Here is a 72,089-nt window from a genome sequence, read left to right on the forward strand (position 1 = left end):
ATGTGACAATTCTTTTCATCCAACGACTGAATCTAAGTATATATATGTCATGTAAAAGTCAGCGTTTATGTGACAGGTCTTTTCATTCAACGACTGAATCTAGGTGTATATCTGCCATGTCAATGTCAGCGTTAATGTGACAATTCTTTTCATCCAACGACTGAATCTAGGTGTATATATGTCATGTAAATGTCTGCGTTTATGTGACAATTCTTTTCATCCAACGACTGAATCTAGGTATATATATGTCATGTAAAAGTCAGCGTTTATGTGACAAGTCTTTTCATTCAACACTGAATCTAGGTGTATATCTGTCATGTCAATGTCAGCGTTGCTGTGACAAATCTGCCCATTCTACGACTGAAGCGAGGTGTATATATAATCCAGGTGAAGGTAAGCGGTGATGTGACAGTTCTCTTCACCCAAAAGCTGTAGCCAGGTGCGTTCCCGCAAATTCACTACTCACCCTACAGATACATATGCAGAACATCGTCTCGCATGATATCGTTTACTCCGTTCCATATAAAAAGAACATGCATATCGATTGACACAAAACTCATTAATGATTCAACCACACGAATATACCCATGTGCATTTAATGAAGATATGATATACCAGTCAAAGATGATAGTGGTATCACACGACGACATATTCGAGTTCAAATTTGCAATACATTGAATGCATTGATACACGTAGACGGTTGGCAGAACGTAAACTAATGACAACTCGGCGATGAATATGTGAGCATGGCGTGATCTCTTGAATTCATAACAACTATTCATTGTGTTGTGATTCATATTATCCCTGTCACTATCACTGTCCCCCAACGTGCAGAAGAATCTATGATGTGTGAATTCAGCATATTTGTACTGAGTCTCCTGCGAATTTTGTTGAAAGGATTTGCGGAAAAATAGTCTAAAACAACAAACGTACAAGACTATACAGAAAACCATGTTTAAAACAGTCATTATTATTCACTAATATATTTCTCATATCCAAAGTTAAGTGTAACATTCTTTTAAAAAGTCCCACTATATTATACATCGCAATTGATCATTGAAAACCTTGCAAATACAGATTGCCGCGTACATGTATACGCAAACACCCAATTAAAAACTCGCCTCGGGTGTAGATGTTGTAACTCACTGTGAAATAATGAGTATACCACGTCTATTTCACACTGATCTGCGAAGGTAATATTTACATATCACAGTTTGTCTAAGCGCTTGAATTCATCACGGTTTTGAGCGTATGTTGACTAAGACATGTTTATACGAGTACTCGTGTCAGTACTTCCACTAACAAAAGCGATTCGAGACATTCATCTAAGCATGATGAGACGTTGCTGCTTTCGCGCTCTGCATACACATCAACTGTCGAGTGCACGTTACATCATTAGACAGTCGATATCGATAAAAACGGAAGAAGCACTTGATGAGGCTGAGTGTTCAATGAAATACAAAATCTCATCACCCATTGTAAATCTGGCGAACACAAACACGCTTATCTTAGTATGCCATCTGTCTACTGAGTTGTGTCGTGTTCTTTCAATTCGCTATGAAGAGGCACTTTTATAACTTCATACTATTTCGAGCAATTCTAATAGGCGGTTTCAGCGAAACGAGTTCTAAGTTTATCATCGTATAATAGCTTGATACTAGGAGAGCTTTTATTACTTTGGTATGCATTATATATACCATAAAATGCAACTTTAATGGTAAAAGTTGGCTGAATAATATATATTTTATGATACGCACAAATCCCTTCAAGACATGGCATCCATACTGATAATATGCGATTTCTGTTTATTTCACAAGAAATAGATTTCTCATTTAACGAAACGTCTTAGACACACAAAAATAGGGATCTACATTGTGGATGTACATATATTACCTCAGCATAACTCACAGAAAACTGCTCATATGATAATCTACAATAAATCTTGACAATGTTAATCAACTAACCGGCCAATGATGAATATGCAGCGGATTTCTTTTCATTAGACCGACTGCTAGACAGATCAACCTAACCATTAGGGAGTCTGAGAGTATAGAAAAAAATGCTACAATATTAACCTCTTTCCGGAAGATCATATATAAATAATTACTTTCAAGAGTATGTATTGACTAACAGCTACTCGTACAAGCAATGGCGTGAAGAAATTATGATACACTACTTCAATTTGATTCTTTTACATCCCATTATTTCTCGCTGCATTCGGTTTCAAATGAATCATGTATAATTAGTGTTTGGCGAAACGTTTTATAACATAATGGCCAGCGTAATATGATGCCATTGTTAAGCACATTCTTCCTTCTTTCAGTAGCTGTCCCTTTGTACCAACGTTTTAATGGCGAGATAACTTATATTGCACGTTTCCATGGTATTCTCGTGATCTTGACAAAATAACTATATTTCCTTTATGTGGCAACTTCTTCAAGAGTATACCTTGCCATAGGCCGTTTGAAGGTAAAAATTATACTCCATTTTAGTCCGAAAATGTGTCATAGAATACACCATTATAGGCCAAGGCATGACCACCATTATTGCTTCGGCTTCTACTTGGGCTTTCCTCACACAGTCAGCTGGCGTACAGGTGATAATAAAATAAATGCAATTAATCTACCGATAAAAAACTGCCGAGATTTGTCATCAAACTGCAAGGCTCTCTTTGATTGGCTGCTATGTTGGATGACAATTTCGGTTTTTAATACTCCAGGAAAGTACTTCGTGTAATGAAATGTTCGAATAAACGACGAATGCGGTCAATTGTTATTGCCGGATGGCTCAATATTACCCGTACGGATCGTTTAGCTGTGAAAGTTTGGTATTTACCCCCATCTTGTCCCTTTAGTTAGTTTCAATCATATTCCAGAAGGTGGTTTTGTAGATTAATCGCATTCATTGTATCATAACCTGCACGCCAGTTCATTGCTTTTGCTCCGTCGGCGCTTTCTGTTTTGAAAATCAGTAAGATCTGTCAGACATTTTGGTAAGAAGTTTAAAAATTATACTTCATGTACACTCCATCTTGAACCAAATTGTTGGGAAAGCCACCCACAATAGTCGTACTTTTCCATAAGATAATTCAAATGAAGTGCTTCCTTTCTTGTCTTTCCCGGTGTTGACAGATGTACTACATATATCACCGATAAGTGTTCACACGTGTACACCCGCTGTATACAGTCTCCGATGTCGGCATCACGTTATAACAAGTCGGGCACCCAACCGGTGAATAACAGGTTTCTATTGAAACTATATTCGTACGACGATATTCGTCAAACGCCATTTAATGGAGAAAATATACCACAACGTTATGTATATATACATATCAGATATAAAATGCATAGTTACCATGACAAAGGTGATACATTTCCGTGGCTTTGACATTCTACTTCTCTCAAAGCTATTGTATTTTATATATGGCGTCTTACTAACCGTCATATAGCCGCTATGTTTGCCATACATATAAGCAGAGGAAAGTCCTGGAAATAACACTGTTGACAACACATCAAATGGCACATGACATTCTTTATACTAAGAATAATCCCCATCCTAGATTGTTTGTTACGTATACGTAAATCAAATCCAAACTGATTGTATCACAGCCGGATTCTGAAGCATTTTGTAGTACACGATATTTGGTCTCACACGTCGGTTTTATTCAAGTCTGGCAATACTTAAAATTTTAACATCCGATATACAAACTGTATTTATGTGGCATGTTGTCTGTGCCTATCAACATCATTATTTATGTGGCATGTTGTCTGTGCCTATCAACATCATTATTTATGTGGCATGTTGTCTGTGCCTATCAACATCATTATTTATGTGGCATGTTGTCTGTGCCTATCAACATCATTATTTATGTGGTATGTTGTCTGTGCCTATCAACATCATTATTTATGTGGTATGTTGTCTGTGCCTATCAACATCATTATTTATGTGGCATGTTGTCTGTGCCTATCAACATCATTATTTATGTGGTATGTTGTCTGTGCCTATCAACATCATTATTTATGTGGTATGTTGTCTGTGCCTATCAACATCATTATTTATGTGGTATGTTGTCTGTGCCTATCAACATCATTATTCATGTGGTATGTTGTCTGTGCCTATCAACATCATTATTTATGTGGTATGTTGTCTGTGCCTATCAACATCATTATTTATGTGGCATGTTGTCTGTGCCTATCAACATCATTATTTATGTGGTATGTTGTCTGTGCCTATCAACATCATTATTTATGTGGTATGTTGTCTGTGCCTATCAACATCATTATTTATGTGGCATGTTGTCTGTGCCTATCAACATCATTATTTATGTGGTATGTTGTCTGTGCCTATCAACATCATTATTTATGTGGTATGTTGTCTGTGCCTATCAACATCATTATTTATGTGGTATGTTGTCTGTGCCTATCAACATCATTATTCATGTGGTATGTTGTCTGTGCCTATCAACATCATTATTTATGTGGTATGTTGTCTGTGCCTATCAACATCATTATTTATGTGGTATGTTGTCTGTGCCTATTAACATCATTATTTATGTGGTATGTTGTCTGTGCCTATCAACATCATTATTTATGTGGTATGTTGTCTGTGCCTATCAACATCATTATTTATGTGGTATGTTGTCTGTGCCTATCAACATCATTATTTATGTGGTATGTTGTCTGTGCCTATCAACATTATTATTTATGTGGTATGTTGTCTGTGCCTATCAACATCATTATTCATGTGGTATGTTGTCTGTGCCTATCAACATCATTATTTATGTGGTATGTTGTCTGTGCCTATCAACATCATTATTTATGTGGTATGTTGTCTGTGCCTATTAACATCATTATTTATGTGGTATGTTGTCTGTGCCTATCAACATCATTATTTATGTGGTATGTTGTCTGTGCCTATCAACATCATTATTTATGTGGTATGTTGTCTGTGCCTATCAACATCATTATGTATGTGGTATGTTGTCTGTGCCTATTAACATCATTATTTATGTGGTATGTTGTCTGTGCCTATCAACATCATTATTTATGTGGTATGTTGTCTGTGCCTATCAACATCATTATTTATGTGGTATGTTGTCTGTGCCTATCAACATCATTATTTATGTGGTATGTTGTCTGTGCCTATCAACATTATTATTTATGTGGTATGTTGTCTGTGCCTATCAACATCATTATTCATGTGGTATGTTGTCTGTGCCTATCAACATCATTATTTATGTGGTATGTTGTCTGTGCCTATCAACATCATTATTTATGTGGTATGTTGTCTGTGCCTATTAACATCATTATTTATGTGGTATGTTGTCTGTGCCTATCAACATCATTATTTATGTGGTATGTTGTCTGTGCCTATCAACATCATTATTTATGTGGTATGTTGTCTGTGCCTATCAACATCATTATGTATGTGGTATGTTGTCTGTGCCTATCAACATCATTATTTATGTGGTATGCATGTTCGTTCATGATTTTGTTGCTATTAAACTGCAATCTCCAAATAATATTGTCGTCATATTGTGACCATTTCCTCTAAAAGATGTGCAAAGAATATCTTGCTGGACACACACACACACACATACACACACACACACACACACACACATACTTGTATTGCAATATGTTCCGAGGACTCCATTGGATTAACTTTTAATATAGTTGAATTAAATTTTAATATAGTTGCGATATGAACTCGATTAAAACGCGTTCCTATATAGGGTTGCGTTTTAATTGGAGTTTAATTAAACTCAATTACAATGCAATACAATGGAGAATTGCATTTTAATTAAGTTTAATTAAACAAGAGTTGAATATCCCGTGACTGAACATAGAAATGTTTGCGAAGCTTAGGTTTAGTATCGGGGTAAGGTATGGTATAATTATATTAATATTAATATAACGTGAACCATACCTTCCCCCGATACTAAACCTAAGCTACGCAAAACGTATTAATAATCGAATTAACTATTAATATAAATTATGTTTTCCGAGGACTATGAAAAAGGTCCTCGGAAGGTGTGTATGTCCTCGGAAGTAGCTATATATCTGTATTTTTGTCCTCGCAACATATAGCAATCCAAGTACACACACACACACACACACACACACACACACACACACACACACACACACACACACACACACACACACACACACACACACACACACACACACACACACACACACACACACACACACACACACACACACACACACACACACACACACACACACACACACACACGATAATTTTAGTAAATCGCCAAAGAAAAGCTCGAGCAATTTTCTACAATGGCTAACACACTGCTCCTCAATAAATCGGAAGTGGACATATGAGGCTCAATATAATTTAAGCGTTACATAGTATATCTGAATACCAAATTTTACAATCGGTTGATTAATCGCTTGTCTGGAATCGTGACAGAGAGACGATTAATCCGGATATTAATACAGAGAGAGCATGTAATGCACGTTTCCTTTTTAGTTTTAAAGTTTGTAATCATCACGCTATTCATGTAACCCAATTGGATGAAAACCATAGAAAAGTAAGACTGTAAACGCGCAATCAGTAACTGTTTTCGTACGTACAGGCATAAGCCGGGTCAAACACCACCTTCCAGTACAACCGTGCCATTTAGAAGATTTTGTAACTATAAATACGTTACTCTGATGATATATTCTAAAAAGAATAGAATATGACGTATCGCACAGAACGTGATTTACCTGTCTAGAACATGGCTACTGCAATAACGTTTAACGAGAACTACCAGAACACATATTAATACTTCACTGTTAATATGTCATCTATAATCAGTGATTTATATCTATGCTACATATTGCTGTTAGAGAACGCAGATGGTTATGGTGACTATGCCATGTCAATAACATCAAATGTGTACAAAGGCCCGCCGGTTTCTGTTCCATACGGCACACCAACAGTATATTTAAATAATCAAGAAATAATCTTAAATTTGTATATTCTGCAAACAGATGTGACGTGATTCATCTGATAGCGTTGATATACCACCAACATCTCAACCATTTAATCTCACGATGTTCTAATGTATTATTACTCTAGTATAATAGGACAATAACGTTCAAAACTTGAGAAAATACGTAATCTGGCACACATGCAGATTGTTTTTATTTTATCAAAATAATGAAGCAGGACACGGGATTCAACCAAATTGAAAACAGTATTGTATTTACTATTTTATCAAAGTGAAATTTGGCGCACAAATATTTGAAAATCCTCTTTCAAAAAGACTACAGTTGTAGGTGATTGCAAATAATATTATATTCATAGTTTTAATTTCTGAAAATGTAACATAATTTGCTATGTTATATTTATACGTTTGTATAACATTCCTGTTGATTAATAGGGTCAGTTTCATGGTTTTTCTTCGTATGTATCCAAGATGAATGTGCAGTAGACAGTTTTCCCGTTGGCTGTGTTAAAACTGTACGTTAGAAAGCTTGACGAAGGAAACTAGGCACATGCCATATGCGCGGGAGAAGATCCATTTTGTAAGCCACAGAGTTTGTAAATTCCAGTCTTCGGTATACATATTGGTCCAGGTGAACTGGGAAGACAATTCAAACCGTGCAAAACAAATAAAAAAGGGAACTCTTAGTTACCAAGAGAGTCGGAAATTTGACCAAACTATCTGTTTTAAAGTGTGGCGTTAAAAACTATTCGTATTCGTAATCTCCTTCGGACTCGTTGGTATATTTAATATAAAACTTATCGAATATTTAAATTTTATAGATATAGATAGAAAATAAATTCTTTAAGCTTAGTTTTTATGATGTTAAATAATGGTATATACTCGAATTTGTCTGTTCATTCTGTGATTATAAATTTAATTACATAATGAATGTTTCTGAAACCTTAATAAAATATCCAATAAACTATTATTTTGAGTAAAAACAATATATACGCCAGCCAAAACATATTTAAATTAGTCTATTATTTGAAAGCGGAATGTCTTCAGAATGTCATGCAATTTTCACATTTTAAACAATTGTGTCAATATTTGGGATTTACCTGCTCGACTATTTGCGTCGTCGTATTCCACATGCAATTCTCTACAATTTCATTATAAATGCAGCCTAAGTTGTCATTGCCCGGGGCATGTACTTGTAAGATTGATGATTTGCTCATTTAAATTAGTAGCCTCACATATTTATAGGATGTATTCTGAAATGTATACAAACAAATACAAGTTGCAATGTAATTGTCAAACTACTTGCCTTACGAATACCAATCTTGCGGCTTTGATTGTGTTCACCAAGTATAATAACCAACATCCCACCTGGTTCGTTAGGCGAGCAATACTTGTGTATACTCACAATGATTTGTATTTCTGCCCACAGGGATTTGTTTAAATAACCCTACAGTCGATGCAGATTCTTGCGTGAGAAAATCATGTTACGTCCGATACAATTACTCGACTAGCAGAGTACCCTATGGGCGTTTTGAAAATGATATATACAATGTATCCCACCTCGAATACGTTTACGCCAGAGGCATCATCAACATATACCCAGACTTTAAGTAAATTAAATATCACTTATCTCGCAATGTTGATGAAATCCCGTGGTAATATTCGAGGTTCTGAGTATGGACGAGGTTCCTGGCATTTCAAAGAAAAGCTGATCGATTTGCCCATGGCACTGTGCAGCTGGTACAGTGTACAATCAGGTTTACCCGCTAACAATGAATTCAAACATCAATATAGAGACATCAAGCAAATTTCTTTCAGTTATAGTCTCCTATTTACTTTAGTTTGACAGGCTTTTTGTCCGCTGTCCCAGGAAAAGCTTGTAAAAAGAGTTCCTAGGATGTTCAAATAATTGCTAAGCAACAATATTTATATAAGTACATAATGTATTTCAATATGTTCTCAATAATTTATTACGCATTTGGAAAATAAATTATTAATGACCTTCGTAAAAATGAGATTCGATTTAACAATCTAATTAATACACTCGGAATGTGTTGTCACATATGCCAAGGTTTCCATGGAAACAGATTATGCTAAGCTTACCTACCTACTTATAATCAGCCTGTATATCGTGATGCTGTATATTGAACAGTTCTCAATTTGTATACAACCTTGCGCTACATTTTAACGTATATTGGTCGTTAAAGTTGGAGCAAACGTAAATTTCTCGCGTTAAAGCTTATATTAAATGCTTCACTTCTCAGGTGCTTATACATGGTATTTAACATAAATTGACAGATCGTTAAAACTGAATCTATCACGATACCGATAATTATGGTTGACAAATTGTTGTCAATTCTAAAAGCATTGGTGATTTTGCGTACGCGTGTGACGGCCATTTCACCATATATTATTAGGAATAGGATTTATAAAAGCACATAATGTAAGCGATGAATAATGTGTATCATGCTTGGTAGTGTGGTGGCTTATTGTTGTACTTATTCTGAGTGAATGGTCCTCGTGATAGAACACAGTGGATTCCCTTCATGTCATTCGCTATGCCCACTACTTGATCAGAATGTGTAGACGAATCAAAGCGTGTCACGTGTATCGAGATTGATATCAAGTAATGAATGCGGTGGGTGCTGGTGATGTAAGCGAAGATTATATTAAATGTGTCAGGGGAATTCATGTACAGTTTAAATTGAACACTGATGATACAGGGTTGAGATCATTATCACGAAAGGCACGTATTTGAACTATGATATATTATAAAAATAATTATAAATATCAGATAAAAACAAACGATGATAGGGATGCTGATATGGAATGTTAATGTAGTGAAGGACAGCGTCTTTGCAATAAGGATGCAATGATGTGATCATTACAGAAACGTGTTCTGCAGCTGTTTGAAGTAACTCGTCCACCGCTGAAATATAAGTAATATAAACTGTAATACGCAAATTATTTCGAAAATATATTTGTCCTTGGGGACAAATAAAAGCTGAAGTTAATAGTAAATTGTACTAATTTATGACACCGGCGGAATACATGTGAAAGTATCCAAAGAAACCTAAGCAAACTGCTCTCGTAGACTGATGGTGATAGAGATGTAGATCGAGACATACGTCTGGATTTTTCTGAATGTCATAATTCCAATCAATTCTAACTGTAAATACAATTTGTCAAATTTTCAAATGTTCTGCTAAATTTTAAACATTTCACTCCATGGGATTGGGCAAACGCAATTCTCTGAATGTCTCACCATTTAGATTTTCGAATTAGCATAGTAAAGCTACTATTGGCATTATTGAATGTTTAAACATTGCAACTAAACTAACACTATGTGGATTAGAAACTATATGAATGATATGAATGAGTACAACCCAAATTGAGGACGCGCTTAAAAAGACAATGAATTTAATTTATTCATGGACAATTCGCCGGAAAATTATCTATTCAATATGCGTATTCAGTGTGAAAACAACGGTCCGTGCAGATAATCCTCTTGATTATTCTCCACATCTTTTTCAGTCAATTAAACGATGGAGAAGATGTTACCATTGCATATCCGACCCTGAGGCTACGACGATAATTGGCTGTGATACCCCAGGGAGTGAAACTATCGGAGTATTTGACTGAGGGCGAGGATCCTAATTAAGTTATCGAACTCTGTAATTTACAAATATAGGAATCGTAGGAATATGTACATTACGATCTGTATTGTAATGCACTAACCCGCTTAACAGAGATTCTAAAAACATGTCTATAAACGTTGTTGCGAATCATGTTGTTTTCAGATTAAATTCTTTAACTAAAATGCGTAAGCAGTTGGTATCCCTGTTTGTATACACGTCATAGCAGCGTTATGGTGTCTTCAAATACGGACAGGGTCGAGTATAGACTGGTTTACTTAGAATGGTAATCATCTTCATTGGGGTAGGTAAACGTTGGGAAAACTTTTGTGAATACATTTTTGATAAGCAAAACACGCTAGAATAAGACATTTTTGTCGTAAATGATTAGCAAAATTTCTCTTGATACAGATGAGAACCAATACTTTGCAATTAATGGAGGTCTGTAGAAAAGTCACATACTAATTTCTATTTAAATTTAAAATTCTGAGAGTTCTTTAAAACATGGTATTTGATCAACTTCTATCCGACTTCTCTTCATTCGATTCTTGTCAATATAAAGAACGATTAAAATCTTGCTCAGAATTACGGCACATGCTTTTTTTACCATCACTGATTGTTGCCAACATGCAGTATAAGTTCCGAATACATGTCCCCCATTAAACTGAATATATAAGTTAAATATCATACACTTAGGTCTAGGCAAGGCCGATATTACGTAACTGCAACTGAGAGGTATAAGTCGAGGCTCAGTCGGGGTCAATAACTGTCGCATCTTCCAGTTACCAATTGTTGTGTCATCTCCAATTCTTGGTGTTTAGTGATTTTGATGTTCCAGCTCAAAGAATTCGGCGAGGCGCCCAAAAAACCTGGCAGTCCCGGAACAACAGTACTGCACACACAAATATTTATCCTATTCTTAACATGTTTATTGACATGAATATTTTGGATGTATTAAGTCATCTGCCAACCTGGTTGCTCATTTGTCCACTCATTCGTTTGTGTTGTTTTACCAGCGATTAGCAACGCCATCATGTCAGCCGCAGCTCTTGCCGCTCTCTTCTGTGATTTTTAGAAAGGTGGTCAAATCTGAAAAATGCTGGCCCACCGTTGCCAATGCAACAGCCAAAACACTGATTTTGAATAGATTCGCGCCAACTGCATTTCCTTGTTACAAATTGAGGATTCTACTCAGCTTGAGTGTGGGCAGAGAGTTACGATTTGTGTTTTCTTATATCTTTTTTCATTACCGAGAAATTTGGGGAAATTATCCACCAGGAAAGGCTTTTTAACTCTTCTGTTTTTATTGTTTTTTAGCTGAGACAATTTGTTTCATACTTGGTATAAACAAATACTGACCCACTGTTTCCATGGCAACAGCTGGTTTTTGAATACGTTTTGCGCCAAATGTATCACTTCCTACCAGTCTTGTAATTATAGCAAATACAATCGCAAAACGATCGGAAAAAAGTTTCTCAACTTGCCGAAATTTAGGTTAAAGGGTCAACTTGCGTTTATGTCCTACCGTGCCAACAGTCGAAAACATTTTGAGCGGAGCGGAACGTCAATCAGCCTACGGCTTGTTCTGGTTGTTTATCAAACCTGCCCGACTCCAAGTGGCTGGTATTCATCTGGAATGTTGCAATATCAAGAATTCCGTTCTAAGTATTGGAAAAAGCCTGCAATTTTTGTATATCATCTTCAGCCGGACATCTTTTATTATCTTTTAGCGAATTACAGCATTGAAACAGATTGTATTATGTACCACTATAATCTCGCCGTGAAGGTGGGCAATAATATGTATATGAATGTAAAATTGAAACAGCCTTGTGTGTACGTATTCATGCCCCCATGCACATAATATTCTCCAGTCAGCACACGCTACAATTTGTGCTCACTGGCACACTCAAAACGAGTTTTTTTGCGCGAAATCTTAAGTTTTGGCCAAGCTCCGGCGCCGACGTCTAATCCGCGGTGTTCGCCGTATTGTCTTCTGCTACAAAAAAGTCTCAGATGTAACTACGTGTATACGGACCCTGAAATGACGTGTAAGAGACAAATAATCATTGTAAGACCAATTATCAACTTCCCCGGCCAAGATTAATATTTATTGACAATCATGTATTTACTAATCTAATCAACTGTCTTGTGTATAAGAGATAATTAACTGAGCTAATGGGATGATCGCTTCGACACATCCATTTCTACATTTCAATTCATGTTGTAGGTGAAATAGTAATAAGATGCAAGACGACTATTTCCTGGAGAGAATAATTGTCTAAAAAATCTGAATACTCTGTTTTGCATGCACATCAGTTGGATTTATATTCGCCAGCGCCAGTTAAGATTTGCTGAATTAATCAATTCAACTACCTTTTCGACGGCTCGGGTATTGGCGGATGTAGGCTGTGTGTTTGTATATCACCAATTTGATAGCAGTTTGTTCGAGCTTTCTAAATAACAATGTTGTATGGGTAATAATTGAAAAGGTTTTATTAGTATGTTTAATAATGTCAATGAGAAAACCCAATTAAAATTAAGTTTTAATTTTAGTCTATAAAATCAATATATTTTTTGTGTGCTGAGAATTATTTTGTGTTATTTATTAGACAAATATGTAAGCTGAAAATGTTAATATCAATTGAATAATATCGATAATACACATGTGATGTCATGATATAAATCCGCAGTGGGTTAGTTCGTTTTCGATAACTCGTTTGGGAAGATTATTTCGTTCTGTTTTTCATCAACAAGACAAGTTTTATATTATTATCGTTTGCATGTTGATATCTTCAAATGGTGAATATTCATTCACATAATTCTCTTTATTTGAACATCGAGAGAGGTCACAAACACATTAATATCACCATTATTATGTTTCGATAAATTAAATTGAAAATTAAAGCATGATATGTGAACTAGCATCTTCCATTCTTTCTATCTTTTGAGAGAAAAAAAAACATTTTGAGTTAACTATTTGATTTTCAGTAAGTGTTCCTGCTCTGCAATTAGTTTTGATTAAAGTATATGTTCGAGTCTACTTGTAGTGTGATGTCCTAATAACTTTGAAGAGTTGATTGAACAAGTCAGTGGTAACAGGCAATACGTGTTAATATATAGGACGTGCTCGATGCTGACAAATGTCCAATTCTAAAAAAATTATGGTAACAATTATCAAAACTATGATGTCAGGAACGCCAAGAAAGTAGTTGAACGATAAGAGATTTTGCCAATATTTCCAATTAATATCTAAAGCGTTGTCAATTGCCGGAGGTTGAATTGAATCATATACATTGCTACCGTATTCGATTGGTGAATGTTCTTATATGCTGCCCACAGATACGTGAAAACTATAACCTACATAGAAAACCACTCTAAATACTATTCAATTCACATTTGTACTGATATTGACAAACTGAAAAGCGGGTTATACACCTACAATTTCAGCAAACAATAAACAATACAATAAAACGGTATAGTTTTAAGTAGATAACGTTATATTTGTGATATTATGATGTCAAAACTCATACTATACAAGTCAACATTTTTCTTTTGCTCTGAATGTGTCGCACGCTTATGTTAATAGGATGCCAAGTGTCGATTTACTGTCTATGTGAACTATATACTGCCGCGATATAATCAATGTATGCCGCCAGCGATTTTGAACATGTTTCTTCAAACTGCCGCGACTATACAACGTTACATTAATTGTCTTACCCTTTAATCTCCTGTGTTGGTGACCTTTTCACCGTCAACTATTAAGTACGCATGCTCACATGTTCGTTTCCTTGACGATGATAACGTCGGCATGAGTATCATATGTAGAAAGAAGGCAAGCTGTATTAATGTGTTTGTATGTGGCGCAAACATAACTGTGTAACCCTAATTTGAATGACAGTTATGCCTCTCATGCGATATGTCTAAATTCACTTACGTTTGTCATAAAAAAATATGAGAAGCAATAAATGTCACAGATGAGTTTATAAGAACAGTGATCATACATAGACGCGGATTTAGGTATTAACAGAAACAGTACGTCGAACTGTGAACTGGATTGCATATCTGATGTATGTATTCAAATGCACGATGTGTATTTCACAACATACCTCCTATGAAATCCTATATCTTCAAACTCAATCTATAAAACAGTCCTCAAAATTGACACGAGGTATTGCGTAGATATATTTATACATTTTTGTCGCTAATTTGATCTTTTGTTGAAACAATGCCGATCGATCTAATAATGCCGTATAATTGTTTCCATAATGTCATTTCCGACAGACAGCTATTTAGTTTAAAACATGCATTAATATGACGCATTTAAAACTTAGTACATATGCATACATAATAAGTAATGTCACACATAATGGATTTTGTAAAATTCTCATTCACGATGACTAACTTGTTACTGTTGAGATAAAGATCAATTATTTGCATTCTTTTGAAACTTAATGTCCGGTATATGTGTCAAATTGTGTAATGAAAAGATTTGCTAGATATTTACTTTTCCGCATGTCGTGAATTACTGCATTCGCCTCGTGTTACGTAAATATGAATCATGGGTAATATGTGCACGTGCACACCAATATTATCTTACACTTAACATGTACGGGTACTATTTTAATTCAGTGCCACAGAAATTAATAAAAAGACACTTTTATTTGCAGCTTAAATACAGCCTCTAATTTTACATACAGCAACTCATTTTTGTAGTGTACTTTTAGACTTTTAACTCTCAAGAGTTTGTAAATTTCGCTTTTCACTCACATTCATATTACTAGACTGGTTACATCATAAAATCTAGAAAATGTAACAGCATATTTTATATCGAGATTAGTATGTTAGATATAGTGTGCTTATCCATGATAAATAGAAAAAAACACGTATTTTAAACACTGCCAGAAAAACAGAACTCGCAATGAATTTGCAATAAAAAGCACTATATACTTATACAGAGATCATATATTGTTTCACCTTGTGTTAAAAAACAAAAAAGCGATACACTGTAGCCGCAAAATAATTTCATAATTTAGTGTTGACACAATTACCGAAACTATGTGCATCATCACTATGTGCAATAGCGTGGAATTTTAGTTGCGGACACCTCAAACAGAAACGAATTATATTGTTCCTAGTGGCTACCTGCACACGGCGAATACTCAGTTGCTGGTGATTAATTTATGTAACATTGCATCAAATAGAGCCGCTGAAAAACATGTGTAGATTATGTTTATCAAAACCACGAATACACAATTTTTCGTTCATATAACAAAATTATTCGTGCTTCGGTCGGTGTAACATGACCATTTTAATATTTGTGTCATAGTCACGGTAGTTTGTGGTGAACAGGAGGCTATGAATTTTTTGTTTTGCCGTAGCAAACATCTCACTATTTGTATAATATGGCATTTAAAAGTTCTTTTACAATAATACCTATTTTTGTGTGTGGCATTATCAAGACCCCTTACATAAATAATGGCTGTTCACTAATCTGCATAGTAACGTGGATTTAAAGGAAATATACTGATACATTTGTTATTGTTCACAAGTCAAAAGTTTCGAATGTAATGTAGTCACTCTGTCTGACTCTGTTTGTGCAGACACAATGATGTCTAATTTTTCAGATGCATATATAAAACATATAATCATAATATAATTCATGCAACGTACGGCTTGGCAGTAACCCAATTGACACCTATCTACTGTGTTGACTGATTTAATGATGTTATCTGGTCAGATAACGATGGAGGATTGCTCCCTAGGTACACCGGTTCTATGCGTTCAACTCAGAAAAAGATAGAAACCTATTTGAGAGGGAAATTCGTTTGATGATGTGACATATTATATATCGTACGCCTATTGCAGTAAACCCACACATCTGCCTCATTTGAACCGGTTTTTTGGCTGAAAGCATATACTGGAAATTGCATATAACTTGTGAACCGTTCTTGTTGTTAATGGAAATTGTAAATTGACCGAACGTTGCAACTTAACCTGGGCTGGATACGAGTATTTAACATAATGACCAAAACAGGTACGGGAGGTGGAGCCTAATGTCTAAAATATTCGGATGGTATTATTAAGATGCATATACACGAATTCGCGGGTGAATATTGAATAATCAATGAATGAGAAAGTCAGAAACTATATGACTTACATTACAACTATTTTAGCGATGCAATTGTCTAAAGCAAATGTTAATCAAAAATTTCAATTTACGCCAAACTGACAAGCATTAAGCCCCAAACTGGCCTTTTTAATAAAATACACCGGTATGTTTTGGCTCACGTAAAAGCCAGAAAAGCACTTTGTGATTGCCGTAAACAATAGGAAATTGAAAAAGGATTGGACTCCAGTCACTGTGGGTCATGTTGCGACATTAGCAGATTCGCACGCGCGGTGAAATTAATTGTTATTTCCACTTTTATCAATTAGTCTATGATGCATCACATGACTGTCAAGCACAATTCTAATTTGTTTTATTGTGACTCTGGCTGACGTTGATTTGAACACGCATGCATTGTGCTATTCCATTGACTGCTTTGTATTATTTGTTTTGAGCCTATTGGTAACTAATTTGTGGTATATTCTCTGGGAAACCTACATCCGTTTCATAAGACACGTTGATGATTGGGGAGATTTGAACGGATCAGTGAAGTTCACCAGGATAATGCACATGGTAGGAAAGTCCAATATCACATTTCGTCACGCATGAACGATTCGATAATAACAAGGAAACAAACTTAATAGTACACCGTGTTTGATATATCATTTGAGGAAAGCCTCATTCAATATTCGACCCCGTTTTCTTCTTTCAATATTGGTTTGGCGCCGATGCAATTGGAGCCTTATTGAATTTAGTAAACCAAACATACACTGCCGCCCGTTCGGGTCAAACTGGTGGCATTTGTTTGTTACATCCGTACACGCATGAATGATACCGTGGCATTTGCTGTATTCAATAATACTGAACATATTATTAACTAAACAGTTGTTTAGAGATACATGTACATTAAACCTTAACATTCGGAGGGACAAACGTTCAGTATTATTATGGAGCTTTTGTAACAAAAAATAACATAATAGTTATTAAAATTACTATTCCTCTAATTTTGCGGCATGTAGTTCACATATATATATATATATATATATATATATATATATCTTGTCTAGCATTCATGGTATGGCTTTGAATGGTAATTTAATGTTTTGACGAATACAATCAATGTAGATCAATGCACCATGCTTTGATTATTATCTGTTCATAATTTTAAAATAACCACATACCTCCATTTGACTATTAATAAATTGTGTAAAATTGTTAAAAACAAATAATGATAATTGGAAGAAAATGTGTTATACTTTATTATGCCATATTAGGCACACTTATTTGAAACGTTGTCTCACATATCAGATTAGCAGTACACGCACATATATAGTGATATACATTCGTACTTTAAAAACACGCCCTACAGTTTACTCCCAGGAGATACAGGGAAATTACTTTAGTTCTCTACAATACAGTGGCTGACAGAAACACGTAGCTGCAATGCGTATAGCAACAATCGCTATGACTAGATAGTCTGCGTTATTAAGTCTTATTTGTGGCAAGTTTATTTTAAAGGAATTAGTCTGACCCTAGGCCATCTCCCTGGTCGATTATGTCAGTTGGTATAGTAAGATGAAAATGTTAAAATTTCTATTATATACAAGTACAAGATGAGTGTACTTATTTCGTAACACAATTATATAAAAGTAAAAGTGACGGGTTTTATTCAGTAGTGAGAGAATAGTAAACGATGATGTCACTGCGACAAACAAGGTCAAAATGTGTTGTCCCCTCAGGAAAACACACTACAGTGCCAAGAATAGTATTTCTTGTCGCTCTCAGTCTGGAAAATATGACATATAGTAAGGTATTATGGACAAACGTGGAATCCTCCACGCCAGGATGGCGCATCCCATTCAAACATCATGCAACTACGACTCATCTTGATCAAGCCTTGCTTCGGGTTCAACATTGTCAAGTTATAGTAGAAACAGTACTTTTCAATGTATTTAGATAATTGGTCAAAAAAAATATTATAATACTTCTTAGTCTTATAATCTAATTTACATAATTTGCCAAATTAGTAGTTTTCCGATTTTTAGCACAGCTTTTGATTTCCCAATTGCTTGTATGCCGCCATGTTTAGAAACGATTAATGAATCTTTTGTATTGCATTTGCGATTCAATATTATTTTATTTTTTTAATTCAAAATACTATTTGTTTATTACAAAATGTAGTTTGGTTTTTAAACAATTCTTCACATAGCTTGACTAAAAAGACGATCAACATTTCAATGGCAGTGCTATGTACATACTCTCGTTGTTGGATGAAACTCATGTCAGACACATGGGTATTTAAGATTCTGGGATCGTCTTTTGAACTACAAAACAACAGTCTTTCTTAGACATACAGTATCTTAAAAAACATTGTGAACATTTTACTAATCAAGAATATCTGAATACCTGTAAGCGGTCTACTGCGTTACAAACACGGACGCTCAGTTTACTCATGAGATTTAATATTGTGCAAATAATGACTTAACATATGCTGTTGTATTCGTCACTATCCCGCTTTTCTGTCATGCTAGAATGTCTTAATTACTAATAAGCTCTTTATGTATTTATCACCACTACTGGCTTATCTTGTCACGGGGATGACGGTGACCGAATATTCTTCTTGCTCACCATGGCAACTGAATGGATAATACGCTTAGCTATTCAGATTTATTGTTGTAAATACCAACATGGTAATTCGATTGAAGTGATCTGATATCATTGATCATTTCATAAAACCGAGAATGTTATCAAGTTCGAATCAGTATCTCGTTGCGTAATGCATATACATGATAGTACCTTTAAATTAATATAATAAATAAATTTGAAAAAATAAACGTAACATTTTGCCATAATTACTGTTACTGCTACAGACGTTATAAAGTCACCAACAAAGTTTTTAAATAATGTTTTCGAGACAATTTGTTTCCTTTTCTATATTAACTGCGCATGCGTATTTATCCCAGTTTCGAAAATATAGCCAATTAAATGCCAACACTATTATCACGTTGCAAAATCAAAAATTCATATATTACACGTGCTGGTCGATAATTCATATGAATCGAACTCAATCTGACACATTTCTAAATTAAAGCTATATTAATAATGAATATGTATGCATTGCAATTATCTATTTGTATATTAAAACCTGGCCTTCAGAGAGTTTGGTCAATGTTAATATAATAATAATAATACAAAAGCGTTGAAACATAGTTTACCTATAAATGAACCGATTTTGGGAAACATTATATGGTCCGTGATCGGAACAAAGCCCCTCGTGTTTAGTTGGAACGCAGTCCACATTACCTGTGCTTGAAACACAGTATATTTATATGTGACCTGATTATGGAACACTGCCACTCTATATTTGGAATGTGGGCGGAACACAGTCCCTTTAGATATGGCCCGTGGCTTGAACACAGGATTTCTATATATGTAACACAAACCCATGTGGCCTGTGGTTGGAATACAGCCCTACATACGGTAAATGACTTGAACACAGTCGCTTTATAGATATCTCGGGCATGGTACACAGTCCTTTTATAATTGGCATGTTGTTGAAACTCTCTATTGATGCCCGTGGTTGGAACAGCTTTTCTATGAGCCATGATTGTATACACTCCCCCTATAGATGTTCAATGCTTCGAACACAAATAGTTAGCCCATGGTTGTGACACAGTCCTTCTATAGTTGGCCCATGTTTCGAACAAAATATAGTTGGTCCATGGTTGGGACACAGTCCCTCTATAGTTGGCCCATGGTTGACAAGCAGTGTATATGGCTGTGGCTGAAGCACAGACTTTTTATAGACACTCCGTTGTTGGAACGCCGTTTATTTGTAAATGCCCGTGATAATTAGAACACACTACATAAGGTTCTTTGTACGCGCGCAGTTTGCTGTGTACGTCATAACATTCCAATTTATAATTATATAGCATTGGGAAAAGTTCCCCTAGCTGAGTGCTTCGATTTTCACTAAGATCCAACTCACAATTAATACCAGTTGTAGTGTGAAACCTTTATTTAGTATAATTGAAGCTCCGGTGTGATCGATGGATTGGCAAACAAACGTGAAATATTCTCGGATAATGGCTGTCGAAGGGTCCAGAGTTTAAACAACTTATTATTTTACATAGAATAACCTAGTGTATTCGTAAAATGAAAATGACAGTGAGTTACAGCAGTAACTTCCTACGTAACCATGGTGTGGATAGTTTCATGTTGGAATTTACTCCTCTATGATGAATGTTTATTTCTTCCTGTGTTTTGTTTTCAGTTGGACTCTATTTATATAAGGTATTCTACAGAGACGTAGGCATATCATCTACATGGTCCTCATTTTAGTGCAATTACTCAATAGGCAAAAAGTTTACTATTCCCTATAACATATAATGCAAATGAAATATCAATCCGTATTTTGAACGCAACTCACTTTGACCTTGCAAATTTTAATTAAAACAATAATTATATCTTAATTCATCGGCTCTGCATATGTATAGACGATGTTGTAATACCCACTTTGTCTAAATCTGTATGGGGGAAATCTGACATGCACTGAGTTAAGAACAGAAGCAGCACATGCCGACCAACAGTGTTATCCAGTCATTTTAACTGATGAGTCGACCGCAGACTACATCGTTGTTTGCTTTTTTCTAATTTATTATCTTTAGTAGCAGTGACTTGAAATTTGTTAAAATACATATTTGTTCTAAAAATACGTCTTGAGCAGGAAGCATGGAAGCTGCATTTGTTGCTTTGTGGTGAGCTAAGCGTGAACCCTGTGAAGTCATACATGTGATGGCATCAATTTCCGTTATGATCGTGTCTGACATGCAATCTACAATCTAGTGTGAAAGTTGTAAGTGTATGTAAATGTACTTATAGCTTAACAGGCACTGGGTGTATGACGAACATATCACAGGCACATCTTCAAGATAAACATGAAATACAGTAAATTTAAAACAGTATCTGTTTTATTAATATCAAAATACACCGGGTAAATAATATCACATTTTATATTAAAGAATTATTTCATTTTGTTTGGATTAATATATTTATGAATGTCAGAGCTAACGTCACTGCACAAAACGTATTTACCATCAAACACTTAATGCACCGTCATGTGCAAACAGCAAACCGAAACCGACAAGCAACGGTGTATGTGTATTTAGCTGGGTCTGTGCAATATGCGCATCGTGCTGTGATCAATGTGTATTTCCCACCAAGGCTTTGAAGAGCCTAAGCCCCCCACTGGGCCCCACTAGAAAGGATATTAATCTCGTTTCCAGTCATGTTCTTTTTATTCTAATAGATAAATGAAGGAAAACATGCCTGGTTTATGCGTTTTTTGACGTCATTTTTCTAATATATTGTAAATTTTCAAATAGGTTTAATAATACCGAATTCATGTGATGTTATTACAAAGATTCACTGGTCTCGCGTATCAAGGTAGAGCTAGAGTGATTCAGTAGTCTCAAGTTTCAGCTCTACAGCCTGCGTGATTCGCTTCTTGTCAATAAGGTAAAGCTAGCGTGATTCGGTGGTTCCGAGTTTCAGTCCTATAGCTTGCGTGATTCGGTTGCCGTCTATAATGTAGAGCTGGTACGATTTACTGGTTCCGTCTGAAAGGTAACTCTGCCGTGATTCACGGTACCACGGTGGAGCTGACGTGATTCAATAGTCTCGTCTATAAGCTAGGACTAGTGTCACTCATCGGTCTCGCGTGAAATTTCGTGGTAAAAGAGAGTAAATTGTACAGCGAATACCGAAAATAAGTGACTTAAAAATCCCCCGCAAATATGACAAATGATATCTTCCGAGCTGATAAATGTCACATTCCATTGCTTTGTTTTTGGTTTGGCGACTTGCCGGTGAATTTGTGGGCGGTGAATCTCCCGCCGACCTGATCACCACGCGGATTTTATCTTATGAGTCGGGCATGTAAGCCAATATCTATGACGAAGTCGATGTTACGTTGAAAAGGAAGGCTTTGAAAAAAAAAGCAGTAGCGGTAGTTATTTTCAAACCAAGTGGGTATCTTCCCGCCAAAAAAATATTAACTAGCACTTTACGTAGTCACGTGGTTTAAATAAGTACCCTCGAGTTCCACTCAATTATTATTACGAATTTTACAAACATTATATGGATTGCACACTATTACATTATAACGTGGAGTATATGCAGCTGTTGCCAGTTTCAGCTGCTTGTTGTTATTTGAATCGTTGTAAATGAGTTTCCCCATAAGATTTTAAACATGGCACAAGCAGCAGATAGCGGAATAATGCACTGGGGATTGCAGCTACACGAGTAAATGGTATCTTATCACCTCGAGCAGCTGCTTGGTAGAATTAAACTACACAAGTAACAAACAAATCAGTTTCCGCATTTCAAGAGGACCACCTTCAATGTTTTAACTGTCAGCTAATTTTCTGATTTTCGTTGAAAGCCATGTACAATTAATCAAATCACGGTTACTTCTTCTAGTAACCGTGATCGAATGTAAAACGTGTGCTTTAAGTGTGATCATATTAGGGTCCATATACGTAATGCACATTGACGTTGGCCATGGTTTCCGCGATAATTACAGTGCATTCTCTATCATACAATATATGCAGAGAAACAGAGAACAATTTGAATATATATTGCACACTTTTATTCATGCCAATTGATGCTCTACGTCAACTACATTTTTTTTTCATTTACTTATATTGCAACCACGTAACATCGATGGTTTGGAACCGAACTGTCCAAACCTTAATATTCCAAACATGAAAGCGAACACCGATATAGATTAGTATAGATTTCTAAAGACAGCATTCTAAACCTTCTAAGATTCTGTGTTGACGTATTAAGGAATTAATAGAATATAGGCTCGATTCAATTAAGCGTACAATGCAGCCCACAACGCACAGTTTACTCTCAGCAGACCCACACATCAGTCGATAGCCGGTAAAGACGTTGCGAATACTATGTAGGAGATTTTTTTTTAATTTTCAAAAAAGTGCTATGTTGTGCAAATCCCACCTCGCCATTATGTTAGCTTGTCAATCCCGCTATGTAAGGTCCGCTTCATACTGTGTACGTATGCATTGTATGGTTATTGGACACGCGCGAAGCTATTACCGACGTGACAATCCACTGTTTCTTTCAAAATTTTTCTGACCCGTCGATAATTCAGTCCAACGAGAATTGCTTTCGGTGTGCTTTCATCAAGGTGTTATTACTCAAAAAAACTTTCTGGTCAAACATAAACTGTAAATCAGTTCCAGACACCCACAGTAGTCGGCAATTAGAAGCGCCCTGTATTTGTGAAAGGCAAGTCACGTGGGTAGTGCACACAGGGGAAATAACACGCTGAATGAAGATGTGGATTAGTGATGAGTAATCACTTTTATGTACAAGAGTTCTCTAAATGACGTTCGATTGACGTGAATCCGAGTTCCAACAAATCTGCACAGGCACAATAACACAAGAGCACTATGAATACAGGGAGGACAAGGGTGAACTTGATTCGATCAGCAAGGCATTATACATACTGTCTTACACGCTAAGAGTGTACTCAATTGAGCAAAGACCGCAATTCAACGACCAGTACAAATATGAAAATGACGAGCAATCAAGTTGATATTGTTGAGAAGATATAAAGTTGTATGTGGCGGGAGTCGCAGTGTCAGTCGACAAATATTCCATGCGTCCTATACCAAATCTCCAGTCATTGGTGTGGCGTGGTCATATAGTGTCATAGAGTGTTTCTTTTCCTTCGCATCAGTAATGAATTGTCCTAGGATATATTATAGTCTCTAAAAGATTTTCTAACCCGATATCTACAAAGACGTCTTCGTTGGCGCAGTTGTCACCGTTGAGTTTTCTTGGTATTTCTGCGACGATGCCGGAGATTTCACATTGAATGCTAGAAAAATGAACGGATTAACGACGCAGTGCGATACTGAAAATATACCCAATACTGCTACTGCGTTTCTGTCCAGGCTTCTAGAGTCGCCGTAAAATCGATACATGTCTAGGGCGAAATAAGGAAGCCCGCATATGACGAAGAACGAAATGATTACAAATGTCATTTTTAAGGTTTTCATCTTCGCTTTACGGCGACGCTCACTCTTACCTGGAAGTACAGTGTTCCTCTTTTCCCAAAGCCGGACAATGATTCGGAGATAACAAAGCGTGATGATTACAAAAGGAATGAAGAAAACGATCATTCCTACCCAGGTTAAATAAGCCTGCTTCTCCCATTTCTTCTGTAGCGAGGTGTGGCATCCTTTGTTGCCGTTAGCGTCGTTTACAAGATGCCACACAAAAGCTTGGGGAATGGAGAAGACGAACGCTATAACCCACGATGGTACAATGATGGTATTTACGTTCTTTCGTTGTTGGAAAGGATAAATGACAGAGTGATAGCGATCGACAGCAATGGCGACTACCATATTGGAAGATGCAAAGAGAGCAAAACATTGCACTATTTTGAATAGGCGGCAACCAACATCCCCCATCAACCAGTTCAGTTCCAGCAATTCAACGATGAACTGCGTAAGCAGCGCCAGGATCGCTACCAACAAGTCGGCCGTACATAGATGCATCATGAAACTATTGATGCGATTTCGCGACCGACGGTTGAACCACATCCACACGAATACAGCTATATTACCAATTAGCGAGAAAATGAACATAACGGCGAGGATGATGAGACGAAGTTGCCGGTTGTAGTCAATACCAATATAGTCGTCGTTATTCGCACTGGCGTTCGCACTCATGTTGGACATATTCATCATAACTGCATATGCGTTGGTTGAATGCAGAGTGTAACGTCAAGCGTAGAAATAGTTCATATGGGTTCTCATGCAGTACGGACACTAGTATAGTGTCAATCTAAAGTATTACGATGTGTTTTCTCTTACCATTAAGCACGGTTCACTTCTTAGCAGGCTGGGCACTGGTTGCACCTTTCGTTTATACCAAAACAGACTCTCGCATTTCACCACTATCCGTGGACGACTGGTGATACTCTCATAACACTGATCGAATGAACATCATATGGTTAGCACATACACATTGTACCTGTTACCAGTTCGTAGAGAGAGTATTATGACATACGCACGCACCGGCTCTTTTATACCGATATAACTCGCATTCTGATTCGTCTAGCCGAACATAATAAATGAACGGGTCGTGTGAATATATCGTAGACTTTAATGTATTTGTTATACACCTGGGGACACATTGCGCCTTTTTACAGCTGAGGCAGTATGCGCATGCGTTGCTTGTTTCCATGGACGTTGTCGGCGATATGTTGAAACGCTGTCATGTCACTAAAGGCATGCTGATGAGCGGGTTGCTCAGTGCTGTTCAATGGATTCACCATAACGAACATGTATATTTACATAGTGATATTTTATGATTAGACTAAACAAGATCTGTTCCTGGTTCTGAAATGTTCAATGAGTATTTGTTTTTTGTTATTTTGCATAATTTTTCAGTTTAAAAAATTTTCTTCAAATGAGGCGTGTGCTGACCAGACATAAGGTATTTGTGTGGTTGTTACGTGCATTCTGTCTGAATAATTACGTAATACGAATAGCGACGAGACGAATACAGCTTGATATATGATCGATTTTCTTTCAAATGATGCAATCGTAATTACATCGGTACAACCTGCCCATTGTACAGAAAAGCCCAACTCAGCTGTCGACCTCTGAATATGCGTCGACAATACCTAACATTAATAAACTTGAATATATGTAAAAGATAAAAGCAGAATGCCAGCATGACAGTATGTAATGGCAGGTTCATTTCAATTTCACATTGTTCAGAAACGACGCAACTTCAGCAAATTTCCTGCCCACCGCTGTGACACAAATCAAAGTAAATTGCCCGTCTGAGCAAAATTCCAAAGATAATGTTTGACCTCTGATTTTATACTAACACGCCAAAGCATCTATCATCAGCTTGTTTGAGTCAATTCTATATTATAAATACTAATCGCGAACGCATTTTTTCTGACCATATTACGTACCATATTACATTTTGCTACGAGTGGCACCTACATTTCAAAAAGCCTTCGTGGTTTCCGTTTCAAAAGCGCGTCCTCGTAAGTCCTTCTTTCCGTTCAATAACCGAGTTAATTCTTCACACCGGTTATAAGTGAGAGTGGCCTTGATTCGATTATTTGACTACAAAATTGAATTCTGAGTAGTGCCATCAGTACTAATCAGAGCTGCATCATACAACGCAGTGGATGGATAAATAACATATACATTTATTCTACAAAAAATATCCTCTTTACTCGACGCAATGAAAAGTAAACTCGTTAGTCTTTTTTTTTTACAACTGAGCGAGCGAGTGCACATAACCCCGAACTTTCTAAACATTTATCAAACTTTAAGACTGCCTATCTATATTGATGCCAAATAGAGGTCATTTCAGAAATATAGTCATGTGTGAATACTAATATGCAGTTTAGCTCTTTGAAATGGCGATGCATTCATTGGAATTGATGTATCGCGCACTTCCCTCGTTACTGTCAGAGACACGTTCAAGTCCTAAGACCCTATTAAGATTAAAGTGAATGCATCCGTTTTCTTTAAGATGAAACACGTACGTGCACACGATTGTTTATCGCGATTTTATAGATCTCAGAGGTTTCATATAGATAAATACGGACACATCCAATTGCCACACGGATGATAAAGCCGAGTGTTTTCGTGCAAGTAATACCGCCTGATTTGTTTAAAAAAACATCGTTATCCCTTTCTGCCTCTCCTAATGGATGATCATTACAAATGTTTTTTATCGCTCTTAAATCGCTTTGCTACTTTTTGTGATCGTAACAGCAGCAACAATAGCTGAATGATTGATTGCGACACTTTGGTGATACCTTCCATTTACAAGAGACTACGAGCAGAGAGTAACAATCCTTAGGCTGTTTATCAGCAGTTACTACAGGACTTCATTTTCCTCCAAGTGACCACGGGGCAGGGTTTCATATAATAAAGTACAGAGAAACTGTCGTCAGCTCATATAATTTAGTGGTGTATTTCTGATGAAAGCTTCCGGCTAAAACCTTCCAATGCAATGTGACGTTACATTGGATGCATTTGCCGGTTGATTGTTTCCTAATTGACTTTTCACATGCAGGCAATGCCGAGTACTCAATCCACTTCCAAGACGATTATGTCATTTTATTCTTTGTATTAGCTAAATATAGACGTCATGACATAGTAAATGTCGAATATATGCTATCATGCTATATACAAGTTCAGTAATTAATAGAATCTAAAATTAATTAAATTGTAATGAATTTTTGTCGACATTGTATGGGGTAGATGGATGAAAAAATGACCCAACTAGTATTACAATGAAGTACGTGACAATTTGTGTTTACAGGTAATATTTCCTATGGCTTCAGGTACAGTGATGGATTCTACGCATCATCGGTACCGACAGCTTATTTCGAGCCTTTCTTCCACTCCTCAATTTTAAATGCGTTGAATATTATTCGCAGCGCTCGTTTCTGTAAAAGTTAATATGATTAACGGTCATAACAGTAACACCGCAGTAATATTCGTGTAACGTCACATGACTCGACAACGTAAATATGAACTCCTAATCTTTATACAGACAGCGATGAGCCGAAGCGTTACTTGCCAATAAGCTGTATAATGATTATCTGTTTCCATTTGAATTCCCCACGTTCGATTCAATGGAAATTCACAACTGATAGTGTGTAATATCTGGCTTATGCCGCGGTGCACGCGACAGCGGGATTACCTACACACGAATGTTACATACGTGCGCAACAGTAAAGTTTATTTATGGAAATAATTCTATCTTTGTGGGGTTCCTATCTAATCTTTGTCGGTAACACAGTAAGAAGTCTGTTTGCTATAAATTATCAGGCAGTCATTATCCATTATTTGGCTTGTCATGATGTATTAAGGAATTTCTTTGGAGGTTCTAATTTCATATTGCAAATTGAGCAGCCAGCTACCGTATATAATACAATGACGGAGATTCACTACAGCATAGTCGAAACGCGCTATGAGATCTTCAGGACGAAGAGTGTGTTTAATCAAAGGCAAATCCATAAAGTATATCTTGAAAAGAAATTTGCGTAACCCTTGAGGCGCCTAGTGATATTGATATTGTAGCGTTATCCGCATGACACATTGTTCAAGCGCTCCCCTGGCTGCCGAGCACGAAGCAGTGACATGGCCTTTGAACGGCTTGTGTCAAAATACCTTGGAAAATGTACGGATATTTATTTCTTCTAAGGTTGATGATGCCAAGTAATGTAGTATTTATCAGTCTTTTTTTAATCTTGAATCACTGACACACAGTTCACAATTAACAGCGAATATCCTCGCGACATAGGTAATCCGGTCGAGCAGCTTTCATCTCACTGCCGCCTCGACCAGTTAAATAAGAAAGATTACAGTAAAAATCAAAAGAAGCTTAAAGCAAGTAATTACCATATCTTCTAATATAATGCCAAGGAGCAAATACAAGTAGCCATTCTTAGATGCACATGTGTATCTTGATGGCATTACGCTTCAATTCATCCTTTTGATTGATTTTGTTTCACAGCTTTGTAACAAGGGAATACCTTCCCTATTAAACGAAGTAACAATCAGTTGGGATGAATCACGTTGGTTGGCCGGCCGTATTGTTAATGGAATATGGGTTTCATCCGTCGATGACACTAATGTTTCTGTTTTCCAAGCATATAAACACCGTAATACATATATTGCATATATTTATAATTAATTGTCGTCGATTCGATGTTGTCGATTCCTTCATTCAGATCTTATACAAAACGTGACAAGTGTATAATTTGCTAGAGTGCTCCATATCTCTTTTTAACTGTTTGTAATATGTGCCCAGCCCATTTAGTGATACATCACATACATTGGTGGCGATATGACATACGAGTACAGTGAATTATGACAATGTAGGACAATGTGATGTTGGTAGTTATAATATATAGCATTACAGTGTATCAACCTGGAGAACGTGTGTGGATAGCTATAAAATATCGTTGGAGAATTGGTGATGGGAGAATGTTGTTAGAATAGCTATAATATACTGTTACAGTAAATCAGATGATGAATCTAATGATTTATTAGAGCATATCAGCAGGGAGAGTGTTATTAGAATAACTATAATGTACCGTAAGAACATGTCATGGCAGAATGTTGTTATAATATCCATATTATAATATTTGTAGATATCAGACATTACAAGGTTTTTAAGAATAGATATAATCTATCTGATTGGAGTGTGTCAGAATTGATAATGTACAATATTATCAGATTGGACAATATTGTTATGTTATTAAACATATCAGGTAGGCGAGTGATATTATAAAAGTTACAATACACCAATTGTATATTAATAGAGAATAAAGAAAAATGCTGTTTAGTGTTAGTAACGTTTAGTATATCAGGGAAATGTTTATATAACTTTAATATATTATTATTATTATTATTATTATTATTATTATTATTATTATAATTCAGGCGACATAACGTTATTAGAATACTTAAAATATATTATTAGAGTATATCACTCAAGTTGTTAGATTAGCTATACTATGTTATTATATAAAATTTGAGAATGTTGTTGGAATACCTATACTGTACCATTATATCGAATAACAGAATGTTGCTAAATTGCTGTAATATATGATAAGAGTATATATTATATTTTCAAGTATATCATGACCGAATGAATAGATGTATTATATTATAGTTTATCAGATAGGGAAATGTTTTTAAAATATTAGTGCATACCAGACGGAAGAATGTAGTTAAATAGCTTTATAATATTATTAGAGTATATGGAATGGCAGAATGTTGTAGCTGTAATATATTATTATAATATATTATTTAAACAAAACTAAACCACCTGCCAACCAATAATAGACAAAAGCTCACTTTGTATGACATACATCAAGCACACAGTGTGTTTGATTTCATTGTGTGTTTGCGAGGAGTTCATTATAAGTCCGTGCGTCCCTCCTTCCGTCCGTTTGTCCGTCCGTCGTCATTTCTCAGACACGCCTGGACAGATTTTCTTCAAAGCTGGTACAAAGACAAGTAAAATTGGGACACATGTGTACATCGATTTATTTTTGATTTGGTTGACTTTTGACCGACGAAAAAACACCAAAAATCAACATTTCCATATGTTATCAACCGTTTCTCGGACATGCCTTGACCGATTTTATTCAAACTTTGCATTGAAATCAGTCATGGTGGGTTCAGTGACTGATGCACGTCATTTTTTTCGTGATTCGATTCAAACTGGCAGACTGGTGGCCATTTTGTTTTTTACGAGTATTCTTCTCATTTTAAAGATTTGGGTTAAACTTTGTACAAAGGCAAGATATAATGGGCTAAATTTTGTTTGCAGTTATTTTCATTATTCATCGACATTTAGCCGAATGGCTGCCATTTTCATCAAAAACTAATAAAATCACAAAATTCAAAAATGTCATCAATCGTTTCTTGAACATGCCTTGACGGATTTCATTTAAACTTGACATTGACATCAGTCATGGTGGGTTGCTGATTATATTATTTTTATTTATGCCTATCGTCCCTCCTGGGACATAGGCCACCAACAAGATTTCTCCAACCAGGCCCGTCCTGTGCCAGACGTTGCTGGGTTGCTGATGCTCGTCATCTTTTTCTCGTGATTCGATTCGGAATGGTGCACTGGAGGCCATTTGGTTTTTTACGAGTGTTCTGCTTATTTTACAGAAATAATTGTACAGATTGGGCTTAACTTTGGTACAAAAGCAAGATTTTGGATTTCAATGAAATTTAGTGAAATGACAGCCATTTTTATTGAAAGCGAATAAAATTGCAAAATGTGTACATGTCCAACTGCTTTTTTATGCACGCCTGATGGCAAAACATTGTGCATGTTGATTGTTGATCAAGCATAGTGTTCTATGAATCCTAATTAACCAATCAGTGAGGGTAATATAAACTTGATGGCACCACAGTGTGTATGATCAAAGAAAGTAATGTGAACTTGATGGCACCACAGAGTGTATGTTGATGGTTGATCAATAATTGATTTCTATGTATCCTAATTAACCAATCAGTGAAAGTAATGTAAACTTGATGGCACCACAGAGTGTATGTTGATGGTTGATCAATAATTGTTTTCTATGAATCCTAATTAACCAATCAGTGAAAGTAATGTAAACTTGATGGCTCCACGGTGTGTATGTTGATGGTTGGTCAATAATTGTTTTCTATGAATCTTAATTAACCAATTAGTGAGAGTAATGTAAACTTGATGGCACCACAGTATGTATGTTGATGGTTGATCTATAATTCTTTTCTATGAATCCTAATTAACCAATCAGTGAAAGTAATGTAAACTTGATAGCACCACAGTGTGCATGATCAGTAAAAATAATGTAAACTTGATGGCACCACAGTGTCTATGTTGATGGTTGATCAATAATTGTTTTCTATGAATCCTAATTAACCAATCAGTGAAAGTAATGTAAACTTGATGGCTCCACGGTGTGTATGTTGATGGTTGGTCAATAATTGTTTTCTATGAATCTTAATTAACCAATTAGTGAGAGTAATGTAAACTTGATGGCACCACAGTATGTATGTTGATGGTTGATCTATAATTCTTTTCTATGAATCCTAATTAACCAATCAGTGAAAGTAATGTAAACTTGATAGCACCACAGTGTGCATGATCAGTAAAAATAATGTAAACTTGATGGCACCACAGAGTGTATGTTGATGGTTGATCAATAATTGTTTTCTATGAATCTTAATTAACCAATTAGTGAGAGTAATGTGAACTTGATGGCACCACAGTATGTATGTTGATGGTTGATCTATAATTCTTTTCTATGAATCCTAATTAACCAATCAGTGAAAGTAATGTAAACTTGATAGCACCACAGTGTGCATGATCAGTAAAAATAATGTAAACTTGATGGCACCACAGTGTCTATGTTGATGGTTGATCAATAATTGTTTTCTATGAATCCTAACTAACCAATCAGTGAGAGTAATGTAAACTTGATGGCACCACAGAGTGTATGTTGATGGTTGATCTATAATTCTTTTCTATGAATCCTAATTAACCAATCAGTGAAAGTAATGTAAACTTGATAGCACCACAGTGTGCATGATCAGTAAAAGTAATGTGAACTTGATGGCCCTACGGTGTGTATGTTGATGGTTGATCAATAATTGTTTTCTATGAATCCTAACTAACCAATCAGTGAAAGTAATGTAAACTTGATGGCACCACAGAGTGTATGTTGATGGTTGATCTATAATTCTTTTCTATGAATCCTAATTAACCAATCAGTGAAAGTAATGTAAACTTGATGGCTCTACGGTGTGTTATGTTGATGGTTGATCAATAATTGTTTTCTATGAATCTTAATTAACCAATCAGTAAAAGTAATGTAAACTTGATATAACCAAAATGTGCATGATAGGTGAAAGTAATGTGACCTTGATGACGCCACAGTGTGTATGATCAGTGAAAGTGATGTGAACTTGATGGCACCACAGTGTGCATGTTGATGGTTGATCAATACTTGTTTTCTATGAATACTAATTAACTAATCAGTGAAAGTATTGTAAACTTGATGGCACTGTAGTGTGCATGATCAGTGAAAATAATGTCAACTTGATGGCACCACAGTCTGCATGTTGATTATTAATTAATATGCTAAATACGATTCCAATATTTAAACATAATCTGACTATGCATTTCATTGACAATGACTTGTTGATATGATTTTGTATCGTTGTCAGTACCAGTGAATTTGCTGCCACTAAAAATCAGAATACTTGGCGAAAAGTATCACATTCACTGAGTCTAGAAGTTGAGAAAAGGTTAGAATAGCTATAACATTTTATTACAATATATCGACTGGAGAAATATTGTCAGAAACCCTATATTATACTATTGGAATATATCCAATGGGAAAAAGTGTTCAATAATATACCACTACAGTATATAATATTGGGGAGGAATGTTGTTAGAATAGCTGTAATTTTCTCAGTATATCAGAAAATCGAATGAATTTATAATATATCATTTGAGTATAACCGATAAAATAATGCTATTATGATAGTTGTAACAAATTATATCTGAAATTATAATAGATATATCATACCATTAAAGTATATCGAATAAGATAAATATTGTTAAAATGTTATAATATATTATTCTAGTATTTTAGTTGGAAGAATGTTGTTAAAATAGTTGCAATGTATTATTAGAATTTTTCAGTTGGTCAAAGTTGTTTGATTGACTATTTTAAATTATCTGTTAGAATAACTATGATATACCATTTGAATATATTACATTTTGGTAAGATATTTTTAAAAACTGACTGCCACTTATTTCAAGCGATTTAATGATGGCAATACTTCCAATAGGACAACAGCAAAATAAGCATGTAATTATGGATAGACACAAGTAGTAGTTTGGGGTTGCTTCAGCGGTCGCCAGCATTACTTGACCACGTGCAGACATAACCTAAATAACAATAATAATATGAGGTTATTTCGAGGATACCTCAAAGTATGTACGAAGACAGTACAGCGGAAGTATCGACCGACGCGCAGCGTTGGTCGGTGTGACAGCGTACTGTTTGAGTGCATACTTTTAGGCATCCTCGCAATACCTTATTATCATACGTCTTTTTCTTCTAAGGATACATCATGGGAATGCCGAAACCCAAAAAGTTCGGTCCGGTCGAATCCTGGTGGCAACCATGTTTGTTTTTATTATTAGAGGACGCTTACGCGCGTAATCAATCCATATTTGGAATTTGCATTTCCTAATATGGTAGGATGAAAATACTCCGTAAAATACCGCAAAATTACGGCACACTGTAACTTATGGCGTTACGGTGAAAGATGTTTAATAATATGTAACGAATACACATGCCATTGCTGCATTGTAGTGTCACTTAATCGGAGAATCTAAGGTGATTATTATCTTTAAGGCTATGAAACTCTGGTTAGGATACAAGAAGGGAAACAGTGAATCATGCTAAGATATCATGTTAACCGCCTTTTGCACAAATCGAAAATGTACTAAAAGTTATTTGCAGAGTGAAACTTGTTTATGGAGCATTTCCTTTTAGTCTGTTGAGATTGGTTTATTGTAATTTTCCGATTGTTTAACTGCTGAGTGACAGTCGATCAACGTATAATCGTAGTTTACTATGTTATTAAATACAAATTGTTTTCATTAAAAGGTAAATGCGTATGCTTATCTCAAGTGACGATTAGTTTTGCTAGCTATGATAATGAACTTGTATTGTAACGGCATAGACATGATGACGAGTTCACGTGGACGAAGTGATCTTTATTCTCATATTCGTGTTTTCCTTTACTTACCTTTATTCTGTAATAGTCTAGGAAGAAAATGTTCCTAATATGTTTCAATTAATCTTATTGTTTTCACGTATACCTCATAAAGAGTATTCAATGGATTCATGCAAATGTTTCCTTGTAAGTTACCGAATAAATACTAACTAACCCCAAGCATATTGGCCAGCTCAGTGTAAAATTCACTCGACGCTCGGTAATTGATACATACATACATAGCAGTACAGCATATGTATAGTACTGTAATGTAAGACTGATGTAAGTTATTATACTGTTATACAATTTATACAGAATAAACTTCAGGTGGTCATTCATCAGTTGTATGTATTGACGGGTGTGTGACAACCTCTATAAATATGCATTTCCATATTTCCCATTGTTTGGTGATTTTATTAAAATGACTGCTTGCCCTATATTGTGTTGCTATATATATACACGATACAAGTTCGTATGGCTGACATCATCCAGTGGTATATTGATATACTTACTTGTAGTACAGTAGTATAGATACAGCGTTTTGGGGAAACATTTTTTTTAAATTATTTCTAATAACGTGAACACTTTTCTATATTATAATAAATATACACGATCAACGATGATTTTTATGTTTCCACTATTCAATCGCCTATATTTCTATGGTATTGTCACAACTGAACCACACAATTGTGTTACGAATTGACACGACATTTACAATCTGACAGAGAAGACAATAATGAACAATAACATTAATTGATAGTTGCGATATACTCCGTCAAAAAATAGGGCATTATTTTTATATTACTTCTCGTGCATGCCTTGACCCGGACTCATTTCCCCTGACTCTAGTTCCAAATTGTATGTTGTATTACAGCAAACTAAATAAAACACGCTGTCACGTGGTCGCTTATATCGCGTTAACCTCGCAATGATGTATGACATACGACTCACATGAATTGCAAGTAAGTCGTAAAACTGTCATTTTGAACATATTAGTATTTCTTCTGGCATTTGGCGTTTGTGACATTTACTATGCGGGTGTGCCTTGTAATGTGGCTCCATTAAGCTTAGACACATTGAATCGATTGAAAAAAACAGTCAGTGATCAAATTAAAGTCCAGAACAATTTACATTCATAAACATGATTTGTCTTCTGTCAGTTTAAAATTACGTCAATTAAACCCTCCCATTAAAGCTATGGATATTACTACTTATATACATATCTTGGGTGAGGCTGTGGATATTTTATGTGTTCACTCATGTGAGTGGCAATTGCTTGCATTTCATTTTTGATAGTAATTTCGAGGGATAGACATTTAAATTACCTCGTTAATGTATGTTTATTGGAGTGCATTATGACGGTAATATTATTGACATGTACGGGTAGTTCAGGTGCTACGTCTTTTATGCTAAATGTACCAGAGAAGTTCTTTCTACTTTATACTTACAATTTAAATATTTCGCATTAAAACAGCAACCATTGATTCAAATCTCACAAGGTTATATTGTAACACTGTGATATTAATGCACTTGTACTGCTGCAATCTATCACTCAGTGAGTGAACATTCACCATGAGTTCGTATGTGCTACTGCAATCCATCACTCAGTGAGCATTCACCATAAGTTCAAATGTGCTACTGCAACCCTTTACTCAGTGAACAATCACCATGAGTTCGTATGTGCTACTGCAATCCATCACTCAGTGAGCATTCACCATAAGTTCATATGTGCTACTGCAACCCTTTACTCAGTGAATATTCATCATGAGTTCATATGTGCTACTGCAACCCTTTACTCAGTGAACATTCACCATGAGTTTGTATGTGCTACTGCAATCCATCATGAGTTTATGTGCTGCTGAAATCCTTAGCTCAGTGAACATTCATCATGAGTTTATATGTGCTACGGCAATCCATCACTCAGTGAACTTTCACCATGAGTTCATATGTGCTGCTGCAATCCATCACTCAGTGAACATTCATCGTGAGTTCGTATGTGCTGCTGCAACCCTTTACTCAGTGAACATTTATCATGAGTTCATATGTGCTGCTGCAATCCATCACTCAGTGAACATTCACCATGAGTTCATATGTGCTACTGCAATCCATCACTCAGTGAACATTCATCATGAGTTCATATGTGCTACTGCAATCCATCACTCAGTGAACATTCACCATGAGTTCATATGTGCTACTGCAATCCATCACTCAGTGAAGATTCATCATGAGTTCATATGTTCTACTGCAATCCATCACTCAGTGAACATTTACCATGAGTTCATATGTGCTACTGCAATCCATTACTCAGTGAACATTCATCATGAGTTCATATGTACTGCTGCAATACATCACTCAGTGATCATTCCTCATGAGTTCGGATGTGCTGCTGCAATCCATCACTCAGTGAACATTCACCATTAGTTCATATGTGCTACTGCAATCAATCACTCAGTGAAGATTCATCATGAGTTCATATGTGCTACTGCAACCCTTTACTCAGTGAATATTCATCATGAGTTCATATGTGCTACTGCAACCCTTTACTCAGTGAACATTCACCATGAGTTTGTATGTGCTACTGCAATCCATCATGAGTTTATGTGCTGCTGAAATCCTTAGCTCAGTGAACATTCATCATGAGTTTATATGTGCTGCTGCAATCCATCACTCAGTGAACATTCACCGTGAGTTCGTATGTGCTGCTGCAATCCATCACTCAGTGAACATTCACCATGAGTTCATATGTGCTACTGCAATCCAACACTCAGTGAAGATTCATCATGAGTTCATATGTTCTACTGCAATCCATCACTCAGTGAACATTCACCATGAGTTCATATGTGCTACTGCAATCCATCACTCAGTGAACATTCATCATGAGTTCATATGTACTGCTGCAATACATCACTCAGTTCATTCCTCATGAGTTCGGATGTGCTGCTGCACTCCATCACTCAGTGAACATTCACCATGAGTTCATATGTGCTACTGCAATCCATCACTCAGTGAACATTCACCATGAGTTCATATGTGCTACTACAATCCATCACTCAGTGAACATTCATCATGCGTTCATGTGTACTGCTGCAATACATCACTCAGTGATCATTCCTCATGAGTTCGGATGTGCTGCTGCAATCCATCACTCAGTGAACATTCACCATTAGTTCATATGTGCTACTGCAATCCATCACTCAGTGAACATTCATCATGAGTTCATATGTGCTACTGCAATCCATCACTCAGTGAACATTCACCATGAGTTCATATGTGCTACTGCAATCCATCACTCAGTGAACATTCATCATGAGTTCATATGTGCTACTGCAATCCATCACTCAGTGAACATTCATCATGAGTTCATATGTAATGCTGCAATACATCACTCAGTGAATATGTACCATGAGTTCCTATGTGCTGCTGCAAACTGTCAATCAGTGAACATTCACCATTTGTTCGTATGTGCAGCTACAACCCTTTACTCAGTGAACATTCACCATGAGTTCGTATGTGCTGTTGCAAACTGTCAATCAGTGAACATTCACCATTTGTTCGTATGTGCTGCTGCAAAATGTCAATCAGTGACCTTTCGCCATGAATGCAAACTATTTCTGAATGAACATATACTATGAGTCAATGAGTGGACATTTACCCTATTTTTCCTGTTGCAATCTGTGGACATTTGCCCTAATTTGCGTGAACTGCTGCAAAAGGTCAAAGCATGAACATTTACCTTGATGTGTATGTACTGATGCAATCTGTCAATGTGTGGAACATTTACGCTAATTTGAGTGGACTGCAGCAATATGTCAATGAGTGGATATTTACCCTATTGTGTGTATACTGCTGCAAACAGTCATTGAGTAGACATTTACTCTCATGTGTATGTACTACTGCAATCTGTCATTGAGTGGACATCTGTCCTAATTTGTATGTTCTGCTGAAAACTGCCAATGAGTGGACATTTACCCTATTGTGTGTGTACTGCAGCGAACAGTCACTGAACTGAAATTCACCCTAATTTACATGTTCTGTTGCTTCATCTGTCAGTAAGTAGACATTCACCCTACTCTTCTGCTGCAATGATGGGACATTTACCCTAATTTGCATGTACTGCTGCAAACTGTCAATGTGTGGGACATTTACTCTAATTTATGTAGACTGCAGCTATATGTCAATGAGTGGATATTTACCCTATTATGTGTATACTGCTGCAAACTGTCATTGAGTAGACATTTCCCTGATTTGCGTGTACTGCTACAAACTGCCAATGTGTGGAGATTTTCCCTGATTGATATGTACTGCTGCAATCTGTAGACATTTACTTCAAATTCTATGTTGTGCTGCAAACTGTCAATGAGTGGACATTCCACCTTATTTATTTGTACTTCTGCAATCTGTCTATGTGTGGACATTTACCTTAATTTGTATGAACTGCTGTATTCTGTCAATGAGTGGACACATTTACCTCAATTTGTATGAACTGCTGCAATCTGTCAGTGAGTGTACACATTTACCTCAATTTGTATGAACTGTTGTAATCTGTCAATGAGTGGACACGTTTACCTTAATTTGTATGAACTGCTGCAATATGTCAATGAGTGGACACATTTACCTTAATTTGTATGTACTGCTGCAATCTGTCAATGAGTGGACACATTTACCTCAATTTGTATGAACTGCTGCAATCTGTCAGTGAGTGTACACATTTACCTCAATTTGTATGAACTGTTGTAATCTGTCAATGAGTGGACACGTTTACCTTAATTTGTATGAACTGCTGCAATATGTCAATGAGTGGACACATTTACCTTAATTTGTATGTACTGCTGCAATCTGTCAATGAGTGGACACATTTACCTCAATTTGTATGAACTGCTGCAATCTGTCAATGAGTGGACACATTTACCTCAATTTGTATGAACTGCTGTATTCTGTCAATGAGTGGACACATTTACCTTAATTTGTATGAACTCTGTATTCTGTCAATGAGTGGACACATTTACCTCAATTTGTATGTACTGCTGCAATCTGTCAATGAGTGGACACATTTACCTTAATTTGTATGAACTGCTGCAATCTGTCAATAAGTGGACACATTTACCTTAATTTGTGTGTACTTCTGAAAACTGTCAATGAGTGAACTTTTACCGTAATTTGTATGTACTGCTGCAATCTGTCAATGAGTCGGCACATTTACCTTAATATGTATGTACTGCTGCAATCTGTCAGTGAGTGGACATTTGCTGTAATTTGCATGGACTGCTGCAACTCACAATGAGTAGACATTCACCCTAACTTGTAAGCAAAATTTCAATTATTGACATTTACTCCATTGTGTATATACTGCTCAAATCTGTCTCTGAGTGGACATCTGGTCTAACTTGCATATTCCGTTGCGAACTTTCAATGCGTAGACATTTACCTTAATTTGTATGCACTGCCATATCTGTCAATAAGTAGATATTTACTCTAATTTGTGCGTACTGCTGCAAACTGTAAAGAAGTTGAAATTCATTTTAATTTGCATGTTCTGCTGCTGCAACTGTCAATGAGTAGATATTTATCCTAATGTGCATATACTGCTGCATACTGTACAATTACATTAGACAATTACCATATTGGCTACCATAATATATTCAATTCATAATGCTATTCAATATTTCATTTGTTCCGCCGCTAATTGATGTTTAGTTCAGTCGTCTTAGAACATTTACTATATATATGATTACACCAGTTTAAAGATTCATTGTTGATCACATAATCGTATATTCGAGTTTTTATTCTTAGTAATACTTGATGGATTATTTATTTACAAGTTTTGCATTGTTGAAGAAGCTTACTAAGGTCTTGTGCGTATAACATTATACACTGTCTTCTATAATTATGAAAACAAACGACGGGACACAAAACTCAGACTTGTAAAGTACACACGTATTGCACTAAATCGGAAATCATAAAAGTAACCCCACTGCAAAATCGGACGCATCAGTATATCAATTATGTACGGTATGATTTCATGAAATCCCAAAATATCTGCATAGTTGTAATGTATACACATAGTTTAGCCATGTTAGTGTGTGCATTCGCTATAGTTAATGTCTTCTGGATCGTGTAGTGCTTAATTGGCAGTGATAATACGGGTACTTTAAACGATAGCACGGTCTTTAAATGCGAATTGATAGATGAAATCTCCTTCATTGTCACAGTTTGTGTGATTTGCACAGTTCGAAATCGAATACATTATTATTCCATGATTGAGGCGGAGCGTGTTTTCGGGATGGTACAGGCACATACCCTGGTCGTTAAGCTAACGTAGGAATGTGACACTCGAATTCTAACTACGAATTGCATTAGGTGATAACAAAACTGATGATTTATAGTTTCACGCAAGTACAGTTAGTTATTCTATGTCTGAAGATTTAAATAGTGTTACTTCCAAAAACCTTGGCATTAACCACACCGAGTTTTGGCCCATAGCCGAAACAAACAGGCCAGGTTCATTGACTATGAGTCCGATGATTAGCTTAAAAGAAAATAGCGTATGTGTTTCATAATCCCACATGCCGGCATTATTCTCTGTGGGAGTTGTGTGTGGAATTCAAATTACTATTTACTCACAGTTTCACAGAACCAACTATGAATATCATTCTTGCACAGTGAGTCACTGATACGAAGTGGAGAACCTCAATATTATTCTTACCATCAACATGCGTGTCAACCCACGTAAAAGCGTCTAGGTATGTAATAACCTACAAGGTAAATAATAGCACTGTTGTTTATGTTAGCTTCGTCCTCTTGAGTGGTTTGTGTAAATCTTCAAAGACGTAGTTGAACTATACAGTCAGCTTTCTAATTGGATTCCTGCATAGTCAGTCACTAATTGTAAGTTATGCTTACTTGTCTCTCGTATACAAAGGCGAGTATTGTGAAATATAATATTATTGTACAACATATTACACTCGGTACGCTCCTTTATAAAACCCTATATGATTTAAAAAAGATAGTCATATTTAATTTTTATATGATTATGAGCTAAGCCGTTTGTCAACATTAACATATTGCACATTCACAGTGCAGTAAATTTAAGTAAACATTTATGTACATTTTGACGGCTATTCAGAAAAACAAAACTTTACTCTTCTTTATTTGGTTTCAATTTATCTTCATTCATATAAATGTGACGTGTATGTATAATGTTGACAAGATACGTCAAAATTTGGCTAAATAACTAATCTGTTAGAAATTGGATAAGTGCAAAATTGAAGATTATTTGAACCAGATATGTGTACATTAATATATTCTTTTTAAAATCTGTCAGTAACCGGATATATCACAGTGAAGTAACCTATATTGTCATTATGTTGTGTAAATAATTTCCGCTGCAAATATTATCAAGTTGTTTTCCCGCTAGAATTCTGTATTTTCTCAGCAACTATTATTTTGAGAAATGTTGTGTAATTCATGTTATTAAGGACATTATAAGAAAAAATCGCAGGAATTTGTCATATCGGATTCCTACTGTGTTTGGTTAACATGTGCATTGCGTGAATATCGATAATCTCAATAAGATAACATGAAGATAAATGTATATGTGAACTCTATTCTCTATCGTTTCCAACATGTTCAATTGACCCGTTTCATTGATACATATCTGCGTTCTCGGGTATCGTGGATTACACATGCATTACGGTTCTAAGCATATTTTGAAATTCCATACTCTGTTAAGAAGTTCTCGTTTAAGGGGAACACTGTGGCGTTCATCATATACAGTATGACATAGTTTGATCCAGAAAGGCAGGTATAAAGTAAATGGTCGCGGAGTCGAGGAGCAGTTGCCAAAAAACATACACTTTTTATTTGGTCGCATCTGCTACTTTGTAAGTTACTATTATTTGTTTTGAATAAATCATGTCTTTGTGTCATTTACAGTCTACAGGAACAATAGATATTTAACGTGAGGTGAAAATAATCTACATTTCAATACATCTTCAGTTCGCACTTCCTACTCGTATTTATTATTACATATTGTAATGGCAATGGACTATTTACATTGCGAAATAGAAAGGACGGTTAGAATATCGTTGCTATGACAACTGTGACAAATTGTGTTTCTTGTTTCACATAGATGTAATGGTAACTTTGAATAAATTCAACCATTTAATTTGACCGACCGTCGATGTGTTTATGACTAAGATGCTGACTACACAGCCTACGCTGATATTCGGAGATTCCCCTACACAATTCATATTTCAATTCTGTTTGAGTACAGTTTTGAACCAAACACGCATATAGCTCGGTGATAGAACTCGTCAACGACAATGACTTGCGGTTCATTTGACGCCTTGATATATTGAATTTAACGTGGGTGATAAAATCGCCTAAAAGGCACTCGGACATCGACTTTCCATTTCATTCCGTGAAATCGACTATTGCACGTCATCACTACTATTATTTCATCAAACTCCATTTCAATATGTCGTGTAGTTAAAACGAGGAACCACGCTTGTCACTTTGCGTTACCAGCACTCGAGAAATAATCTGCCCCATCTACGCATCCCATTACACGTTACAGTCATTACAGGTAATCTATTTCGTCATTCTTAATCCTATGTCATGGTTGAAATATTAGGTACGATAGATTTCACAGCTAAATATGACAACAACTGGATAAATTCAACTGTTATGAATGGTGTATTTATTAGCTAATTGAAGTCAGTGTATATTACTTATCCACAATAATCATAGGTGGTATTATCTTCTATATAATACCAACGCGAATGCTATATATCTTCTGAAAATATATTTGTATTTCCGAACGTTGGGGTTCATATTCAGAATAAATGAAAGGCAATATTTCGCCGTTATATATTCCAAAATTAGTTCAACACAATTTATGAATACATGTCAATATCGACTAATTAGTGTAACCAATGACCATATTGCTGCTTTTAAACTACGGTATCTCGAGAGAAACTGCCTGTGGGTGAAACATCCTCGTACTGCCATACCCTAATGATGTACGCTAAGTCTAAGTCCTGAATCATGATGTCAAATCTGTGGAGAGATACCTCTGCTTCAAAGGCAATTGAAATGGTTGGGATTTACTAGTAGATTTAGATTGATAAAAGACGGATACACATGCTTAGGGTAATATGATTCAATAACAAGCAGCAAGGAATAAAGACCAACGTGCACAAAACATGTAACTCTGTGAAGGGTATCCGAGCTTGCACACGTGTATTTATTAAGCTTCATTGCAACGCAGTACAATCTGCAATGAGTTGAATGGAACAGTATCTAATCCTTCAAAGAGTCCCTACACATGTTAAGAAATACCATTTAGACGCCGCCAGACAAAGTGTATGATCATGTAATTTAAATGACCGAACCAACTCTCTTGGTGTGAGTATTTATTAGAAACCGCATTTGTCGGATTTACTTTCATGTTCGCCGGAAACTTTAGAAACAGAAAACATTCAAATGTACTTATATGTATTGTGTGTAGTAATTTGAAATGTTAAAAAGTGTAAATATCGTATTGTCTGAAACATTATGTGTTTAGTTCTCATGATACGATCAGATTGATGTATAATCAGACGGTTGAACTGCCCAGAGCGATGAAATCACATCGCATCTTCGTTACTCACATTATGGTGATGTACAAATTACTGCAAATGTCAGAATGGTTCATGTTAAAAAACATTGGCTACGCATTGCGAAAAGAAGCATTGTGCTCTCTAGAGATATCGTCTGTGTTCAATGGGAATGAGGTCACTCTCATATAAATACTAATCACAACGAGCGAGTGTTCTGACATTGAAACCATTGCCGACTATTTCAATAAAGGAAACCAGTCATGTATGAACGTTAAAGTGTATACCCATATTTAGTATATCATATAATGGTAGTACGGGATAACAACATGGGCATGCATATCAGCTGACGTGACAGTAGTTTATATTACTCAACGATTCAAAAGTTAGTTTAAATATTGCATTGTTTCATCATCACTACTTAAATTGATTAAAAATAGTCTCGATGGGTGATATGTATGTATATGTGATTTGGTTTAATTAAACTTGCGTGATTGTGAATGAGATGCATATAGATATATATAGATATACATAATACACAAAATAATATTGTACACACGTTATTCGTGTATTATTTTAAAAAGTTTACAAACGGTGTTGATTGTTTTGCATGAGTATATGTTATTTCAACGTTAACACATGGCATTCTACGATGATTGATGACAGACGTGCAAACATCCCAACATATATAGGAAAAATAACCGATCAATTAAACTTAACGTAGCATGAGTTTCACCAATGTGTGAGTGTGCACTTTTCCTAATTGTTGATTTATAGTAAGTTTGTTTTTAGTTACACGTGTCATTAATGTAATATTTATTATCTAGAAGTGACATATATATTGATTGTCTACATTATCTGTTTGGTTTGTGCATATACAACACTAAATTTAGACATCGGTGAGTTTATGAGAAACATAATCATATATTGAGTCCGATAATGTGTTATTTGTTAACAGCAGCTTGGGTAATACTTTCATAAAATAACTAAAATGTGTAATTGCAGAAAATAGTGTAGAATGCTTACATACTTTTGTCGGAGTTGTTAAACCCAGTGTCACTGTTATAGAATTTAGAACTATTGAAATAAGAATTATATTTTTATTGTAATACCATTTCAGTTAATTGTATTATGATGCCAATAACGATTCAAGAGACATTGTGATTGGTTGGGATTATGTATACAAGCAACGAGTATTCAGTGAATATGTGACAAATATCCACAATGGCCGACATCAAAGCAGAAATAATTTGAGAAACCAAATACAATATTATTGTAATGAAATGCAATCGAGTGATCATATAGCAGCAAATTATAGATCAAAATAAGTGATCATAATAATGATAGAGAAAAGTCAATATAAAAGACTGTTTATCAATAAACAGTTTGTTTACTTCTTGAATGTGATAATGATGACAAGTTCATACATATTATGACAACATGGCGACATACATAAATAATTTGAATTTTTATTAACTTTTAAAAAATAGTGTTAATATATATATTTCATATTTTCGAACTACATATTATATGATTATTTAAATAAAAAATAATAGTTTGTTTGTTTGTTGTTTAGCATTTGACTATGCTCTATTCAAATTTGAAGACTTTCAATATAGTTAGATAATCCTGTGCTTTCCCATGGTAATCAAGAGGTCAAACTGTTTCTAATCAGGTCAACCAAATCCATAACGAATCCATCAGAGAGCTGGATTCCCCGTGACACTGATCCCTTAAAACCAGTGGACGAGATGGACCTTAATTTGTAGACTTTCAGGTTTGATAACAAGTCGGAATCTATCTCTCGACAGTGGTGAGCAGAGCGCTACGCCAGGGGTTAGGTCAATTAAGGCTTACAAATCGGTTTTCTGTCTGGAAAACAAGATGGAAATCGAATAGCAATATGTGCGAAGGGAATTACTTTAATTGGAATTGTCAATTCAAGATCAACCAGGATCTACACAATGCATACAAATATGGTGATGTGTTGAAATTGTTACAATCTCGCAACACTTGGACCGCTTAGCTTTTATAATTGAACAAGCGTCTCCTGCATATTACATTGTGTGTTTTAATCATCAATTTATACCGTACTTCTATAAGCCTGCAATAACCAATTGCATATGAGAACTGACTGTTTGTATGTGTAATTAATGTTGCAAGGAAACTATACGAGGCATGCAAACAAGAATATGTCTTCAGTGTATAATCTTAATACGACCAGATATTCACTGCATGTAAATAAAAATATTATTCTTTCCATACTACTCAATGTATTTTTGAATCAAAACAATACAGTCTATGCTTGTGTGAATTGAAGGTATCACGATTACCACATATATATAACGCTTCCCATTGTGGAACATCCTAATCTGTGACATTTATATGTTTCGTTGTATGCCATATTTTATATAGCAATGAGTCGATTTCGATAACCAGTGCCCATGATATACACAGGTAATGCAATGATGAAAGACACGATTTTGATTCCGTTTTGTTTATCTGGCATATCTATATCCTAAATAGTGGCGTCATTGCGTAGGTTTACACATGCCCTCAATACAGGTGATAGGGAAATTAATGAGTGTCCCGGATGTGAATCCATGACAAAGACGTTAATGGATTCGTCAGGGCATGCAGCTTATTTATATTTTTATTATTTTTCATCACTTATTACTTGGTTACACACACACACACACAATACTTCCGTCATAGCTTAGGTCAAGTTCACGGTATGCGACAATACAGTTGTATGTTGGAACCTATGGCTGAATGGCGCTGGTCGTCGCGCAGCACATGTTTGAATTTCAAGTAAACAAACACTTTATTTTACGTGCGTTGTATACGTCGATATGAGTCCCATATTGAACAGGACGCGGCGCAGCAATCGCCACCCTTTAAGTTGGTGTGTTTTGTGACAAGGTAATTACCTTCATGCTTCATGAGAGCAGTCAGGTCAAAACTTCAATTACTCGAAAACATCATACACGCTGTTCAAAATGGTAACATGTTTTGTTTATCCTAATTTTATAACGATTTCACCAAACCGTTTTTTTAAATGACAGAACTTGTTGATTCCCTGTTGCGTATCATTTTCACAGTCATAAGAGGCGTATATATGACAACTACGGTTAATACACCTTATTTAATAACATACTCGGCATTCACAAACACAGCATTAAATGTAATACATGAATTTGTAATATAATAACATCCACATACAACCTTGTATTATATAGGTCATCTGTTCTGCGTCATAGCTGATTAGACTGTTTGATGTATGCGTTCAATATTTATATCCAATACTCACAATATTGGACATATGGTAATGTAATATTTGAAAGCAGGTGAACAGATACCATCATAGTGCGTAGAAAACACTGGACAATATGAGTTTATATTTTCCGTTCACGGCGAGACATGTTATATTTAAAGTATAACAACTAAGATACCTAGAGATCATCGGAAGTCATGGTAACAGTTGTACAGATTCGGAGCATTATATCAATGCTACATTCCATTATTTGTGCCAAAAAGTCGTAGACAACAATAAAATAGTGTTTTCTCTCCCAACCTAGCACGACAACCTGAGCCGGTCACGTGAAATGGGCTATATCACAATACAGTTAATGTAATTCACGCCGACATTCCCCTCTGATGCATGTCCACGGAAGATATATCACGTCAAACACCGTGATGGCCGCCGAATTTTGAGCGAGTTCGAACATGGAACTGCAAAATGTTAAAAATCCAAGTAGGGGCAGATTTGGCGATTTGATTACTACGACAATGAAAACAATTTTCTCGATACAGATTCAGAAAACCGCAACGACATTTCACTGGTAGGACACATGCAGCTGACAGAGTACAACACAGAGAGTATCACGACAACTTTAATCGCTGGCACAAATAAAGCGCATTATTTGAATGATTACACAAACGTGGAATCGTGTCGGAAGATACTTGACATCAAACATTTTGTCAATAAACACGTTGAAAACAGGATAAATATCTCATATATTACAATACTGTAGTACTGTTCAGATAAGACAGATAAACTAAACAACGTCAATGGCGGCACCGGGCGCCCACCCGAAAAAATATCGCCCCTCCCAATCAAGCTGAAACCTTTTGTTTCAGCAAAATTTGCCCCTCGAAATGTAGGAAATAGCGTTTCAGGGGGTCTAGATTTCAGATCTCGACCCTCATGCAAGAGCTAATGCCGCCGTCTCTGATCCTACTACTACTGTACCGCTGAGACCTTGGATATTCAAATCGCCACAAGAATGTGTCAAGTACACACAATTATTAACTGTAAGCTTCGGGGTATATGAAGATTTGACTCCCTGATGTGACAATTAATCATCTCGGTGTATTGTCACATGTGGATGACTAATCCTCATATGCTCCTCAGTTGCACCTAATAATTACTAAGAAAAGTAAAATGTGTTAAAACTCTAACGTGGTGAAGATGCACATGTTTCTCACCCTGCTTTTGATATGTTGTATTGTATCGGTTCAGATGACAAATCACTTGCCTGCGCCGTAAATTAATCAAGCGATATATACATACGTATGGGCTAACATTGTGAGTGGTCATCAGCATTACTGGATTACCTTTTAGGATATATCTAGCAGTATAGGTGTACTGCGTTTGTTAAGACATATATGTGCCCACATTGAGACAGATCATCAACATTATTGGACTACCTTTTAGGGAATATATAGCGATTTCATCCGAAGTAGCATCGTTTGTGTTTGTTCTATATTGTTTGGCAAGATTGTTGTTAACACTCTGATTCTTAAGCAATGAAGTGTTTTTTTTTTGTTTTTTTTTAAAGTCTTTTAATTTTTGTTCCATTCACTACAGGAATTGCTAAATCGCTAGTATATCGATTGAGTGACTCCCAAGATATTAACCAGGCCATAATTGTTGTTGTTATCCCTTCAATAACCCTTCAATTTGTTTATATTAAAAAAGAAACCATCATTATTAGGCACATATAAAACCTTGTTAGTCAAACTACCTGAACAGTTATATCTTAAAGACACAATTACTCTCAGAATCAATTATGTAATAGCGCTGGTAATTTAAAATAGTTGCAGTCAGTTCACTTCATCTAAATGCACCAGTACAAATTATGATATGTAGATATGGTATATTATCATTGTGTAGGTAGGTGTACTGTAAGCATGCACTGGGAGTACTGGGAATACATTGAAAGTATGATTATTTTCGACAACATGGGATTGAATTGCTGATGTACAACAGGCTAGATTCCATTAGTCGTTTGACATAATTCAATGCGCTCTGTTGCAGATAATCCAACTCACTTCGGCGCAGACATTCTAGTTCTATTTGACATTGATGATCTGACTCTACTTGTCTTTGGCAAACTTCTTTGCAGTTATCCTTTCTAGCGGACATTTTTTCTGACGGCTTCGTTCATTCGTTGAAAAGTAGATTGTATTATACCTCTTACTGCTTAGGTGCAACGGTCGAACTATTGTCTTCGTCTTAGATATGAGTAGCGCCATTGAAATTGTTCTTCCAAATTGCTTCATTTTACAGTAATTGTTACTCAACCTTGACTGATAGTTCACTTGCTTAAACACTCGATATATAGACATTGACTGCGATATATATATATATATATATATATATATATATATATATATATCTGCTACATGACGATAGGTACAATCACATTTACCTTCATAAACTTCTAGTTTTGGACAGAATCTCCTACCTGATTTCGCTTCAACTCTCATCTAAACAAGTGGATGCCCAGAGAGGAATTTACACCGTAGACTTAGTAACTGGATGTCAAGGTAGGTATTCACACTTTAGACTTGACTCAGTAAATATATGTCCAGTTGGATAGTATAATACACTGTAATATACTAGTAAGCTCTCAATGTATGCCAATACAGGTGTTTAGATTCTATCATACTTTCAGGTCGGTGATGTTCAGATACGCATTTACACTGCAATGCAGACTTTCAAAGGTGATGTCTAGATACGTATTCACCTTGTAGCATAGGAATAATAAGTGGTTATGCAGATGAGAATTTACAATGTAGCAGAAGCTTCGTAAGTATTTGTCCAGATTACTATTTGCATTGTAGCATAGACTCGGTAAGTACATCTCAAAATAAGTATATACACTATAGTATAGCCTTAAAAATAAGGTATTTATATTGAATCCTATGCTCAGTTAGTGGATATCCAGATTCATTGTTTGCATAGATTAGTTAGATGTGCGTCTAAATATGTGTTTATAGTACAATATAGTCTTGTGGAGTATATTCAGATATATATATGCGTTGTAGAATAGGCATTGTAAAATAATGTAGTTACATACTAACATATGCTGGGTTAGTGCATGTTCACATAACGATTATTATTTACAAAGTGTCTATGCTTGTGATGTATGTCGAAATAGGTCTTTACATGTAGCAAAATATGGGTGAATGAATGCAGCATAGGTCTGTACGTCGAAGTCTAGATAGGTTTTTACACTGTAAATTACTTCAAGTTGGTAAGTGCACGAGCAAATATTATTTATAATGCCAGATGTACAGTCTGGTATTTACTGTATAGCATAGACGTGGACTTCTAGGTAGGTGTTTACACTATAGTATATTCTTGTGAAATATACCAATATAGGTATTTGCACTGTGGTATGGACATGGTAAGTAGATCTCCATCTATGTACTTATATAGCTGCATACATTGGGTGAGTGCATGTCTAGATAGTTATGTGTTTATCTATTTGTTTATTTATTTGTTTACATTATCTGTGTAAATGGATGTCCAGATAAGAATAGTGTTGTAGAGTAAGCTCGGTTGACGGATTTACAATTTACAACTATTTACACTGCAGCATTGGTTTGTGGATGTGCTTGTAAGTGCTTGTCAAAATAGGTATCAATACTGTAGCATAGAGTACGTTTGGAGATTTTCAGATACGTATTTACACAGTAGCATAGACTCGGTGGGTGTGTGTGCTGATAGATACACTACAACAATGGCTCGATAATTTGGTACTCAGATATATATAGACATCTATATAGGTGTTTACACTATACCATACTCTATTGAAGTACACCAAGATAGACATTTACACTGTATCATATACATGGTAGATGGGTGTCATGTGGTAAGTGTATGTCTAGGAGTGCACTGTAGCATAAACATGGGACATAGACGACATGATTGTAATTATATTATAGCGTAGACTCGGTAGACGGTATTTACACTGTACCATTGGCACCGTGGGTGGGTGTCCAGATATGTATTTTTTCTCTGCTATAGACTGGTTACTTGGACATCTAGATAGGTATCTACACTATAGTAAAATTATTTTATGTGGATGTCAAGGTGCATGTCTAGATAAGTGTATTCACTGTATAGATTGATTGTTACATGTGGCAGTGGATGTTAAGATACATAAGCATATACTCTCAAAGTGTATGACCGTATATGTAATAACATTCATATTCACTCTGATTTATGATGTCAAGATAGTTATTTTCACTGTAGCATGTATCATAGATTCGGTAAAAGGGATGTCCAGGCCTTTGCATAGTATCATAGGTCTAGTATATGTTTTATGATTAAATAGGTATAATCACAAAAACTAATGTTCAGTAACAGAATGTGCAGATAGGATACAAGTTTGGATGATTGCACGTCTTTGTTTAGAGTTGGGGATTTTTTAGTTATGTAAAATATTCACATCCGAATTACAATAAAAATCAAGTTTATATCACGTCTGTGTTTATATCAGGTTAGTAGTGTAGCAGACGACAATATAGTGTTTACATTATTGACTCAGTCGTTGTGAACATAGGTATGGTGTATTTATCTTTATCAATCAGTAATTAATGATTGTAATGGAGTTTTACATATGTATATATGTTATCGCTTGCTTCAAATGTTGTAAATTAAATGATTCATCGTTTAGTTAATATGTATTGTATGGTTTAAACACACGCACACTGTGATACAAATTTGTGATAGATTATTGTCAATTACACATTGAAGTAGTTTAGAAGTAGAATTTGGAAGGAACAAACACGTGCGTAAAATAGTGTTTGAACACGGTTTATGAACATTTAGGCAATGAATTTGTATGTGGAAATAGAAACTGCTGGATTGATTAAATGTGGCACTGGTTTTTAGTTGTTGGCTTCGGGTATGCCCTCGCGCTATCGCTGTGGCAGCTTTTGAATGTGTGTCGGATATATCCACTTCTAAAGCTGACAATCCTTATACAACTAATATACAGAGCGTTTAAAAGGTTATTTTGCGGGAGAATGATTTGATGTTCACCGAATACCTGATAGTATTTCTGATTTCTCTGTAATATGAGAATGTTGTGTGTGACAGAGAGTGAACTGAGACTTGAAAGTTATAGGCAAGCATACATAAATAAAATCTGATGTGTTCGTTACCATGGAGATCATCTCGTTTAATGTATCGCTTGATACTATAACTATGTTGAAATCTCGTGAGATTTAGGTTATAGCTATCTGGTGTATTCGCCTTAGAGTAGTTGCACCGAATGAAACTAATTACACCCATGTGAATATTATTCCATTACTGTGGGTTTAAATCGACACAAATGTCACCATACCACAATGTATTACTTTTTCTATTCTACGTTGTTTGTTCACTGTTTCCATTGCATGCGACTATTTCAATAGCGATGCAGTAAACTGCCTTCCACGTAAATGGTCAATAATGTAACAAAAATAGTACAGCTTATTGCTATTCACTGTGTAATGAACACATGTCATGTCTCTCACTCATAATAAACTCAAAGTATTGTGTGCTTAATTATTGCGTACACCTCACTATGACCCAATAAGTATATGTCCCACAGAAATTTGCTATAACGAGGTTACAGAGTGTATTATTGATGTAATGGCAGAACTAAATAAATCAGACCATAGTCATATGTTATTTGTGTTATACGTTAGGATAATATTGCTCTGAATACTGTATGTATTTTTGATGTAGAACATCTTTTTTACAAGGTTACCGTTTTGAAATGCAAAAAGTATAACTTCATTCACAACAATTTTTCAAAAATACTTCTAATATTCAATATATTTAACAATTTACGCAAACGTACACACTGTGTATGTCTTCATGTGTCTTTTTGGGGTCATTTACCCGGGTGTGTACGAATAGGAAACATTATTGGGGGAGGAGTTCTCCCCACCTTGTCAGCAAATCTTAGGAAGAACACTGAAACCATCTGCTTTATTGATCAATGACTACATTTATAAATCACGAAATGTGTACAGCGGAAATTGAGTAGTAAAAATGTTCCAGTCCCACAGTGATTTAAACAGAATTTACGTGCTTGTATATAGAATTATTTACATGAGTCTACAATAATTTCATCTACACCACCAGTTCAGAATAAGGCATTGTAAAATGAATTAGATGGTTTGAGGCCAAATAGTACAACTCGGTTCTTGCTATAAATTATAGTTTTTAACGTATTCGGTGTTTTATCCAGCGATATGTTACATTTTCACATGCATTCTAACGTGGTATGAAACATATCACTCGAGTAGATGGTGTCATGCAGTCGGCGTTATAGAAATTACGTCACTGGCTGCCATGTTTTAAATGTTACATGATAAAACTATGATAATTCATAATCCATAGTTCAGATACATTTTATACTTGAAATATTGCATTAGTTTATCCGGTCATAAATGTGCTAATTGATAAAATATTGTTATACTGAACAACGCATATATGATATGATCTCTCTATTCATTTGGGCTGTGGTCACAGCGGCTGCAAGTCATAATACAGTGAATACATATGTTTTGTGAATTTTACTTAATTGTCTTAATATGATCACCCGCCAGCCCGTAATATTCACGAGACATAAATTCTTATAGGAAGCCGGGTTGTCATCATCGTTAAAATAATATGCTCATCTTGTGTACAGCAGAATTGTGCAATCAAATAAGACCAATTTGCTTAATGTCAAGTGAATGGCCTGTGTAGCTATCGTTTTTTTACAATCGGGATATATATACTTGTGTAAGTACAATTCAGACAAATATACTAAATAGCATTACTAATGGTAATTAGTAATTCTCGTTGTGTGAACATTAGTTCAATCAATACATATAAATTATTGCCAACATGAAATATATTTATATGTCGGAATTATTAGCGTAACTACCATATTTTATATCTCTACTACCCCCCTCTAACATCAGTATACATCACCAGACATAAAATGAATTAACGACCTGGGAGTAGTATCCTCTTATTGGCAATGCGATAACGAAAATCAAATATAGCTGCACGCAGCAATGATCGGTTTGACATAATAGGCTATTGAACTCACGCTTCGTTGAACATACACACCAACAAATATTCAAGAAAATGTATTATCGAGTATGAACAGTATTGATCATTTTCGATGTTAGTTGTATGGTTTTGTTGCTAGAGATAGGTCCTTCCCAATCATGTGATGAATGTTGATTTCACCCCTCTGGTTTGTTCATAATAACTTTGTGTGTATACCAATGTCATGTGACCGCGCTATTATTCCTGTATGCTATTTATACCGTGCTATTTTTCGCATTATATCATGGAAAAAGCACTTTTGAACATAGTTATCATGGTAAACTATGGTTGCTAAGATATTATGTCACACAAAAAGGAAATGTGCACACCACATATCCAGAAAATCGGTCATTTAGATCAAAAGTTACGGCGGCTTAAAAAGATTCATGAATTCATTTAGTTCCCAACAAATTATTATTTACGAAGATATATAAATCAAAAACAAGTGAAAATTTTCTGACATAATTGATGCACATAGATATACAAGGTGATAAGATTTCCCCGGCATAAAACCTCCATTTTTCATATTCTTAGTGGATTACAAGTCAAATATGACCCAGAAACACGCATTCTTCAAATAATCAGTGCAAAGGCAATATGCTTGTGCGTGACACATTCATCGTTTCTTAATTTATTAAGCGAAATTTTGACTGAATACAAAACTAGTAACATTATAGTAAGAATACTGTGAGGATGAAATTATTATATCTAAATGTGCGTGTATTACATATATCCGCATCTTCAATCGGCTGAAGTATGAATTACATAGTCTGCATGTGTGTATCGATCGATTGAAATGTATATGTATAGGAATCACATAGTCTGCATGTGTGTATAATCGATTGAATTGTATATGTATAGGAATCACATAGTCTGCATGTGTGTATCGATCGATTAAATTGTATATGTAAAGGAATCACACAGTCTGCATGTGTGTATGATCGATTGAATTGTATATGTATGGGAATAACATAGTCTGCATGTGTGTATCGATCGATTAAATTGTATATGTATGGGAATCACATAGTCTGCATGTGTGTATGATCGATTGAATAGTATATGAATGGGAATCGCATAGTCTGCATGTATGTATCGATCGATTAAATTGCATATGTATGGGAATCACATAGTATGCATGTGTGTATGATCGATTGAATTGTATATGTATAGGAATCACATAGTCAGCATGTGCGTATCGATCGATTGAATTGTATATGTATGGAAATCACTCAGTATGCATGTGTGTATGATCGATTGAATTGTACATCTATGGGAATCACATAGTCTGCATGGGTGTATGATCGATTGAATTGTATATGTACGGGAATCACATAGTCTGCATGTGTGTATGATCGATTGAATTGTATATGTATAGGAATCACATAGTATGCATGTGTGTATGATCGATTGAATTGTATATAAATGGGAATCACATAGTATGCATGTGTGTATCGATCGATTGAATTGTATATGTATGGGAATCACATAGTATGTATGTATGAATGATCGATTGAATTGTCTATGAATGGGAAACACACAGTATGCATGTGTGTATCGATCGATTGAATTGTATAGGTATGGGAATCATATAGTCTGCATGTGTGTATGATCGATTGAATTGTATATGTATGGGAATCACATAGTCTACATGTATGTATCGACCGATTGAATTGTATACGTATGGGAATCACATAGTCTGCATGTGTGTATCGATCGATTGAATTGTATATGTATATGAATCACATAGTCTGCATGTGTGTATCGATCGATTAAATTGTATATGTATAGGAATCACATAGTCTGCATGTGTGTATCGATCGATTAAATTGTATATGTATAGGAATCACATAGTCTACATGTGTGTATGATCAATTGAATTGTATATGTATGGGAATCACATAGTCTGCCAGTGTGTATGATCGATTGAATTGTATATGGATAGGAATCACATAGTCTGCATGTGTGTATCGATCGATTAAATTGAATATGTAGAGGAATCACACAGTCTGCATGTGTGTATGATCGATTGAATTGTATAAGTATGGGAATAACATAGTCTGCATGTGTGTATATATTGATTAAATTGTATATGTATGGGAATCACATAGTCTGCATGTGTGTATGATCGATTGAATTGTATATGAATGGGAATTGCATAGTCTGCATGTATGTATCGATCGATTACATTGTATATGTATGGGAATCACATAGTATGCATGTGTGTATGATCGATTGAATTGTATTTGTATGGGAATCACATAGTCTGCATGTGTGTATCGATCGATTGAATTGTATATGAATGGGAATCACATAGTCTGCATGTGTGTATCGATCGATTAAATTGTATATGTATAGGAATCACATAGTCTACATGTGTGTATGATCGATTGAATTGTATATGTATAGGAATCACATAGTCTGCATGTGTGTATCGATCGATTGAATTATATATGTATGGGAATCAAATAGTCTGCATGTGTGTATGATCGATTGAATTGTATATGTATGGGAATCAAATAGTCTGCATGTGTGTATGATCGACTGAATTGTATTTGTATGTGAATCACATAGTCTTCACGTGTGTATCGATCGATTGAATTGTGTATGTATAGGAATCACATTGTCTGCATGTGTGTATCGATCGATTAAATTGTATATGTATAGGAATCACGTAGTCTGCATGTGTGTATGATCGATTGAATTGTATATAAATGGGAATCACATAGTATGCATGTGTGTATGATCGATTGAATTGTATATGTATAGGAATCACATAGTCTGCATGTGTGTATCGATCGATTGAATTGTATATCAATGGGAATCACATAGTCTGCATGTGTGTATCGATCGATTGAATTGTATATGTATAGGAATCACATATTCTGCATGTGTGTATAATCGATTGAATTGTATATGTATAGGAATCACATTGTCTGCATGTATGTATCGATCGATTGAATTGTACGTGTATAGGAATCAAAAAGTCTGCATGTGTGTATGAGCGATTGAATTGTATATGTATAGGAATCACATAGTCTGCATGTGTGTATAATCGATTGAATTGTATATGTATAGGAATCACATTGTCTGCATGTGTGTATCGATCGATTAAATTATATATGTATAGGAATTACATAGTCTGCATGTGTGTATCGATCGATTGAATTGTATATGTATGGGAATCACATAGTATGCATGTGTGTATGATCGATGGAATTGTATATGTATAGGAATCACATAGTCTGCATGTGTGTATCGATCGATTAAATTGTATATGTACGTGAATCACATAGTCTGCATGTGTGTATCGATCGATTGAATTGTATATGTATGGGAATCACATAGTATGCATGTGTGTATGATCGATTGAATTGTATTTGTATGGGAATCAAATAGTCTGCATGTGTGTATGATCGATTGAATTGTATATGTATTCGAATCAAATAGTCTGCATGTGTGTATGATCGATTGAATTGTATTTGCATGGGAATCACATAGTCTTCACGTGTGTATGATCGATTGAATTGTATATGTATAGGAATCAAATAGTCTACATGTGTGTATCGATCGATTGAATTGTACATGTATAGGAATCAAACAGTCTTCATGTGTGTATCGATCGATTGAATTGTATATGTATAGGAATCACATAGTCTGCATGTGTGTATGATCGATTGAATTGTATATGAATGGGAGTCACATAGTCTGCATGTGTGTATGATCAATTGAATTGTATATGTATAGGAATCACATAGTCTGCATGTGTGTATCGATCGATTAAATTGTATATGTATAGGAATCACATAGTCTGCATGTGTGTATCGATCGATTGAATTGTATATGTATAGGAATCACATTGTCTGCATGTGTGTATCGTTCGATTGAATTGTATATGTATAGGAATCACATTGTCTGCATGTGTGTATCGATCGATTGAATTGTATATGTATAGGAATCACATTGTCTGCATGTGTGTATCGATCGATTGAATTGTATATGTATAAGAATCACATAGTCTGTATGTGTGTATCGTTCGATTGAATTGTATATGTATAGGAATCACATTGTCTGCATGTGTGTATCGTTCGATTGAATTGTATATGTATAGGAATCACATTGTCTGCATGTGTGTATCGATCGATTGAATTGTATATGTATAGGAATCACATTGTCTGCATGTGTGTATCGTTCGATTGAATTGTATATGTATAGGAATCACATTGTCTGCATGTGTGTATCGATCGATTGAATTGTATATGTATGTGAATCACGTGAGTATCAATTGACTAAACTGTATGTTAGTGAGTGTCAGCCGACTGATGGTACATCACATAGTCTGAATATGACTATCAGTCACCAGGAGTGTGCGTGAATCACCAGAGGCGGCGGCACGAAATGTTGCATGTGGAAGAGTGGCGACGAGATCTGCTCACTATCTCTTTCGCCCCATAGTTATCGCGCATTCTTTTTTCGGTGGTGGACGCCGCCGCCACTGATAACATAGTCTGCTTATGAGTATTAAATCGACTAATGCGTGCGTGAATCATATATTCAGTACGTGAGTGTCGATCGATTGATGTGGGTGTGAATCACATAGTCTGTATATGATTATCGATCGTCTGAAGGGTTTCTGTACCACATCGTCTGCAAGAGATTGTCAATCGTCTGAAATGCGTGTGTGCATGTGAGTGTTGATTGACTACAATGTATGTATAACTCTAAGTGTGTCTTTTCTGACTGAGGTATTTATATAACGTAATTTGTATTCAAGTATCGATCGACTGAGGATACTGATCCACGCATAATTATATTTATTTACGTAGCGGCATCAATGACGTAACAACCAATTAAATAAACTTTGTGTTCTTGTTTCGCATATTAATCGAAAATGGTGAACCTAACTATCAAGTTTAACTAACGTCGCCATAAGATTGTCTAACTGTTAACATTGTAAGAATTCAAGAGTAAGTTATTGTCCTCCAAATATGTATTCACAACCTATGCAACTGTGGTACATTATTACCCCGTGAGATTGGGAGATATGAACCCAATCTGATTACCTACGATAGCAACGTCTTACGTGTGTCAGACAGATAATCGTTTATTGTAATTATTTCTTTGTATCAATTGACGTAAATGACACAAATGAAACGGGAAGTGAATAGATTTTATTATATGATAAATAATGATTATTTTAGGCTATTTGTACAATCTTGTCACTCAAATGATCAACATGCTTTTCATATTGACTCCGGTACGTCAACTGTGGTTTGATACACTGCACACTGGTTCACATCGGTACGTCAACTGTGGTTTGATACACTGTACACTGGTTCACATCGGTACGTCAACTGTGGTTTGATACACTGCACACTGGTTCACACCAATTATAGTTCTCTCCTGACCCAAACTGTAATGTAAGCTTTTTCAATTATATATTACGAATCTTATAAATACTAAATGGGTATGGTGTTTCATCAACTATACAGGACTTGCTATCATACTTTTCTCTATGTCAGTAACTGGACGGCTCATTTCATCCCAGAGAGTATTGTATTATAAGTGTTCAACTAAAGTGTACAGATCGAGATAATCATCGAATTCCCTTGCGTTGTGTGCGTGGGAGTAGTAAACACTTGACAACGTATCTATCTCCCACTAGCGATGGATCCTATATGATAATTTCATAAAGCAGGTGTAATATTCTTAACGAGCCTGCGAAGCTTATTACGAAGCGGTAATAGGCTTTTCATGTTCATAGATGTTTTCTCAGTGAAACAAAAACACAGTCACATCTGCTGGATTGAAGCAATTGTCCATATGACCTTTAGATACAAATACCCGCTACCCATGAGTTATGTCTGTTTGAGTATGCCATCGTCACGTGAATAAGACGATACCAGCATATCGCACTGGCGACAATTGCACGATACTAAACTCATAAAAATGCACATGTTGTCGTTAAAAGCTCCTGAGATATTTAAATAGTTTCCTTTTTACTGAATATTCCAAGTGTTTTTTGTCTTGAATAATGCTTGTTAAAGTGGTGAATTTCCACTATATGCCGCTAAGTGGCATGCGCTAATAGAGAATTCATTTTTAACAGTTTTTACGATCGTGTTTCAACACGCTTTTATCAACAGCTTGTTTGAGAAAGTTCATCATCCATGCATGCTATGTTAGAATTTTAATCATGGATAGTTTATATTCGTGTTCGTGTCCGAACCTTGATTTTTAAGAGGATGCTATTTTTGTTACTTTCGGGGCCGGCTAACAAATAACTATTTCAGGATTTGATATTCTTGAGAATCTCATCAAACCAAACAAGGTCTTTCATCTACACCTCTATAATGTCAGCAAACTTTCTTGAACCACATTTACGTTACTTAGACCGACTGTGCTCGTGACTAAATGATTCAATACGGCAATCTTAACAGAACCCCCTAACCACGTGAAAACACACTTTTAAGATGAACGGTCACCTTTGTCTGACACGCGCGTGGAGAAAACCTATATATTCCAATAATGTGAATTCAGCGCAGATTGGATGAAATATAGTCCGATGTGAGGTCTGAGATAGGTTTTAGATTGAGTTTTAATTGCTAGTCGCCTACTTTATGTTTAAACTTTTCTTCGATGTATTAAGTGACGGAAATAAGCTAGTCCGGCACCAATGTGTAATGACTACTATAATTCCCAAACTCTTAATAAAACTCGGGCAATTACACTTAACGAATCATTTGTTGTGGAAATCGACCCTCCGGGGACGTTATAGACGATTATTATCTATCGTTGGAAAACTGTTCTAATTTAACAAATGTCCTCACATTAATCACGTGCTCTCTTGACAACTAACCTGGAAACAAGTTTGCAAACGTTTCTGTATCAGAAAAATCGTGGAATACATTTACGTTAAGTTTAGTCTGTCTGTCTGTCATTCATTTGCCGTATATTTCATAGGATTTGGTTTACTGACGACGAACCTTGTTACTATGTAGAGCGTGTCGTCACGTACAAATAAACATTCTCACCTTGAATATGTGTAGCCAGATTTAAAAACATTAAAAACATAAAAACAATTTTAACTATAATATTGAACAGGACATATATGGTTAATATATATATATAGAAATACAATGCCTAATATTAGGTGTGCACATTTCTGCCTGGCACATTTTTGACTCACTGTTTCGCGCATTGCATCAAGGGAAACGCTCGACGGAAAATACATTTAAATTGAGCAAAGCAGCAAACAACAATTATTGAAAATGTTTTGGGTCATAAGTATAGTAATTAGAATAGTTCTGGTTGTTTGAAATAAAATGGGCGTGGGATATATATTTCGGTTGCCTTTTGTGCCACTCTCACCTTGCATATTTTTCTAATGAATAAAATGAATTAACTCGAAAATTGACAATAAATAAATATGATGAGAACCACTGTCGATTTTGGTTTTATTCCTATCACAATTATCGAATGTTGTGCGTATGTGTGTGGAGTGTTCCTTTCAACAATGCCATTAGCTGTAAAATAAAGCCAGTCACATTAGTAACATATTTATTCAATGTGTTTGTATGAAGAGTTATGAAATTGTATTTAAATATTGATACAACTGAATGAAGTGATGCATTAAATGTAACCTTTTCGAAAGCATATCTATAATGATAAATAGCGGTAACGTAAATATAATATTATTATTGTTTTATTAATAACAAACATCTACTCAATTTCATGTGTACTGGGAATATATTTTTCCAACCCAATTATCCATGACTGGGCATGAATGAGTTTAGTGGAATTGCACATAATTTATAGTTTGTGGGTGTCTACTTATTGAATCGTTACTGTTCATATTAATGTTATATTGCTATACATGACTGAAACCGTTCAAGATTCATTTCCACATTTCGATTCAATGCGAAAAAACGTCAAACTAAAACATCACATTGCGTGGTTGGCATTGTAATGCATTATTTAAACCTGTATTGTACTTTCATCTGTATAATCATCAGCGCTGGCAGACGGAAGGTAGTTGGTTCATACATTATATATAGTGATCTCGTGTGACTTCGATTCCGTGCTTCCTTACTTCCCACTTTAAAACCCCATATCTGCAATATTTTAAGCGAATTACGGCGTAGAATTTGACCGCTGATATCCCAATCATCAACGCATATAAACAACATTCAACCCTGACGCATAGTGTTTGGTGCATGTGAAATGATCATTTTTCCCTGCTTTACACAATGCATGTGTTTATATACATTACGTGTTTAACATAATATTATTCACAAGTTGTTGCGGTAGGATTTTTGTTTAGAAATTTGATAAATTACACAAAATGACCTCCATTTGAACCATAGTAGTTAATGCAACATATATGCAAATTAGTATAATGTGACCACAAACTGATTACTTATATTCAAAACAATATTACTGCCTAGTTTACTTGCAATGGTTGTTATAGTAACACAATGTATAACGGCAATTCGCGCTACGCTTGGAAACAATAATAATTGCTCTCCAAACCAGCATACATGTGAAAAAAGTTAACTACATTCTACATCAATTGAACAAGAATTCTCATAAATATAAAAACGAATTAATTCATGAAGCTCATATTATCATTCACAATTCTAAATAATGAATTCATTCATGTATAAAACTTGATTTAATTTAGTGTTATAATTAGATGTGCATAAGCTACCAGCAACAAGTACATAGACAATGACGTCATAATAGTGTGCACCATACCCCGCAACAGCTAGTATTTACAAGCATATTCATCCTTTACGCTGTTTATTCTGTATGTACGGGTATATGAGTGAATGAATGGATGAATTTACACTTTTCTTGTAAAGAGATGAGTAAACGTATTAGTTATTAATAATATTATGGCTGTAGTAATATAAGGTTATTACGAGGATACCTCAGAGTATGCACGAAACAGTACAGCGGGAGTATCGACCGACGCGCAGCTACGGCGTACTGTCTGAGTGCATACTTGGAGGTATTCTCTTAATAACCTTATTATTATTCATCTTTTAATCGAATGTGAATCCCTAAATCCACAATGTTTAGAACAGAATCAGCGAACTTCTTCGTGTGGAGTCCGTTCAAACCCTGGTGGCAGCCACGCGCGTAATAATGCCATATTTGGAATTCGCATTTCCTAATATGGTGGGATGAAAATACCCCGTAAAATACCGCAAAATTACGGCATGCTGTAACTTATGGCGTTACGGATTATAATAATACCAAATAAATCTATATTTACATGAAATTATACCTTTTTCTCAAAACACATCTGTACTGTAAATAAGATAATATTATATGACGTATGTCTTTAAAGAGCCGTATTTTAATATTTGTAGAATGAGTTCGTGCAGGATTTGCTGATCGAGGGTAGATGGCGATGGATAATTAAAAGCAGCATATATTAAGGTGTGTCGTAATTTAACTCGGAAGACTTTTATTACAAATAAAGTAACAGGAACCGGGATTCGGTAAAGGATATTTGAAATGCCCGCTCTCAACTATTATACGATGAATACGTCAAAAATATAACTATGTAAGAATGAGATGTGTTGGTTCTCACATTCACAATACAACTGAAATGTTTGACAATGTCAGCGTTGTGCTACTTTACCATACGAATACATGTAAAACAATTAAATTGTAATATAAATAGAGAATAAAACACAGCGCATTTGCCAAATAATGCATTTCACTATAGTATCCGTTAGATTCCATGCGTCCATTGCCGGTTGATGACGTATACTAATATGCTAATTACATATTCTAAAGGGTTTATTACTTTTATTCCTATTCCGCTTCGAAACACTCCTGCCTGATTTAACATATAATGGTTGTACATGCTACGTCAATTTAAAGTGTGGCCGATGTGATTTGAACTGCGGAGAGATATAATAACATTAGAGTCACGGAACATCGATAACCAAGTTATGGTCCACAATTTAACGCCCAATTGCGCGTTTGAGAAAGGCTGGGAGTTGCGATAATCGTGTTATGGGCGAATTGCAAACCCTTACTTGCATATTTACTAGGACACTGTATTATACATCATTGGCAAGATGAACTGAATAAACGAGACACGTCTAAATGTAATGACTCACAACGCAATAGAATGTGACAATGTGGAGTACATTTACACACGTAATGAATGAATAAATTAATAGTCAGTCAACCAAGAATACATGGCAGTGTTGTTGTAAATGCTTCCATTGTTTGGTTCTTTATATTTAAATGAGCAAATGTAATGATAAGATATGTAGTATGTGCAACGCAAAGTATATTTATATTCCAAGAAGGAGATAGTTTGCTTGGTGCTTGAAATATTTTATTGGGACTTCCTTTTGTTCGATATTATGTCTAGTATATAAGCATTTATTTTCAATAAACAACGTGGCACCATTGTGACGGATAAAGCGTACTGACTTTTAAATGTATTAAGATAACAAGACATATTGGAATAGCAAACCTCAAAAATTTATAATATTATTTCTATGCTATGCATGACCCGAACAGTGTAAATAAAGGCAAGGGAAATGATATTCAACATAGATATAACAAATTTTGGATAATCTACTGCATAATAATTTTCGAATTGTAATACTCTAAGTACTTCTGTTGCTTACACAGGCTATTACCGTCATCTCACTTGCACGAACATTTTAACGTCGCATATACTTTCACAGATACCGTAAGGAAAATTTCGACTTTTATTTTCAAGAAACGATTCTATTTGTTAGCTGTCGAACTCGTTTTATTGTATCTAGTTTGAATACCACACACCACTGCTAACAGCCAATCACTTTTTTTCGAAATCAATTGCCCATCTGTCGAGTCTAATGTGCGACTGTAATCGCGTAAATAAACTAAAGCACTTGTTACAAACATGTTTCATTCTCGCGCATTAAAGATGTTTTTAGAAACGTTTAACTGCCGACGGCAAAATATGAATGTTGTCGTCGTATGATAGATTGGATAACTCGTAGCCGATATGCCACTCCCTTCGGTAATGTTTGCAATCGGTTAATAAATTCTATTTTGGGAACTTGTATCCAGCGGGGTAGGCAGTAAACAAAATAGGTATATCCATCAATGGCAAACTGTTTCAAGTAAATTAATTTACAGAATGTTCATGTTAGGACATGACTGACTTAAACGCAATTTGCCGCACCAACTAAATCCCACGCCAAATTAGCCAACCAAACTGAAAGAGCACCTTTGACCTCGTAGTGACGTGGTGTCACGTACTCAGGTTATATTTAACATGCTACCGCGATTGATGTGAAACTTAAACACAATGTTTACTAAAGTTTGGAGTATTTCACTGTTCGCAAATCAATTCGTCAAGTCACTGATTGACACACACTAGTGAAATTTTGGTTCTGAGGATGTGTTTTTTTCTGAATTGATAAGAAACTACTTGATAATAAAAGAAATTACAGTCGGGCTTAGTTGCTGTGAGTTCAATACATATATTGTTCCCTGACATGTAACGCGTTTTGTTGCCCGATGGCTTGACTGTTTTAACGACCACAGACTTATTGAATGTCTTAGTGATCTAAAGTTATTAGACCTTTTATGATGTTACATTTATTGTGGAATTATGTTCTAATGGCAGAAAATCCCGGAGGTAATGTCATACCTTTTATACTATTTTTATTTCACAGCACTGATTTCCCTGAAAATCACGTTAGCATTATTATAGTATCCTTTTGCGGCATGAAAGTAATAATATAATTTCCCACAACCTATTCTTTATAATACGACTGATCACCTAAGCGGTTGAGTTTTACAGGCTTTAAAAATGTAATATAATTAACTGATAAGGGCATTTCCCAAGGCTATCCATATTGTAACCATATACTCAACAAAAGTAATAATCGTATTTAAGAGAATTTTCTCAATATTTTATAATGGAAGTTTTGTTGTTGCATTACAGCAGTGTGCAGACGACATAATATATACACGCCATTTCAAAAGACATTATCCAAATTAATAGTTTGGATTATATTGCACAAATGTTGTAAAATCAGTCAGAATTTTAATGGATTTGGATATTGGAATCTTCAGACAGGTTTATGGCCTACCATTGATCAGTTTCACCAAATTGATTCTGTTCACAGTTTATATAATTTCGACATTTCGACGACATCAATAAATTTGAAGTAAGATAAATTGCTAGCGGGGACTGACTGTGGAATTCCAATTTAGTATTACTACTAGTTAGAGTTTCAAATATTAGCACATTTTCTTCAAGAACAATTTCAGGATCGTAAATATACAATCGCACAGTTGCCTGTGTTAAATTGATGCGTTCTGTACCACCACCACCTCCCCAGGGGAGGGATAATCTGGACAATTAAAGGGGTGCTTTCCATGGAGCAAATGATTCGTGAACAGATAGTTCTTTATGCTAATTTATGTAAATATTACTCATACCTTGATTGTTGACGTTTCTAAAACATGTTTACCCCACAATGCACTCTATTAAAAAAACTTTGTCTTTGTCCATTTTGGCATCGCATATCCCATACAGAGGGCTGATGGATGAACGTTGTAGTTCGGGTCTCTGTTGTATGTTGTATGTATTATCTCTTTCATTTCCCATATATTTTATAAATAGTTTATCTGTTTTCCAAACGACCCACATTATAATATTTGCAATTTATAGCTGTAGCCTAAACGCAGTGTGTGGCAGAAGTAACTACATTACTACACCGTATGAGTCAGTGGTAATTATTATGCTATACTACAATATCACATTTGCTTATTTCAAGAAAACAAAAAGTATTTGTATTATCCCTTCTCCCATTGACATATTTCTCGTCTGATGATAAAACCTGCAATTTTATTTACAATTGGTTTAGATTACGACATGACACAATAAGCATTAGTCACATAATCAAGTCGCAAACTACCTGCGGGCAAACAGCCGAAGTGCTGTCTCACCAAATTAATAATTCCAAAATACATGGCCTTACAAATTTGATGGTTGGGATTAAAATGGAACATAAGTCACACATGAACAGAGAATAATTCATCGTCTCATGTACAAGTGGAATACATTGTTTGTCGTCTATGAGAAACGATATAGTACGTTTGTTAAGCCACTATTTTGGTATTTGCCACTATTTTGGTACCGTGTAAATAATGAGAGGCCTAGGAGGTGGCAGTAAAGCCTATTGAATACTACTAACGAGCAAGCGGACAATAACTATATCGACAATAAAGACCGCCACTAGTAACCAAAATATTTGCAGCTTGTTTGGACATTGGTGGATTGTAAAAGTATCAAGGTTTAGCCTGAGAATAAAATAAACTGAAGGTGTGTTCCAAATTAAATGTTTCTTAGAAAATGGATTTAATGACAAAAATTCTTTAACAGTAAAATTGCACACAAATTATACTTCACTATAGGAATAGTACCAAAATAGTAGCACATATGATTTAATTGGCGGGAACTGCTACACTTCACAATAGGGATGGTACCAAAAAAGTAGCACATATAATTTAGTTGTCGGGAACTGCTATACTTTACTATAGGGATGGTACCAACATAGTGGCACATATAATTTAGTTGGCGGGAACTGTTATACTTCACTATAGGGATGGTACCAAAATAGTAGCACCTATAATAAAGTTGGCGGGAACTGCTATACTTTACTATAGGGATGGTACCAAAATAGCAGCACATATAATTTAGTTGTCGGGAACTGTTATACTTCCCTATAGGAATGGTACCAAAATAGTAGCACATGTAATTTAGTTGTCGGGAAATGCTATACTTCCCTATAGGAATGATACCAAAATAGTAGCACATATAATATAGTTGGCGAGAACTGCTATACTTCACTATAGGAATGATACCAAAATAGTGGCACATATAATTTAGTTGGCAAGAACTGCTACACTTCACTACAGGAATGGTACCAAAATAGTGGCACATATAATTTAGTTGGCAGAAACTGCTATACTTTACTATAGGGATGGTACCAAAATAGTGGCACATATAATTTAGTTGGCGGGAACTGCTATACTTCACTATAGGGATGGTATCAAAATAGTAGCACATATAATTTAGTTGTCGGGAACTGGTATACTTCACTATAGGTATGATACCAAAATAGTGGCACATATAATTTAGTTGGCGGGAACTGTTATACTTCACTATAGGGATGGTACCAAAATAGTAGCACATATAATTTAGTTGTTGGAAACTGCTATACTTCACTATAGGGATGATACCAAAATAGTGGCAAAAATAATTTAGTTGGCGGGAACTGCTATGCTTCACTGTAGGGGTGGCACCAACATAGTGGCACATATAATTTAGTTGTCGGGAACTGTTATACTTCCCTACAGAAATGGTACCAAAATAGTAGCACATATAATTTAGTTGGCGGGAACTGCTACACTTCACTATAGGGATGGTACCAAAATAGTAGCACATATAATTTAGTTGTCGGGAACTGCTATACTTTACTATAGGGATGGTACCAAAATAGTAGCACATATAATTTAGTTGTCGGGAACTGCTATACTTCACTATAGGGATGGTACCAAAATAGTAGCACGTATAATTTAGTTGGCGGGAACTGCTATACTTTACTATAGGGATGGTACCAAAATAGTAGCACATATAATTTAGTTGTCGGGAACTGCTATACTTCACTATAGGGATGGCACCAAAATAGTGGCACATATAATTTAGTTGTCGGGAACTGCTATACTTCACTATAGGAATGGTACCAAAATAGTAGCACATATAATTTAGTTGTCGGGAACTGCTATACTTTACTATAGGGATGGTACCAAAATAGTAGCAATATATAATTTAGTTGTCAGGAACTGCTATACTTCACTATAGGGATGGTACCAAAATAGTGGCACGTATAATTTCGTTGTCGGGAACTGCTATACTTCACTATAGGGATGGTACCAAAATAGTGGCACGTATAATTTAGTTGTCGGGAACTGCTGTACTTCACTATAGGAATGGTACCAAAATAGTATCACATATAATATAGTTGGCGGGAACTGCTATACTTCACTATAGGGATGGTACCAAAATAGTAGCACATATAATTTCGTTGTCGGGAAATGCTATACTTCACTATAGGGATGGTACCAAAATAGTAGCACATATAATTTAGTTGTCGGGAACTGCTATACTTCACTATAGGGATGGTACCAAAATAGTAGCACATATAATTTAGTTGTCGGGAACTGCTATACTTCACTATAGGGATGGTACCAAAATAGTGGCACATATAATTTAGTTGGCGGGAACTGCTATACTTTACTATTGGGATGGTACCAAAATAGTGGCACATATAATTTAGTTGTCCGGAACTGCTATACTTCACTATAGGGATGGTATCAAAATAGTCGCACGTATAATTTAGTTGTCGGGAACTGCTATACTTCACTATAGGGATGGTACCAAAATAGTAGCACATATAATTTAGTTGTCGGGAACTGCTATACTTCACTATAGGGATGGTACCAAAATAATGGCTCGTATAATTTAGTTGGCGGGAACTGCTATACTTTACTATAGGGATGGTACCAAAATAGTAGCACATTTAATTTAGTTGGCGGGAACTGCTATACTTCACTATAGGGATGGTACCAAAATAGTAGCACATATAATTTAGTTGTCGGAAACTGCTATACTTCACTATAGGGATGATACCAAAATAGTGGCAGAAATAATTTAGTTGGCGGGAACTGCTATGCTTCACTGTAGGGGTGGCACCAACATAGTGGCACATATAATTTAGTTGTCGGGAACTGTTATACTTCCCTACAGAAATGGTACCAAAATAGTAGCACATATAATTTAGTTGGCGGGAACTGCTACACTTCACTATAGGGATGGTACCAAAATAGTAGCACATATAATTTAGTTGTCGGGAACTGCTATACTTTACTATAGGGATGGTACCAAAATAGTGGCACATATAATTTAGTTGTCGGGAACTGTTATACTTCCCTACAGAAATGGTACCAAAATAGTAGCACATATAATTTAGTTGGCGGGAACTGCTACACTTCACTATAGGGATGGTACCAAAATAGTAGCACATATAATTTAGTTGTCGGGAACTGCTATACTTTACTATAGGGATGGTACCAAAATAGTAGCACATATAATTTAGTTGTCGGGAACTGCTATACTTCACTATAGGAATGGTACCAAAATAGTAGCACATATAATTTAGTTGTCGGGAACTGCTATACTTTACTATAGGGATGGAACCAAAATAGTAGCAATATATAATTTAGTTGTCAGGAACTGCTATACTTCACTATAGGGATGGTACCAAAATAGTGGCACGTATAATTTAGTTGTCGGGAACTGCTATACTTCACTATAGGGATGGTACCAAAATAGTGGCACGTATAATTTAGTTGTCGGGAACTGCTGTACTTCACTATAGGAATGGTACCAAAATAGTATCACATATAATATAGTTGGCGGGAACTGCTATACTTTACTATAGGGATGGTACCAAAATAGTAGCACATTTAATTTAGTTGTCGGGAACTGCTATACTTTACTATAGGGATGGTACCAAAATAGTAGCACATATAATTTAGTTGTCGGGAACTGCTATACTTCACTATAGGGATGGTACCAAAATAGTATCACATATAATATAGTTGGCGGGAACTGCTATACTTCACTATAGGGATGGTACAAAAATAGTAGCACATATAATTTAGTTGTCGGGAACTGCTATACTTTACTATAGGGATGGTACCAAAATAGTAGCACATATAATTTAGTTGTCGGGAACTGCTATACTTCACTATATGGATGGTACCAAAATAGTAGCACGTATAATTTAGTTGGCGGGAAATGCTATACTTCACTATAGGGATGGTACCAAAATAGTAGCACATATAATTTAGTTGTCGGGAACTGCTATATTTCACTATAGGGATGGTACCAAAATAGTAGCACATATAATTTAGTT

At 35.5% G+C, this 72,089-nt stretch overlaps 1 protein-coding gene across 1 annotated transcript; it reads right to left on the reverse strand.

The window, feature by feature from the left end:
* Nucleotides 1-23,331: 23,331 nt before the first annotated feature.
* On the reverse strand, nucleotides 23,332-25,826 carry LOC100367741 (mesotocin receptor-like). The gene has a single exon (XM_002739365.3). It carries the CDS (start codon nucleotides 25,483-25,485, stop codon nucleotides 24,526-24,528), a length of 960 nt encoding a protein of 319 aa, XP_002739411.2. The 5' UTR covers nucleotides 25,486-25,826; the 3' UTR covers nucleotides 23,332-24,525.
* Nucleotides 25,827-72,089: the final 46,263 nt, after the last annotated feature.

The sequence above is a fragment of the Saccoglossus kowalevskii genome, chromosome 13 (genome assembly GCF_978046115.1).
Source record: "Saccoglossus kowalevskii chromosome 13, keSacKowa6.1, whole genome shotgun sequence".
NCBI lineage: Eukaryota > Metazoa > Hemichordata > Enteropneusta > Harrimaniidae > Saccoglossus > Saccoglossus kowalevskii.

Excerpts from the sequence above, each read along its gene's own strand:
- LOC100367741 (XM_002739365.3), bottom strand. The coding sequence starts at position 25,485 with ATGATGAATATGTCCAACATGAGTGCGAACGCCAGTGCGAATAACGAC.